We start from the raw sequence: 72089 nt of genomic DNA, 5'->3' as shown, positions 1-72089 counted from the left end.
AAGGTGTAGTGACATATGTGTACATATGTATGCGTGTATGTATGAGTGTGTGTGTATGTGTGTATGTATGCATGTCTTTGTATGTGTATATATGTGTATTAGTGTGTGTGTGAGAGAGAGACAGAAAGAGAGGAAGAAAGAAAGAATAGGAGGGAGAGATGATCCACAGTAAAAGGAGATGTCATTATATCCTTATATTTATGTACCTTTTTCATTGCCTGAATTGAAAGTTGTAAGAGAAAGAGCTGGATATGTTGTCATCTGAATCAAAAACAGGAACTTTTGAGTAACATGATGATGCAGCATAATCATGCACACACACACACACACACACACACACACACACACTCACACACACTCACACACACACACACTCTCACACACACACACACAGTCACACACACACACATCCACACACGGATTAAATTGAGAATTCTATCCAAATACTTACAGTTTTCAATGTCCAACCAGATGTCAATCTTTTAAAGAGATTTTTTACCGTTTCATTTAATTGTAATTCTTTTACTGAATCAATTTGTGGAGTGCAAAAATCAAAGCTTGGTTGAGATCCCCTTTCGCATTTATTTGCACAAGATAATTTCTTTGAGAAAACATGTGTTTCACCATTGATTAATTGAACAGTGAAATAATTTGAGGTTCCAGAAAAATAATTGCTTGAAATGTAAAATGTGATTCTCCAGCAGTAACCTGAAACAAAGCACAATGAGATAATGTTTATTGCATAGATTGACTGTTTGTAATAATACTGTTTGTATACATTTTATCTTTTACTTCTTTCAGTCATTGAACTACGGCCATGCTGGGGCACCGCCTCGAAGGATTTTAGTCGAACGAACCGACTCCAGTACTTATTGCTTAAAGCCTGGTACTTATTGTATCGATCTATTTTGCCAAACCACTACATTACAGGAACGTGAACAAACCAATACTGGTGGTTGAGTAGTGGTGGTAGGGCAAACACAAACGCAAACACACACGCAAACACACACACACAAACACACACACACATATACATATAGGATAAGCTTCTTTGAGATTTTGTCTGTTAAATCTACTCACGAAGCTTTGGTTGCTCTGGGGCTATAGTAAAAAGCATTTTCCCTAGGTATCAAGCTGTAGGATTGAACTAGGAACCATGTGTGTGCCGTGGAAGTAAACTTCCTACGACGTAACCATGTTTGCATCCATATGTTCTGCCTTGATATATCTGTTACAGCTTGTGCATTCTACACTCAATTTCTACCTCATCACAGTAAAATGGTGATACTTTTCTCAGAATTTGTGGCCAATAGACAGAACTGCAATTTTGGGAAAACAACAGAAATGCAATTTCCTGAATTTGATGTTACCATATGTTTATTAATATTTTGCTAAGATTGAAGTCGATGGTGGTACAAGATTAAAGAAAGAAATAACATTTGATTCAGTAGCACACTGCAAATATGCTTAAAGCACATATTATTCTGATACGTACTCTTTGGTATTGGTTCAGGCTGTGATTGTGAATCCCTTGTGCTGGTCTTACTCTGATAATTTTGACTCACAGAACCTAAAATATAATAAGTGTCAGAAATTGGAGAAAAAAATTCAATTCATTTGATGAAAAATTGATGTTAGTCCAAAGATTTTCTGAATATTAATCTTACCTTTCATATCAATGGCTGTTATTAACTGTAGTATTATACTACTAATGTAGATATTTAAACAGAATAATTCCTGGGAATAAAATTTATATTCCAATCAAAGATCAGTATGGTCTTAATGAAATGATTGATATTATTTAGAGTACCATTCTCCTAGATTACAGAAAAATTTTGTACATTTCTTCACGAATCTCAACAAACTGAATAGAATTTAAAGTCACAATGCAAATTGTTTAGTGATATGAACTTTTATTCTTCTCAATCTCACAAGCCCTTAAGGCCTAAATTGATTCTGATTTCCATAAAGTTCATGTGAGTTAAAGTAGAAAACTCTTCCTTTAATATATTTTTCTTCAAAGTTACCATAGACACAATTTGATTTAAAGCCATGATGTTAGCTTATTTCCCAAATTCTAACCTGTGTTAGCATGGAAAGCAGACTCTAAATGATGATGATGATGATGATGTGATGATGATGATGATGTGATGATGATACACACACAAACACACACACACACACACACACACACACACATGCACACAAACACACATAATCATGATAATGCAGCTAAAATATTGTAACATTATATAAAAATTAAATGAATCGTTGTCTATGTTTTGATGAGATGAAAATTATTGTTTCAAGAATTCATGAAGGAAGTTATAAGTTAGAATACTTACTGTAAACTATTTGCAGGAGACAAAGTAAAATGAAAATGCAATTCATAATCTGAAAGTAAACAAAATATTTGAATGATTTTTTGAAAATAGAGAAAATATATCACTTTTTATTGAAAGTCGGAACAGTTACACTCAGTACTTAAAATTTCCTATTAGAAATATATGTACCTTTTCTTTTCTACTCTAGACACAAGGCGCGAAATTTTGGGGGAGGGGGCCAGTCGATTAGATCGACCTCAGTACGCAACTGGTACTTAATTTATCCACCCCCGAAAGGGTGAAAGGCAAAGTCGAACACAGCAGAATTTGAACTGAGAATGTAAAGACAGACGAAATACCGCTAAGCATTTCGCCTGGCGTGCTAACGTTTCTGCCAGTCCGCCACCTTACAAATATGTGTACTTGTGTGCTAATGAGGGACCTTCCACATGATTGTCTGACCTGGTAGAAATAGCAGTTAAGTCTCTCTCGACTCTAACCATACCATCTTAAAACAGGAAGAGCACATTGGATAATGTTGTTTCAGGTACACTATGTTTAAAAAACATGGGATTTTTTAATTTAATTCTTTTACTTGTTTCAGTTATTTGACTTCAGCCATGCTGGAGCACTGCCTTAAAGGGTTTTAGTCGAACAAATCGACCCCAAGACTTATTTTTTTTAAGCCTAGTATTTATTTATTCTATTGGTTCCTTTTGCTGAACTACTAAGTTATGGGGATCTAAACACATCAACACCATTTGTCAAGCAGTGATGGGGGGGACAAACACAGACACAAAGACACACACACGTAGTTACGAGGGATGTCGGAAGTTTGAATGTAAGGACCAATAGAAGGCTGCAAAAGGACTTTTCAAAAGAAACCTAAAACACCATGGAAACTGAATCACATCGTCTCCAGAACCACAAAATGGGTAAGTAACTTGTTTCCTTTTTACGTCACTATCTTTCAGCCAGATTGGTGGCTCTGAGAATGGGATGCATAAGTATATATGGTCTGGAATTACCCTGGATGCAAGATCACCTGCTCAATAACATCAGGTCACAAGGTTTGGATGTAACAGCCATCAGCAAGACCAGAATTTCCAACACATGTGCTTTAGCACCTAGTTTTGGCTATTTTGAGATATTTGTATCTCCTACTCAGCATGGAATGAGCATGGTAGGTAGATTGGTGGGGTGGCAGGGTGGTGGTGCTATTCCAGCCAGAACGAAGGTGATGTGGTGAATCAGTGAGGTGGACAGAACCAGAATAGCAGAGACAGGCTTGGAAAAACTGGGAAAAGGGTAAAACTGAGAATGATACCAAGTAAGTAGAAGGGAAACTCTGTGACAGATTTATTTAGCAAAGGATAAAGTAGAATGGGAGAGGTTTGCCAATGATTTTTGTCATTAAGATCAGAAATATGAGCAGGATTGTGAGACGGAACTAAAGAGATTTGTGGCATTGTGAGTGAGAAAGGGATACAGATGGGTAATGGTACACATGTATTTAGTACTTCTGAAGAGAAGGAAACATCCACAAAGGCATGTTCTGAACATTAAACTGTTCATTGTTCAAAAGTCTGGATGAAATTTTACCTTTGTTGGAAACAGGTGAGTGCTGGGGACAGGAAGGTGGTCAAGCCTCAGGAAAATCAGCTTCAACAAGTTACATGTAACTCATGCAAGTGTGAAATAGTGGAGATTACAACAAAATAGAAATGGCAGACACGTGTATATGTATATGTATGTGTGTGCTCAATATAAATATTTGGTTGACAACTGATGAGTAATATAATACAATATTATATAATATATAATGTAATATAATGCATATATACTAGTGCAGACATGCTATGTTTAAGACAGCATGTCTTAATACATTGGGTTGATATCATTGTGTCATATATTCTATAGCATATATGTGTAAGTATACATATGTCATGCATATGAGAAGAATGCTGGAAAATCATTCAACATGAATGAAGCGCAAACATCAATAATGTAAAACGCAGTGCAATAAGATGAAATGCAATTGTGTTAAGGGAATGTGCATTTATATAGCAATAAAAAAATTACAAGTTTATTACTGCCAATAAATTTTATAATATATATCTATATATACACACTACGATGTATTTTTAATACAATTAGCATTTGTTAATAAACATAATATCATCATAAATACTGTTATCCTATTTACAATTATGAGTAGTGAAAATCTATTTATATATGTGTGTGTATGTATGTATGTGTACTAATGTCTGTGTATATATACACACACATACAGAACACTTTAAGATGAGTGAGAGGGAAGAAGGAAAGTAACCTCAAATCAAAGACCTAATCTGAATGTGTGCAATGTAATGGACTCCTAAGGTGGCAGAAACGTTAGCACACCAGGTGAAATGCTTGGCGGTGTTTTGTCTGTCTTTATGTTCTGAGTTAAAATTCTGCCAGGGTCAACTTTGCCTTTTATCCTTTCAGGGTCGATAAATTAAGTACCAGTTGCCTACTGGAGTCGGTGTAAATGACTGCCCCCTTCCCCCCCCCCCAGAATTTCGGGCCTTGTGCCTAGAGTAGAAAAGAATATAGTGGACTCCAGTGAAAGCACCTAAGATAGCAGACAGTGGTGTTAAATTGGACAACAAGTGAAGGTTGTCACCCAAACAAAACTATGACAAGATTTGAACTCAAAAAACGCATAGAGTTGGAACAAACACCACAAGATACTCGATCCAATGTTTTTGCAGTTCTGTTCATCCGTCTCCCTGGAGTAATACTTTTTGTTTTCATCAACCCCGAAAGAATGAAAGGCGAATTTGACATAAGAATGCACAAATGACTATTTTTCAATAGATTTTGGACATTTCCAAGTTTGCTCAGAGAAGAAATAATAATTAATACACCAGGTGGTATGTTTAGATTCTGTTGTGGGAGTCATTGTTGTTTACATTCCCATAACTTAGTGGTCTGATGATAGAGCCTAATAGAATAAGTACCCAGCCTCAGGGGCCATATAAGATTTTTGTGGGTTCAAGCAACAAAATAATATATTGGGGATCCACAATACTATTTTAAAGGCCCATTAAAAATTTTGCTTTATATGTATGTATTGTTATGTATTGCAAGAAATAGCTGGGTGGTTTTTCTCTAACATTTTATAAGGTTCAACCTACTCAAGTTAATGTGTGAAAAACAAAATAAGTATTTGTAAAAGAAGTTTCTATAAAACTAGTTTTTGAACATTGAATAGTAATGAGATGGGGGTCAACCAGAATAAAATAGTAATGAAAGGGGTCTGTGGGTGAGAAATGGTTGAAAACTCCTGAACCCTTCAAGGTTGTGCCACGGCATGTTCTATATTTCAATGAATGAAGCAAGTGAAAGATAAAAGATAAAAACAAACAAGTAGAGGAAATAAGGAACCACAACTTACTGGTTAATTAAAAATGTGATTTCCACAAATCAGTGACTGCTCTGAATCAATACAGCGTCAAGCTAAATGGTTTTTTTTTTTAAATTTTGATCCTTTATATTCTGATTTCAAATCTTGTTGGGGTCAGTTTGCTTGTTAGTTCTTTCGTTGGTTTGATAAACTAAATCTAATGAAGAGTGTGGAATCTATATGTATGTGCTACACGGCTACATCTAATCCACTCCTAACAAATTTTGAAGTTGAGTCTAAAGTGAGATATATTTATTCAATAAAATTGCATGAGCACATGTGTGGGTAATCTTAGTATATTGGTGTGGCTTTATTTAAATGTGTGTGTGTGTGTTATATAGGCAGTTATATATAAATATAGGCACATGATTACATGCATACATTCATGTTTGTATACACATACATATGTGTGTATGTATAATTCACTTAAATAGTAACTGAGAACAGGAAGTTCTTTAAAGTAACAAACTGAATTTGAAAATTCACTTCAAAAACAATCCTTAGTATTCCTTTGTTTTCTTTTTCTTTCTTTTGTCTATGATGCACAAATCTTCCTACAGATGTTCCTGTACAATATTTGTTTGATATTTTCATTTATTCAGAGATTGTCTGTTGCCACTAAAAACAACGGAACTATTATGATGATGTTAGCCATAAAACAAGTTAATAAAATAAGTTGGTTTTATTGAACACCAGTATTCAACTGGTACTTATTTTATCAACCCAATAAGGAATGAAGGCAAAGATGACCTGGGTGGAATTTGAATTCAGAACATAAATATGGTCGAAATGTTGCTAACCATTTTGCTTGCTGAGCTATTAATTTTTCCAGCTTGCCACCCTATTGTTAATGTTAATATTCTTTTCTACTCTAGGCATAAGGCCCGAAATGTTTGGGGAGGTGGGGTCATACTGGTATGCAACTGGTACTTAATTTATCGACCCTGAAAGGATGAAAAGCAAAGTTGATCTCGGTGGAATTTGAACTCAGAATGTAAAGATAGACGAAATACCGTTAAGCGTTTCACCTGGCAGGCTAACGTTTCTGCCAGCTTGCTGCAGAGCTGTTTCTTCCAGGTTTTTGTTAAGGTATATTCATCCAGTAATTCTACGGTTGTATGGAAGACAGTAGTTCTCAGGGCATTCACAAGTCCATAAGATTTTTACCTCTTTTTTTAAGAACTTGATTGATGTATTTATCTTTGCTGCTATTTTTCAACAGATACCATCTAAGTGAAATCATATGATTGGTAGTGGAAATATATATTCAGTACCAGGTGGTGATATATCTGCATGTATATTATTACAAGAATTCATATAGAGATCATCATCATCGTTTAACGTCCACTTTCCATGCTAGCATGGGTTGGACGATTTGACTGAGGACTGGTGAAACCGGATGGCAACACCAGGCTCCAATCTAAATTTGGCAGAGTTTCTACAGCTGGATGCCCTTCCTAACGCCAACCAGTCTGAGAGTGTAGTAGGTGCTTTTACGTGTCACCTGCACGAAGGCCAGTCAGGCGATACTGGCAACGGCCACGCTCGAAATGGTGTCTTTTATGTGCCACCCACACAAGCCAGTCCAGGGACACTGGCAACGATCTCGCTCGAAAATCCTACAGGAGCCAGTCAGGCGGTACTGGCAACGGCCACGCTCAAAATGGTGCATCTTATGTGCCACCCGCACAAGAGCCAGTCCAGGGGCACTGGCAACGATCTTATTTGGCTTGCCGGGTCTTCTCACGCACAGCACATTTCCAAAGGTCTCGGTCAGTAGTCATCGCCTCGGTGAGGCCCAATGTACGAAGGTCTTGCCTCACCACCTCAGCCCAGGTCTTCCTGGGCCTACCTCTTCCACGGGTTCCCTCAACTGTTAGGGTGTGGCACTTTTTCAGGCAGCTATCCTCATCCATTCTCACCACATGTCCATACCAGCGCAATCGTCTCTCTTGCACACCACAACTGATGCTTCTAATGTTCAGCTTTTCTCTCAAGATACTTACACTCTGACGGGTATTCACATTGACATTACACATCCAACGGAGCATACTGGCTTCATTCCTTGTGAGCTTACGCATGTCCTCAGCAGTTACAGCCCATGTTTCACTGCCATGTAGCATGGCTGTTCGTACACATGCATCATACAGTCTGCCTTTTACTCTGAGTGAGAGTCCCTTTGTCACCAGCAGAGGTAAGAGCTCTCTAAACTTTGCCCAGGCTATTCTTATTCTAGCAGCTACACTTTCAGCGCACACCCCCCCACTACTAACTTAGTCGCCCAGATAGCGGAAGCTATCGACTACCTCTAGTTTTTCACCCTGGAATGAGATAGAAGTTGTTTCCTGTTTGTTTACAGTCTTTATTGCACCTGAACATCTGCCACATACAAAAACTAACTTCCTAGTTAACCTGCCTTTGATGTTGCTGCACCTCTTATGTGTCCATAGCTTGCACCGGGTACATCTTATAGAGTTACTACCTACTCCTTTTCTACATACTGAGCAGGGCCATCTACCTGAAGGGGTTTGTGTTTTATCTACCTTCCTACTTATTAGGATTTTGGTTTTAGCTGGGTTGACTCTAAGGCACTTCAATTCTAGACCTTGCTTCCACACCTGAAACTTCTCCTCTAGTTCTGATAGTGACTCCGCAATTAGGGCAAGGTCATCAGCATAGAGGGGCTCCCAGGGGCAACCTGTCTTGAACTCCTCTGTGATTGCCTGGAGGACTATGATAAATAGGAGGGGGCTGAGGACGGAACCTTGGTGGACCCCTACCTCTACCCAGAATTCATTGCTGTACTCATTTCCAACCCTCAACTTACTGGCAGCATCTCTGTACATGGCTCGCACAGCTCTCACTAACCATTCTTCTATCCCAAGTTTCCTCATTGACCACCAGATAAGGGATCGGGGGACCCTGTCAAAGGCTTTCTCCATGTCAACGAAAGCCAGGTACAGAGGTTTATCCTTGGCTAGGTATTTCTCCTGCAGCTGTCTTACTAGAAATATAGCATCAGTAGTGCTTTTACCTGGCACGAACCCAAACTGCATCTCATCTAAATTGATTCGCTCCCTAATTAGTTGGGCTATGACCCTCTCTGTAACTTTCATAACCTGATCTAACAGCTTGATGCCTCTGTAATTATTCGTATCTAAAGCGTCACCTTTACCTTTGTAGCAGTTGACTATGGTGCTGCTACACCAGTCATTGGGTATGACTCCTTCGTGTATCACCTGGTTCTTAATACGGGTGACTAGGCTATAGCCAACACTGCCAGATATTTTGAGCATCTCTGCAGTGATTCCTGATGGGCCGGGGGCTTTCCCGGTCTTCATACTCTTAATTGCTTTATCTACCCCGGTACTATCAACTCGGATAGCTGGTCCCTCTATTGGGTCAACATACGGCAGGCTCTCTTCCTTCCATTCATTCTCTTTATTAAGCAATCTATCGTAGTGGCATCTCCAGACCTCTTTCTTTGCAGCCTCATTTAGTGCAAGCGTACCATCATCCATGCGAACACATTTCTCTCCTACGACATCACTATTCTCTCTCCTACACTGTCTTGCAACACGAAATACCTCGAGTCTTTGGTCCTCACAGCGCAGAACATTGGCAAATCTTTTCTTATCTGCTTCCCCTCTGGCTAAATAAACCTGTCGCCTAGCCTCCCTTCTGGCACATTGGTACAATTCCCTGCTACCACCGTTCTTCCAGTCCTTCCAAGCTTGTTTCTTTTGTCTAATAGCCCTGTCTACCTCCTTGTTCCACCACCACGTTACTCTGGGTCGGGAGGGGACCTTACACCACCCACAGATCTGGTCGGTGGCTTTCAACAGGTTGTCCCGCAGAAATCTCCAATTGTCTTCCACGTTGTATGATGCTATATCCCCTTCTATTTCGTCAAATGCTTCAAGTAACTTGTCTCTAAGTCTCTGTCCATTTGCAGGGTCTTTAAGCTTCCACACCCTTCTCCCCCAAGCCGGTCTAATTCTGGGCACCCATTTTGCCTTGATCCCAAAGTCGCTAACTACTAATCTATGTTGTGGGGTACATTCTTCGCCAGGGTAGGTTTTGGCATTTATAAGCCGCCCTCTTTCCCTATTTCTGGTGAGGATGTAGTCGATTTGGCTAGAGTGTCTGCCGGAGCGGTAGGTGACTAGGTGACTGGCAGGTTTCCTGAAGTTGGTATTGAAGACCATAAGATCAGTTGCATCACAGAACTCCAGCAGTCTGGTTCCCTCCTCATTGCGGGAACCGAAGCCATAGCCTCCATGTATGCCATGGAAGCCTCCAGCATGACGTCCGACATGACCATTGAAGTCTCCAGCCACAAAGAGAAGGTCCCTGTCACTCGTTGACAAGGTAGTTTGCAAGAGGGTGTCATAGAATTGGTCTATCAGACCATCTGGTAGTCCCGGTTGAGGTGCATAGGCTGAGATGACAGTAGCTAATCTGTGATGAAGCACTAGTATAATCTTAAGTACTCTGTCACTTACTCTAACGACCTCGATTACCTTATCCACCCATTTCTCCGCTAGAAGTATTCCTACACCCCCGACCCCGTCAGTGTTCCCTGCCCAGAAAATCTTGTACCTGTGTTCTTTGCCTGTGAGGAACCTCGCAGAACCTCCTCTCCATCTTACTTCCTGGATGCAGCACATATCTACGCGTCTCCATTCAAGCATCTCAACAATTTCACCAGATCTACCTTTCAGCGTGCCGACGTTGAGAGTGCCAATCCTAACAGTATGGGTGTTGGGGGTGTGGGCCTGTAGCCTGGGAAGGGGAAAAGCAGTGTCGTGTACCTGAAAAGAAAGCTTGCAATTGGAAGAATTCATAAGCAAAACAGTACCTACAACCTGCAAACATTACTCAAACTTAATGCGCTACCCAAAGGTAGGGGAGGGGATAGCCGAGGCCACTAGATGGGTTACGGGAGACAGCCGAGGATAACAGGATGACAGAGGAATGAACTTCCAGTGGAGGGGGTGGGATGGCGGGTGTACCACCAGCCAGGAGATAGGCCTCTTAATCGTAGATTCTAAATATTTGAGAGACAACGCAGATTCTAAATATTTGAGAGACAACAATGCATAAATCGTAATTTTTAAAAGAGCAATGAAACTTAGGTAAATAGAATAGATAAGTAGCATGAATTTAGGGAGCCTTTGTACAAGGAAAGATGGCTAAGCTTAGAAAATGAATAAGTATGAATTTAAGACAAAAACTGAATTCAATTGAATTTCATGGAGAGAAACAAGATAAATAATAGAGGACAGACTAAAGCGCAAAAAGGTATGAGAAAATGTTGAGGCCGTAAATAAATAAAAATCTCTATCTTATCTGCAGCATAATCTTGGAGACTTCGTCGTAGTATGTCAGCGGAGAAAGAATAAATTCAAGCACTATATATTTACTACATAAAAATATATTTTACTGCATTTATGAAGTAAAATATATTTTACTACATAAATATATATTTTATTTACTGGTCGATGATGAAACATAATCAAAATGTAGAACCTAGTTGAATGGAGTAATCTATACAAGAAAGTTCAGAGATAGAAAATGTGGAAATAACAGCTAAGTGGTGGTTTTCAGTCATGTGGCGTAGAGAAATAGACAGACATGGCAATGATGTGAATGGCTCTCAGTCTAATCGACTAAGAAGCAAAGAGCAGGGTTAGCAAACTGTTTTTATTAATGGAATGTTAGACATTCTAGAAACTTCCAAGAGAAACTCTAAGCTTCTTGGATAATTAAGAATCACATCTCATGACATAGATGCTTCGAGAAACTTAGTAAAGGGAGGTTACTCTATAATCTTTCTTGTGAGATCATTCAACTATTTAGCTACCACTACAGATTCTTAAAGGTTTTGGGATTCATGCTAAGTATCTTGCCTTCTCTTCTGCAATAGTCATTTAAGAGCAGATTCAAACAACACATATACTCTTTCAAATTCATTCATGGAACATGGAACCAACATTGCCTTTTCCCACGTTATGTTTGAAACTTAAGGGACAAGTTCAAAATGTTCCCGTGGCCCAAAGCATACTAGATTCTGCATCCACTCCAAAAAAGGAAAAAGGATGAAAGATCTTTCCAAGCCACAAGTTAACAATGCCAGTTTCCTGCATTCTGGGACACACCTATTTTTTCCCTAGATCCTGTTGCAGGATAACTCATTTTTGCCAACTGAGAAGAGTGGAACAATGTGAAATGAAGTGTTTTGCTAAAGCACATGACGTGGTCCAGGAACTGAAATAATAAACCAAGTACCAGTAACAATTTTATCTACCATCTTGTTTGCAACATTCCAAAACAGTTATGAAATTCTGAGCACCTCTTGAGTGATAATCTACTCTATACATGTATGAGTCACTTACTGTTATACACTTGTGATTACCTCTATAAATGCACGTGCAGGACTCAAAACTGGCTGAATTAGTGTTGATGTCAGAAAAAGAGAGAAGATATATACATTTGCATTATTCTCTCTCTCTAAAAACGCCGTCTAGACTACGCAACCCTCAACTGTTAGTAGCTACGATACCATATTTCTACATTAATAACTCTCCAATCCATGCCAGCATGGAACATAGATATTAAGTGGAATGCTAGAAGAAAGTTTTCAACTCATATGTATATAAAGTAAATACACGTAATTCAGAAACACATTTTGTGTATTTTATTTCGTAACCAAACAAACAGGTACAGATTATAAATAATGAAAGGCCAATTTTGGTGATTCATTTGACAGAGGTAGTAGAGAGACAATGCGATGATAAATCTGAGGTTGGATCTTGAAAGTTTGGATGAATGCTGCCTCAGTTAAATCTCTTGTGGTTCCAAATGATGTCATCTGTAGTACAGCGTCGTATTGTCTAATTTTGTTTTGCAAATGTTAGGAATCTTGGTCAGTTGATAACAGTTTCTTCAGTAGCTCTGGAGGTTGGGGATTGTGGAATTGTTGGGAATGTTTTTAACTTTGGTGTTATATGTATTGCTTGAATTTCTTTGACATATGAAATATATGTATTTTCACTGGGCTTGTAAAAGAGAGTTGTGTAGCTCTCGAGTTTTAGGGAATTACACAGACACACAGACAGACAGACACACATTCTCATCTTTATATATAGAGATATATATATATATATACACACACACGCACCCAAACACACATATATATATGTATATCAATATAAATATATGAAAGTCAATGAAGTTTCGTAAAAGAAGGTGATCATGTACATATTTTCTTGCTGTTGTGATTATAACACCTCGTTGTAAACAATGTTCCTTGTTTTCCCTTGTGGAGCATATGCAAATAGGTTTTTTTGCTGCCCACCCTTGAGCAGCCAACATACAGTTGTCCATGTGAGAAGCGGGGCTCTTCCAAGAGAAGACCAGCTACAGACAGTGCTCATCTGTTATGTTCGGGTTAAAATTTCATCAACATCAAAAATATATGAATTTTCATGGGAGTTATGGCCGTTATGCATAGAATGTCATTTCCAAATTTCATAAAGATCCATTCAGTACTTTTGACGTAGTTTTGGATAAGAAAACAAATGACTAATGTGTGTGTTTGTGTCCATGTGTATGTGTGTGATGGGTGTATATATGTATAGATATCTGTATGTATGTATATATATGTGTACATATTACATGTACATATATATATATATATACATCTACACATATGTATACATATACATGTATGCATATATATCTATACATATACGTGTACATATACATCTATATACATATCTCTCTGAAAGTATCTGTCATTACAGTATTGAAATGTGATTGTTTCACTTGGAGGAATAACGTGTACATATACATCTATATGTATACATATACATCACTCTCTCTCTCTCTGAAAGTATCTGTCATTACAGTATCGAAATGTGATTGTTTCAGTTAGTGGAATAGTTTCATTTTTAAAGTGGAAGTATTTGACATGAGTGTTTTTGTTTCACTTTTGACACGTAATACTTAAATAGTGGAGGAGATATTATGTTGCCGTGGGCTCAAACTCTGCAAGAAGTTAAAAAATTTTTTTGACTAAAACACAACTGGAACCCTAAGTAAGGCATATGTAAAATTTGAATGAAATTGGTTGCGTAGTTCTCGAGTTTTAGGGATACACACACACACACAGACAGACACACATTCTCATTTTTATAGATATATTATATACATACACAGAGAGAGAGAGAGAGAGAGAGAGAGAGAGAGAGAGAGAGAGAGAGAGAGAGAGAGAGAGAGAGAGAGAGAGAGAGAGAGAGAGAGAGAGAGAGAGAGAGAGAGAGAGAGAGAGGAGAGAGAGAGAGAGAGAGAGAGAGAGAGAGAGAGAAAATGATCCAAATAAACAAGCTTGGGTGTATAGATATATACAAAAAACTTTTGTTGGTAACATTGAAGATGTTCAAAAAAGTCAATGTTTCATTCAAACCATGGGGTCGAGACTATGATGAAGCTAAAAGACGTTCTTTTCTTGGTGTGACTTCAGGGTGGTACATACTAGCAAATAATGAATGCATTACAACAGCTAATTATGCTAAAGGAGAGATTGTTAATTGTGGGCAGACTCAAACTGCAAGAGTAAGTAAATCAATGTCTTTCTACTTAGGATTAATTCTCAAGTCTCCTTCTAGCATCTGAATAGAATGAGAGAAAACCCAGAAGAGGAATTCATGAAACTCATTTTTATTGTTGACTTTTCATGAGCAGAGGTAAAGCTGAAATTTTTAGAGTAATTATGACATCATTCTAAAATTAAATATACTGAAATAGCTGCTCTTACATCCACTATAGAATCAGAAACACTATTTGCAAGCAGTCGACAGCTTACATCAGTAACAACAAACTTTAATGTTAACAAAATGACTGCTAGCAGCAGCAGTCATAATATCGTTAAACGATGATGATGATGATGAAATCTGACTTTCCTGGGAATAAGTATATCCAAAGATTGAATTTCTCCAGCTCATGAGCAAGTAGCAAAGCCAAAGAATATACAAGGGCCAAAATCAAAGGAGGACACTGATAAGATATTAGGCTTGAATTATTATTACAGAAGATTCATTCCAGCATATGCTGGAACAGGAAAAAAAACCCTCATTGTAGCTGCTAATTCTGAAGAGTTCAAGCAGGGTAAAGAGCAAGTAAACATATAAAACAATCACTCATTTTTCTGACACCTTTACCCAATCACAACAGAATTAGTTGGACAGACAGAAAGACCCATGCAGGTGCTCATAAATGATGCCTTCAATTTATACTTGTTGGGTACCATGTTACACAATTCTTTTGCTGCTCTTATCAGGATGTGAGGGAATCGGGGATTGGACAGTTAGATGATGCTAGTGTTAAAAACTGAAATACAAAACAAATTAAATAATCATACGTTAATAGCCACTCGCATGCACTCAATTTGTTCAAAAGCAGATGTTACCAACATAAGATTACTCAAATTTCAACAGTCTGAATTAAGACAACACCTGTATGAATACTACAACTGGAAACTGACGAATATTGGAACATTGAGCAAACCCCAAGAACCATCTGATCTAGCAGGTGAGGTCACATTTCAGTGAGGGAGAGTGCACAATGATGCCCTCAAGAAAAAGGCCTTGAAACAGTGCACATCCTCTCCTGATGACCCCATGAACTTGCTAGCATCCAGTATGTGGAACTTTCAACTGGTAGCACTTGCAAGTTGTTTGCAAAAAATTCAAATAAGCTTAAGTAGTCCAAATTAAGACAACACCAATATGAACACTGCAAGTGGAAACTGACAAACAGATGAATCCTGTCACTTTTTTTCTTTTTTTTTTTCTTTTTACTTATGTCTATTCTAAACAGCCTTCAGTAATTCATACTTTAAAATTAAAGTATAAAGAAATTAAGAAAATCAACATTACTGTTGAGAAGGCAAGCCACTGGATTTGGTTATTAAGAGACACGGGGCAATGGCAAGAATATTGAGCAAAACCTAATCAGTTGATCTAGCAGGCTTTTCAGTGCGAGTGGCTGGTATGCAATGACATCATCAAAATGAAGGCCTTGAGATGTCTTGCATTCTCTCCTGATAATCCCATAAATTTGCTCGCATCCTGGAAGCACAAACTTGCTTGCACTTTTTGTGAAGAAGTTGTTCACAAGAAGTTCAAATAAATTTTAGGTAATTAGATTTAAAACACCAATATGAACACAACTGGAAACTGACGAATATTAGAACTGTTAGTTTAAATATTGTGATTATGCAAGTGTCCTAAGTCCAAAACGATTTTTCAAAAGACAAAAACAGTTTCACCATTCCATAGCAAAACCATTGTACTGCACTTTGACAATTTTTAATATCTTGGCGCCTTAAAATCTGGAGATATGATAGTTTGACCAAAAGAACCAGCTAGTACAAGCAAAAATATTGGGGGAAAAAAAAAAAAACACATTTGGCCAAATTTGGACATACAACTGTTTAACATAATAGCAACAATATAGATTTTGCAACTCCTCACTATTTTTTTTTTTCAATTGTGTCTATTTTAAATGGTTGTTAATAATTCATGCATTAAAATTAATTATAAAACAAAAAGTCGAGAAAAAGAAAACAACTTAGTTGAGAAATTTGCTGTTTCAGTTCGTAGTCCTTTGTATAGAAATATATTCTATTTGACATTTGAAGTGAAAAATCATTTATATGCATTTGAAAATACTAACTACTTCACTCTCTTGAAATTTAAAGCAAATGGTGTGGTTTAGTTTCAAACTTCACACATACAACCATCAATTTATCATAATGTATAGGCCAGTTGCTGCAGTTTTTATTCACAAAAAAAAAAAAAAAAAAAAAAAAAAAAAAATCTCTTCTGGAAGTGCTATTTATAAACATTGTATATTAGAGGGTGACCGCAAAATCATCCCAAGAATGTCAAACAGCATCTGGTGTTCTCACCAGCAGCTGCTGTAACAACTTTTCCTTTCCCATTGGTGTGTGTGTGTGTGTGTATGTGTGCACGTGCAAGAAGTTGAAAATGTAATGGGAGTCTTTCAGATGATATGTTTTTAACAACCAGTTTCAGATTTTTTCTGATTTCTGAAAGTCGAGATAGATGTAGGATTTATACTGCAACTGTCGTCACTAAACATGGCCACATAACCTGTCGGCCTTAATTTTCAGAGCCAAAAATATTGCCATATGACATTAGCACACAAACGTAGCAAGTAACTTTCAAAATTCCTAAGCTTAATCAAATTGCATCTTAAACAGATACTAATTTGAGTCATATTCTTTCTCTAAAAACAAGAGCATTTTCAAATTCCAATCTGAAACAAGTCAGTTGTGGCATAAAACCCACATCTTTACTTCACTTGTTGAAAATCAAGACTATGAAACCGGTAAAGCCTCTAAAAACAAAGCATTGAAAATCCCAATGTATTTTCAACTTCATTTTTCTATATTTCAACCCATGCTGAATAAAATAACTTATGTATAAACACATAAGCAAGCACACAGGTGCAAAGAAATAATATTCAAATACCAATGTTATAGAAATGTACATATTTGTACATATTTATGTACGTTTAGGTGTATGCGCTGTGTGTATGTATGTATGTGTATATATATATATATATATATATATATACACACATGCGTGTGCGTGCGTGTGTGTGTAGAAGTAGTAATGCAGATAAACACAGACGCTTGATGTATCAGCTCGATTTGGATTTCTCTTTAGCCACACTTCATACCATGGGCCTTGCCTTGGCTCTATCTATCTATCTATCTAGGTCATTCCACAGGATGATGACGTCAGAGTTGAAGTTCAAATTCCTTTGAGCACAACTATGTGTTTTCTATATTGAGCTTGTCTACATCTCACGTTAGGAAAGACATCAAGACCAAGAACTGGAACCTGGTGCAGCTCCCCCTGCTTGCTAGCTCAGGTCAAACCAGCCAACCCATGCCATAGAAAACGGACATTAAAGGATGATGATGATGATGAATGGATATCTGTCCATCATAGAATAAAAGATGTTTTCAATAGTACTGTTTAAATTTTAGATGCAATGATAAACACTGGATATTTAAAGCTTCAAGAATGAAGCAGTTGCTTTATCCATATAAACTCATTAAGCTGAAAACAAAATGGCAATAAATTCAGATATAAATCATGTTTATACAAACATTTTTGTGTAATTTGGAATTCCTTTTTTTAAAAAAAAATTTATTAGCAAAAATTAAGTGTACAATAACATTGTATGAGTTGTTCAGACATTTTCCTTTCATCCATAAATTTTAGAGGAGCATTTTAATGAAAATTTACATCCTCATACCACTGAGTGGCATTACAGAAGGACCGAATCAAAAACAAAAAAGAGAACAGATGAAAACAGAGGACCCTAAGATGAATTTTAAGTCTTTGAAAGTTTTTCTTAAATGAATAAAGGAAGAAATTGAAGATAAGTGATATAAATAAGAAAAATAAAATATATTTAAATGGAAAGGAAAATCTACAATTCTTTCTTTGCTTTTTTTGTCTTCTTCTTTCCACCAGATTGGGTGTATCCTTTCAATTCATTGGTGGCTTCTTTAGCTAAATATTTAACGAAATCATCAACTTCACGACCACCCTAACAAAAGAAGAAAAAACATTGTAAAATGCAAGATATTTTGAAGGATTACTATAAAAAAAAAAATCAATGAATAAAAAACATTACAGGGGCAGGTTACAAAAAAAAAAAAAAAAAAAAAAAAAAAATGGAGGTTTACTTAAAAATCAAATTAAAAATAAACAATGTGCAAATATAATATTGATATCCTATGCAAGGGGTTGTCACCTAGATCCAATCAAAGAAACTTAATCATATACTTACATTGTATTTTCGAGGAGCATCCTTTGAGTCTTTTGGAGCAAAGTAAATAGTTGGAAATCTACAAGAAAAAAATAAAGCACATTTTACACATACAGCAAATATATATTCATACTTTTGATACTAATCTACATGCCCTTAATTGTCTAAACCGTTCATATTTAAATTTAAGCTCATAAGATTATGTAATAACCTTTTATAAACTAAATAAGTCATTTTACTAAATCCCCCAGATATTTTCATTGGCAAAATTAAATGAAACTATGTTTCATTAGGTGTGGTCAGGAAAGAATTAACAGAGATATAATTTACAAATTATCTTGTGTCATTTGAAACCAATATTGAAATCCAAGACAATGGAACAAGATTTAATCCTTTCATCACTAAAATTCCCAAAACTGCTCATAGCTATATTTCACAAATATGCCACAAAGCACTCATTTATATGCTGCACCAGGCTCCAATCTGATCTGGCAGATTTTCTACAGCTGGATGCCCTTCCTAATGCCAACCACTCCAAGAGTGTAGTGGGTGCTTTTTATGTGCCATCAGTACGAGGGCCAGTCTCGTAGTACTGGCATCATCCACACTTGAATGGTACTTTTTACGTACCACCAGCACAGGAGCCAGTCAGAGGGAACTGACAATGACTACACTCATATGGTATTTTTACGTGCCACCAGCACTGGCATCGACCATGTTCAAATGGGGCTTTTTACGTGCCACCGGCACTGGCATCGACCACGCTCGAATGGGGCTTTTTACATGCCACCAGCACAGGTGCCAATCAGGTGGTACTGTCATCGGCCACAACAATGACTTCACTTGACTCAATAGGTCTTCGCAAGCACAGTTTATCGCCCAATGATTGAAAGGTACTCTTAGATGGACCTGTTTATGCTGCACTGGCATAGGCCACAGTTACGATCTCACTTGGCTTGCCAGGTCTTCTCAAGCACAGCATATCTCCAATGGTCTCAGTTACTTGTTATCGCCTCCGTGAGGCCCAATGTTCGAAGGTTGTGCTTCACCACCTCTGGACAATATTATAGTAGTTTTTGCCAAATATAAAACACCTTTAAGAACTATATAGTTAAAATTTACAAAATGTTTACCACACATTTTTTAAAATTATTTATCTGAATTTACCTGATAAGTAACAAGTTTCATTTTATATGAATAACTCACTATGGATGGGTTCACTTACAGTACATCATACTATATTCCCCATTACCTGTTTATATGTATCCAAGCTCAGTTTAAAATCTAATATGCTCAATTCTTCAAGTGCTATGCTACAATCTTGTTTTTCCCAGCTAAATATTGGCTAAAAACTTCATTTCTGACAAACAAAATTTTAACATTTCACTAGAATTTTTTTTATCTGCAAACAGAATAGTTTCATGGCAAAAATATTCCATATTATATTTAAGTGAGGACCAATTAAGTTTTGTTCAAAACACCACCTAGGTTTTAATTAAACAAAATTGATTTAAATTGATAATTTTAAAATTGAAACAGACAAGCAAATATTCTAATTATAAATATAGAAGCGAAAGAGTTAAGTAAGACTGAAAAGTAAAAACAAAATTCAAATGTATTTTTCTCCTAGTTGACTTACCCAGAAACTTCATATGGTTTCGGAACATCATTAGCAGTGGCATCCATTTTTGCAATGGTTATTTCAGATTCATCTTTCAACTAAATAATTCAGAAAATTAAAGTTGAAATTATATATGAATAATAAAAGAGAAATTATCAACAAACCAACCTCAGTCACTGATACAATGAAACAATATCAGTTAACACATTCTAGACATATGATGAAAGATCTGACACACAATTTTCATTTCATGCTGTACTGCATACCAAGTCATCTCAGGATTGTTTCAGTACCATATTTTTTTTTCTATGAACAGAGGTTGCAAGACCCTCAACCCTTCTCCATCTCTGAAGGAAGGGATGCTGCAAGTGGTTCCCCCAGAACCCTTCACACAGTGTAATGTAGCCAATTCTCAAAGAGGAATAAAAAGAATCACTTCATCAAAACAACGATATAATGTCGACTTGGAACTTATTGCAAAGTTGCATGATAAACAACAGTACCACCACCACCACATCTGCCATACACACACCATTCAGACTTCTGACACTACCACCATCAATACCTGACTTCACTGCCTTCCCCTCCACCACCATCATCACCACTGCCTTTCACATCAGTTACTCTCAGCCATCCCTGACCACCTCAGCTAAAACCACCACCCCTGCTGCCACCTCTATCACAACTACAGCACATGTTATTACTATCACCCCCTTACCATCACAAAAAGGCTAAATGTGTGTGTAAAAGAATTGTGTTCAGTATGTTGGTTCAGTGTTCAGTCCCACTTTCTCATTATTCCCACTGCCACCGTCAACACTACTTTTAATAAGAACTCTCCCTAAATTTCTTTGTCTCTCTCTCTCTCTCTCTCTCTTCGCCACCACCCTCACTATGCCTACTATCACTCTCACCCCAGCATGAGCAATAGTAGAAGTGTCAACGAATAGTGAGGGGGGGGGTGAAGTGTGATACACTGACACACAAATTAGTTTTTGCATTTATTACATTAGATTAACTTAGATTACATTAGATTAACATAGAAAATAATGTCACAAAACCAGATAGTGAATTTTGACTTATGAATGGCCACAGTAAGGCTGTATATGCCTAACTTAGAGTGAAAAACAAACAAAAATAGGCCGAAACAGACAAATTTGTAAGTTAAAAAATTTCACCAACTCAGAAAAATTAATGCTCAAAATCATTTACTTACAAGCTCTGCCAGTTCCGTATATTTAGGTTCGAGACTTTTGCAGTGACCACACCATGGGGCATAAAATTCGATGAGTACATCTTTACTTTTATCATTAACAATTTCATCAAAATTTTTAGCTACAACAACCTAGGGAAATAAATATTTAATCCAATAACAGCGACAACTTCAAGTCAAGATCCTCAAATGCAAAAATAAATACTGAAAGCTAACAATAGCCATTTAATAAACCATCTAGATCTTACAACTGGCAATATTGCTTGCTTAGAAAGTTACAATAAATATGGTTACATTCTTAACCCATTACCTACTTAAAAATTACAAATTTCGTAATTATCTGTCAATATTTACACATATCTAACCTTTTTGCTATATCTACTAGGTATATTTCTCTGATATTCAAATGAGGTTTGCTAATTTTTCACCCAATGTCTCGCTTATTTCTATTTAAAATGTTATTTTGAAATGTTATTTTAATCATTCCAGCGTGTTCCTAAGGCTGTTTTATGCTAGAAATCAAAGTTTCATAAAAAAAATTTCAGTTAATAGAATTATGGGAGGTAATGGGTTAATGAATAAAATTATACATATAAAATAAATATGTAAATAACATTTGCATATTGCTACAGCTGAAGTATCATGAAAAATGTATACGAAATAAAAGTTAATGAGAAGCTTTAATTTACCCCACCTATAAAAAGAAAAATAATTTTACCTTAACTGGTGCACTATTATCAGATGGTACAATCTCAGATTTTAGATACGGCTGCAATTTATCATCAAAGAAATCATTTACAAAACTTTCTAAGTTATCCGGGCTGAAAATATAAAATTGGCAGGAAAAACATGAAATGTTTGATGTTAGTGCATATGAAGATGGTAGAAACATGTAGTAGATAAGGTAATAAATATTATTTAACAACCAGATAATTCCAAATCAAGTAGAATTAAAAGCTCAAAGGTGTTCCATCAAAAGTCGCCTTTTGTGTATCTAGAATATATCTAAATTACATTATCCATTTTAAAAAGGTGGGTGTGAGCTGAAGGAGAAGAGGCTGTTCATCCTTGTATGTCAAGTGTGACAACAGGGGCTTTCATTGATTTGTGTGTCTAATAACGGGTCACAGGTAGCATTAAAACTAAGCCTAGAGACTAGTTACTAATTATGCTGAAATATTTTTTAAAAAACCTTCAGAGAAAAGAGATATATGGTCAGGCACTTTCATGAAAGGGAGCTATCAAGTGATTATGAATATATGAATGGAAAAATTGTGCTACAATTTCTGGAACCACATCACACCTGGCCACCTAACTCCCCAGACTGCAACCTCCTTCATTATTAAGTGTGGGAAACAGTTGAGCAAGAGACCAACAAAACTCCTTGCAACACCAAAGATGAACTGACGGCAAGGATTATGGCAGTATTCACCAAAAACAAGGTGACTGTCCAGAAGAGTTGCAGGAGATTCCATAGTTGTCTGGAGGCTATGGTTGAAGCCAATGGCAATTTTATTGAATAAACTTTTCAAGATATTTTTATGTAATATTGGTAAATATGTTAAAATGAAATGCCAGTGTTATTTTCATTTTTGCATAATCTAAACAGTGTGTGTGTGTGTGTGTGTGTGTGTGTGTGTGTGTGTGTGTGTGTGTGTGTGTGTGTGTGTGTGTGTGTGTGTGTGTGTGTGTGTGTGTGTGTGTGTGTGTGTGTGTGTGTGCGTGTGTGCGCACACACACACACCCACTCCCACGACAGGCTACTTTCAGTTTCCATCTACTAAACCCACTCACAAAAGCTTTGGCCAGCCTGAGGCTATAATAGAAGATACTTGCCCTAGGTGTCACAAAGTGGGGCTGAGTTAGGAACCATGTGGTTTCAGCTGCAAACTAATTTAATATACAGAAAAAATTTGATAATATTTACACACTTTAAATTTCACTATCATAATTGAGGAAGCTTGCATGAGACAAGTTTTCTTTAAATAAATTTTATGATTAAATGGCATTGCTGAATTTCTAAATTTTACACAAATTCTAGTGCCATACCTGAATTCTTCTTTCATAACAAATTTCCTGTCTTTAGAATCTCGGACAGTAACAATGGGTTTGGCTGATGGGAGTTCACTTGCACCAAACTCACTAATTTCATAGGAGAACTCATTCCGGTCACTAATAGCAAAAGTTACATCTTTTCCTGCTTCTTTAAACTTCTTGGCCACTTTCATAACCCTATAAATTAAAAAATAAACATTGTTTACAACTGAAAGCAGAGAAGAATGAAGAATAGTCACCCCTCACATAGAACATCGGTGTTCAACTCCATTTTGGAGTAAGACATGAAAAACTGATAAAAATTACGAGATTTTGGGGTAAACAAAAACAAGATAGTAAAGTCTATTGGCCAACAACTCCTGTTTAGGAAAACAAAGGGGAACAACTTTTGGATGATCATTTCGTCAAATCTAAGGGAGGTAATGAATGTATAATACACTTTTCTATTCTAAGCACAAGGCCCGAAATTTTGGGGGAGGGGCCAGTCGATTAGATCGACCCCAGTAAGCAACTGGTACTTTGAACTCAGCACGTAAAGACAGACGAAATACTGCTAAGCATTTCGCCCGGCATGCTAAGAATTCTGCCAGCTCACTGCCTTTATGTAAAATATATGTATAAGTATCACTAAATAGCTTAAAAGAATGGTGCAATGATTAATGTTTTCGTTTGGTAAACATGGGAGACAATTCTATACATCTTATTCTGGCCTCATCAGCCAGGCACAGTTTTCAAACTTGCCAACATTGTGATGGAAGAACCACTAAAAAAATACAAATGCTATCTACAAAAGTTCTTTTTGACAGTGCTATGGTTATAGCTTAGAGCATACATCTGCAATCGTAATATGTTTATCATAGTTCAAATTTCAGATGATAACACCTAGTTTTCTACACTCAAACAATTCCACAAGATTAAGTAGAGTTAGTAATATACACTACTGCTGAAAACCAGTATTTATTATCAGAAAGATTGTTTCTTTATCCTAAATACTTAAATTTCATCACTTACAATGCATTAAACTGAAAAGTCAAGCTAGATATAATGAATTTTAGCCTTCAATCTCTGAAAATAAGATTTGTTACACTGTTGACTTTTTGGTTATGCAAGTTTCAATACAAGACTAGAAATAATGTAATAAAAACTTTAAAACAAATATAAAGTGCAGATATTTAAATGCAGCAAATTATTCATCAAGTTTAATATACTGACAAGTGTTATCACTATAAAGAGGAAAAATAGCATTACAGGGAAAAAATACATATTTACCTGTTTCTCCAATAGTTAGTACCTTTAGAATTTTTTACGTAGTCAACGTCGTAAAATGCAACAACCAAAGGCTTTTTAAAATCATTGGCATTGTCTTGGACTCTGTGACCACACAAACCAATGCTGGAATAAAACAAGAAAAATTCAAATTTACACTGGGTATGCATTAGATGTTAATGTTATTGATGCTCTTGTGATCTGTAATTCTCTATCAATCTTATTCTCTCTCTTTATTTATATTTATATTTATATATATATATATATATATATATATATATATATATATATATATATATCATCATCATTTAACGTCCGTTTTCCATGCTAGCATGGGTTGGACGATTTGACTGAGGACTGGTGCAACCGGATGGCTACACCAGGCTCCAATCTAATTTGGCAGAGTTTCTACAGCTGGATGCCCTTCCTAACGCCAACCACTCAGATATATATATATATATATATATATACACTATCTATTAGCTGCTATCACCCATTATGCTTCAACTGTGCTCAATAATATCCACTTTCTTCACATTCACAGTGTACCAGATCTTAAACTAAAAAGCATCTAATAATTACAATTACTTACAGGATCACATTGAAAACAATATTGTTATAATTATTAGCCAATCAAAAGAGTAGATGAAATTTCCAAACATTGCAGCCTCTTCTAAACAGCTGGATACAATGCAGTTGCTGACTAATGATGTTTTGATGCCAACAAGAAAAAAGGAAAATAGAGGAAAATTCTGTTACAACTTGAAGAATAAATGTTTAAATGCTTTCTGCAGAGTTTGAGGGGTGGGGTGCAGTGGGTATGATGAGACAATGATAAATGTTTTGGGTAGAATGACTATAGGGGGTAGGCAATTTGTTGAATTGGGTATAGAAGTGTTTGTAACAGCAGAAGGAACAGGGAAAAAAAAGAACATTGACAGCTAATAGTTACATCTAGAAACATTTTTATTGATTGCTGATAACATTCACCTATATGCTGTATTTTACAATGCTTCTGAATAGCAATTTTACCATACCAGATACATGAACAAAACAGTACTGCAACATAGATCTTATATGAGCCATGTAGGGGACAGCAAAATTAATGTGGGCTGCATAAGGATGTTATTTGTCAACTATTTCTTTGGACATCCACAAGGCCAGGGTCTTCTACCTTGAAAGTGAATATTTTTGAGCATTTAATAATCAGGTAACCAAACCGTTGTAACTTTCTCTACTGAACAACTGTGACACCAAGTAGATCAAGATAACCTCTCAATTCTGGCAAACCTTTCCGTCTCAGAATGCTGCAGATTCGTCTCATTTTGTCACTTAGGTAAGTGAGATGATTCCCAAACATGCTATAAACTAACATTGTAAATGAACTCTACTATTTAAAGGCAATATTGACAGATTAGCAGAGATTAGCATATAGTTTAGGTTAAGTGGATTGCTTAATAAAAATAAGTATGGAAATTTTACGACTCCATAAAAATCATTTCTTGAATTAAGCCAAGTTTGCATATTATTTCTTCTAAATTGTCATTCAGCTTTAAGGCTTCAGATATTTACATTTTATATGGGTGGGAAAGAAATACATGAATTTTATAAGAGACATACCTTGTTTCTTTTACCCACTCTTTTATTGAAGAGGCTGAGATATCACTTGAATATTTTATTTTGCTTTCTTCAAATTTGCTGTGTAGCCTGGGTGGTTGGAACATGACAATAGCACTAAAAGAAAAAAATCAAACTGATAATTATAAACTGTAATTAGAGTCATTTTGAGACAAAAGTTATGCAATAAAATTGATTAAGAACGCTTTAATTATGTTCCAAATATCGCATTAATATGTTGATAAGTAAAAAAGTTACAGCTGTTTCATGAAACTAGTCTAAATTCATGATTATTTTTGAATTTAATTGAAACTCATGAGGGGTGTATCTTGGTCAGAAATATAGTAACGAAAGGGTTAAGGAGGTTAGGTGTAATTTTAGGGAGATTTAGTTGCTATATCAAGCAAACATGTAAAATCTCCTTGATCACTCAACATATTTGGTATGTAAATTACATAAATGGTTATCCATAAATATGCCTGATGCACTTGGACTGAACAAACATTCAATATATGATTCTATAATAAATTCATTAAGAAGTTTCTAAAACAGTTAAATTATCTTAAAATTGCCAAGTTTAAAGAAAACAGGTGAATATTACAAAGGAAAAATTCCTCACAGCATTTACATTATCATCAAGAGACTTTTTTCAATGTTAGAAAACAATCTTTAACTGAATTTTCTGTCTGAATAGCAACTTACTCTTTATAACCATATTCATCTAATATTGAACTTTCAAATGTATGTCCAAATTTGAATTCAGAACTTAAAGAATCAGCCACTTTCTGGAAAGTTTTTGACATCTCATTTTCACTAGAAAAGAAACCTGAATTAAACAAATATAAATATATATATATATATATATATATAAATAAATAATATAAAATAGTAAAAACATACAAAAAAATTTAACCTTTTTTATCATCCATGCTTGCATGGATCAGCCAGATGTTACTGAGGAGAGATTTTCTAGAACCAGATGCCATGCCCTTCCTCTTGCCTCACTTGTGTCCAAAGTAATAATTGGACATAGATAGACATGAAATGAACAACCTCATTTGTATGAGGGTGATGCTCATTTACAACCATGTGATGTTTAGACAAGGGTACACACAGACATATCTATAGATCGTTGCCAGTGCCCCTGGACTGGCTCTTGTGCGGGTGGCACATAAAATACACCATTTTGAGCGTGGCCGTTGCCAGTACCGCCTGACTGGCCTTCGTGCAGGTGACACATAAAAGCACCCACTACACTCTCTGAGTGGTTGGTATTAGGAAAGGCATCCAGGTGTAGAAACTCTGCCAAATCAGATTGGAGCCTGGTGTAGCCACCTGGTCCACCAGTCCTCAGTCAAATTGTCCAACCCATGCTAGCATGGAAAGCAGACGTTAAACGATGATGATGATATATATATATATATATACACACACACACACACACACACACAAGTTTCTTTCAGTTTCCATCCACCAAATCCACTCAGAAGGCTTTGGTCAGACAAAGGCTATAGTAAAAGACACTTGCTTAGAGGTCATGCAGTGGGACTAAACTTAAGACCACATATTTGGGAAGTAAGCTTTTTACACAGCCAAGCCTGCACCGAAAGTTCATGAAAATATTAAACTTATTCAACAAAACAGAATCTGAAATTTTTTTAGAAACAAACAATTACTAACAGAATTCAAGTTACACCTCAGGACTAATTAATATCATAATTTGTAAAATCAAATGAGTAAGGAAACATCATTGGTGCAACTATATTAATAAAGTCAAAAATCTAAAATACAGTGCAAATGTAAAGGACTTCCTTACCAATTACTGCAAAATCTTGAGAAGATGTAAATTTTTTGGCATCTTCGGTAGTGAGTAAGGTCTTAGAAGAAGGACCTGCTTTGGACTTCATATACTTTACAATACCATCTGTAACAAAAGGTACACAATACAGAAAATTTATCAGTCAACATTATAAAAATCATCATCCATAATGATTGTAACTTTTAAAAACAAAATCTAGAATAAGCTTCAAGATCGTCCAGCATGGAAAGCAGACATTGAATGATGATGAAGTTGTAAAACACAAATGTATTCTCCTACACTTGCAATTTACTCTTTTACTCCTGCTAGAATGACCAGTCAAATCTTCAAATTGCTATCTTAAAAATTACACACTGAAAAATGTAAACCTGGATACAGCAAAACAAAATGACAAAATAGACAAAACTGGAATATTTTTGATCATATGACTATTTAAGGGGCTAACCTGGAGTTCCTTTGAAAAGAATTCATTGCATACCAAACAAAAAAAAATGCTTTCAATAATAATGAAGCAAACATGCTATACTCTTATTCATGTACAGCTAGATGGGAAGTCATTTGAAAACTTCAAATGTTCAGGTGTTTGAAAATCTTAAGATATTGACCTGACAATGGTATATGCCACAGAGTCACTAGAAATAGCAGTCATATCTCACTCAAACCACACCATAAAAAGTAAGGAACACACTGGGTAACAATCATTAATACACTAAACATGAAAAATAGAATGGAAGATCTTAGATCACCGATCTTTTGGCTTAAGGCCAATTTGGCATGAGAAAGCAAAGAGATTAAGAAAATTTCCACTCTAACCATGAAAGTATATTGAGCACAGTGGTCAAAATAACTATCAAGATCGATTGGAATCTGTGAGTCAGGCAGATTGTGGGAAGCAGGAAAACATTCTTCGTTCAAAAGTAGATAGAAAAATTAAGCTACAGTGCAATCAAAAATACAAGAACCCTTTATTCAGTAAATGCTAGTAGTGGAGAAACCTAGCTGCAAAATGATTTAACCTTTTAGCCTTCAAATTAATTTGTCAAATGTAATATTCAAATTGTTTTTTTTTTTTTTTAGTTAATCGTGCATTATCTCGTAGCCTCAAGATTCTGATGATATGATTTATTTATAAATGACATTGTAAGGCAGGTGTGAGAGACTGGCTCTGGCCAGTTTGAACCTAAAACAGGTAGAATATTTGGGTCAGATATGGCCAGCTTAAATGCTAAAGGATTAAAAATAACATTTACCTGCTTCTCGAGGTCCATTATACTCTTCAGAAAATTCTCCTTTCCGGAAAATTTTTAAAGTAGGGTACCCTGATACCCCATACTCCTGGCAGGTGTTTGTCTCAGCAGTACAATCAACCTAGACAAATGATATAATTAAAGCACATATTCAACTACTAAATTTTATTCTTTATTTTCCTTTGAATGTTTGTTCATGTTATGGTTTATACTAAATGTTAAATTGGATTAAGATAGAAAAAGTCAGAGCAATCCTCGTTGAAAAATAAATGGATTTACCAGAAAGGATTTGCTAAGTTTTCAGGTAAGTAATAACCATTTCATGGTCATACTTCTAATTAGGTATCCTAATTTATTTTGAAATTAAGAATCTTATGGGATTTAGCAAAATAAGCGTCATGTTTAGAATGTAACTTAAAAGTCTTCCAAAAAATTGATAGGTTTTAAATTAACCCTTTAGCATCCAGATTACTATGTCAAATGAAATGCTTTTTCATTCATTGTTTTGAATTAACCATGCATTAGCTTGTAGCTTTGAAATTTCAATGACATGGTTGTATATATTGAGAATGACATTGTAGGATAGGTGTGAGAAGTCAGATCTGGCCAGTTTAAACATAGAACAAGATAGAATATTTGGGCCAGATATGGCTGGTTTAAATGCTAAAGGGCTAAGTATGAACCATTTTTACAACGAATTTTTGTATAATAAACGCAGTTTTATATCAAAGAACTAAGGCTGTCTCGGTGAACAAATATGAAAAGAGTTAAACTAACAAGAAACTTACTTTAGCTAATGGCACTGGTGGATCGTTATGTTTTAATGCTGATGCTGCTTTATCATATTCAGGAGCCAACCTTTTGCAATGTCCACACCTTACAAAAAAAAAGAAAGAAAAAGGTGATTTAGTTAACCTTTTCCAGTTAAACATGAATCCAGTAATTTAGATACAGAAAACATTAAGTTGCCCCAATCCCCAACAAATTACTCAATTTGCCTTCTTACAAGGATGCAAACGAAACTCAGACAAGTTTTCTATCTTCTGAGCAATACTATAAAAGAGACTGCCCATTCTGCTCCAGTAAGCACCAACAGGATGGTAAGTAGACGACGACAACAGTCACTGTGAGTGCCTCTACATAATTGTTCAGCCAGCCAGAAATGGCAATTAAAATACCCTCTTATCTTGATTGTTCTTGTTATTACAAAAAGATATGGTCACAATTGGAAAAAAATCTTTAATCATAGGTCGACATTGACAAAGTTAGCCTGGGGTTAAACAACAATGGAAAACTCCAAATATCTCAGAAGATTCAATAGATGTATATAATGCCCATTTTCCAACTAACAATGTAAAATCCATCCTACTGAAATACCAAAAGACCATGAGCTTTATCCATTAAAAATAAATCGCATACTTTGCTAGAACTAAACATATGTTACATGAAGATGATCTGAGGATCTCCAAAGAAATTCCCACCAATTTAAAACCAATTATGAAAACATGCAACAAAACTTGTGCTTCTAGAAACAAACTTTCATACACCTAATAAACAGTCCTGTCCTAAGTTTCTCTGTTGAAGTAGGTCCATAACCTTACAATGAAGGTTAATGATCTTCATTAACCAGTTCTAACTCCAGAGGAGGTTTATCTCTATTCATGTCTATACATAGACAAAATGCAGACTGTAAGTTGATTAACAGGATCCATATGTTGTTCACTATGAAACAGAAAACATCCAAGTATGGAGAAACCTTGATTTTGGTTTATCTTTTAACATTTTTAATTCAAAATACCTGTAGGTCTTCAAAAAGTATCCTCAATGCTGAGAGATACAATACTTATGTTAAGTGGCCACCAGTTTCAAGCCAGTAAAAATTATTGTTTTCAGTTTATTTAAAGTTTTTGGGTCCTCTTCTCTCCAACCCTAAGACATTGCTTTTGCATGCATGTTTGTACAGCAGTGAAGACCAAAAATCTCAAAACACATCAAGACAAACCCCATCTTTACTCAATAGTAAACTCATTTCACACACACACACACACACACACACACACTGCCAGAATTAGAGCATATGATTTAACGATGCAGTTCCAGCTGACTGCACAGAGTCCAAATTAACCTTGCTTTTCACCCTTCTAGGGGAATAGGGTCAATAAATGCAATACCAGTTAGGCACTGGAGTGAATTCTTTCTCAGAATCAACTATGTTGCAATATGAGCAAGGTCATGGGGGGGGGGGCACTCAGAGTTCTTTTCTCCAAAAACTGAAGAGTTGTGCCAGAAGCTAACAACCTCTTCTCACAGAAAATCAGATCTGCTACGAGAACCACCCTTGGATGGACTGATGTACAGTATGGAATGGAAATATCTTACATATAAATGGAACGGTCATCTGACCAAAAAGATGCTGCAAAACAACTGTGTATGCACAGTCATGTGCATGAGTGTTGATGTACTTAAAGTTGACAGCCATTCTATAAATAAACATTGATAAAATAAGTAGAATGTGGTTTTTAAAGTAGTAGTGCAATTTTGGGAGCATTGAGAGCTCACAAGGAGATGGAAGAGAGCACTTAATTGTCTAGGTGTCATGACTTTTGTCTCAAGAATAAAATATTTAAACAATTTACAATACTTATTTTTTAAACATATCTTCCAGAAAATATTTGTTGGGGTTAGAATATGAAGAGAACACTTATCAGCAAATAGAAATAATGACTGATTAAGTGCCAAGATCCAATACAATATCCTACAAGTCCTTGCCAACTTATTTTCCACAAAAACTTCCCCTCGGAACAAACATCTCAAAGGAGGAACATGCTGAATGGTGTTGTAGACATGGGCAACTTTTCTGAAGCAAACCACATGACACATGGCTCAGTATCAGGCAAGCAGCACTAATGAAAACGTTTAAAGTAATTTTTCATTAAGTAAGTCATTCAGAAAGTCCTACAGGCTGCAGTTTGCCCACGAATAGCTTAGTGTAACAAAATAAGCATCATAAGCTTTGGGGGGGGGGGGGGGCAAACATGGAGAAAGGAAATTGCAAAATGCTACTCAGTAAAAGGCACTGAACAGCAAAAATTTGAGAACCACTGTCCTAGAGCAACATATAGGGTTAATTGGGTAAGAATAAGCATTAAAATACAGAACAATGCACTTCTGAAGTAGACAAATTATCATTTAGTACTGTCAACAAAATGACTATTATTTAACATCTACATTCCATGTTAGCACAGGTTGGATGGATTGGCAAGATTTAAAGAGTCCAGGGACTGAGTTGAGTGCCAATATCAGCTTTTGACATGCCTTCTACAACTGGACACCATTCCTAATGTCAGCTACTTTACAGAGTATATTGAGAACTATTTTTGTGAGGTTACCAAAACTTGCAAGACAAGACCCTTCACCTAGGTGGAAGTGCAGTATTGAGGGAAGTGGTTTTGTTCTAGGTGATGAAAAGCTAAAATATGATAGGACAAGAACAGGTGTCTTGCTGTAGAATAGGTGTATGGCTATTCCAGCTAGAAAGAGAGAAGGATGGCAGGAATGAGAAGTACAGGATGGATAAAAAGAAAATAGGGGACAGTGAATTAAGGATGGTTGAACAGGTAGGTTCACAAGAGTGTGAAAGAAGAATAACATGGTTAGAATTGGGAACAGAGGTGAATGTAGTAAATGGTAAACAGGGAAGGAGATGATAGATAGAAAGACATATGGTAGACTAAGATGGATACCAATAGTATAATAAAACCACAGAAAGCTGGAAAATAGGGATTTGATAGTCAAGTATAAAGAGAGGAGCACACAAGGACAGAGAGTGGGATATTAGCAGATAGATAGTTTCAGGGAAAAGGGCCATTCAGTGGAAAATAAAGTGATAAGGAATGCAGGATGGATGACAAGTGATTCTATTTCTTATGTGTTTTTAGTGCTTATTTCTCCTGTACATCTGCTACAGACAAAGCCAACTTTCCAAGTGACACTTCTTGTGATTCCATTTTTAAGGCCCTTTGATTCCAGGTTCTGCTGCCATACCTGCATGGAGGAGTTCCAACAGGCAACCAATCTTAAACTCAGTTATGGTTAGGAGGACTGTGATAAATAGGAAGGGACTGACAGCTGAACCTAGTGAAATACCTGCTCACAAAATACATTGTACTCAATTACTCTCACCCTAAGGACAGCACCCCTGCACACAAAATTCATTGCCCTCATTACTCTCACCCTAAGGAGATCACTTCTGCACACAACTTGAAGGACACTCACCAGCAACCAACAAATCAAGAAGCAGAGGATTCTTGAAGGAATTCTCCAGGTCAGAAGTCAAATACAGCTGTTTACTTTGAGCTAAAATATTAACCCAAACTGCATCTCATTTTATTTAACTTTTCCCTTATTATTTGCACTACAACTAAACTTTCATTACCTGGTCCAGCAATTTAATACCTCTGATTACTTCTAAGACATATTTTACCCTTATAACCGTTGACTATAATGCTGCCATACCAATCACAGAATTTCCCTGAAATCACGTCTTAAAAAAATTTTTTTAAACTACATTTGCTAATGTAATATCTGAAAGAAAAAAAGTCACAGCAGAGATCTTAGGTCTGCTCCACCAAAGATGACTAAATAATAATTCAAAGAAAACCTGCAGAAGTATCATAACCAGGAATCTATAAAATCCGTTAGCAGAAGTAAAAACATAAGGTTGTAACTTCTTGGATTGTCATTTCGATATCCGTTTCAATCTTTACCAAATATTCTTTATATATTTTACACTCCTATTTACCAGTCTCACAAATTTCTTATTTACATTCTATAATCTCACAATCTGCCGTAAATTTCATAAAATTACGATTCATTGTGAATAATTTTCTGCTGCATTTTACATTTGGCCGTTACTCGTCTGATGAACTAAGCTGAGTAACTCTTAGGCATTTTTAAAGATTGGGTTTAAAAAAAAAAAAAAAAACTAACACCGTTGGTCAATCGATTTACAAGTGGTTGCAGTGAATTTAGGAAGATTGAGAGCTATATAATTTCCACGGATTTAAAAGTACCTAAAGCACAGGTGGAAATATTTCTTGTAAGGTGTGTCCGTACCATGCGAACATAGAAAATATATATTAGTTAAAAACATATCAGAAAGAAGCACTCAAAAGAATGTGGATGCGAAACCTTGGGTAACTAATGCCCAAGACATAAAATTTTGTTGTAATACATACATAGACACATACATACATATATATATACATACATATATATACATATATATATATATATATATATATATATATATATAGTGCATAGCGTTGCATTAAAATATTTATAAATTCCATCCAAGAAGTATTTGTTGTTTGTTGTAAACATTCGATTTTCGATTTTATTATATTTTTAATTGTGTCATATTTTTGTAACCCCATACGTTTTATCTGACCCCAATCAGATGTATTGTCCCCTAGTGGGTAATAAAGAGATAAAGTATTGTTATTACTACTATATCCTACATTATATCGGCACAGTCCCAAAAAGCTGGTTCACCAGCCAGCATTATTACTTGTAGCCGGCGTGATATGCTTTATCTGCATATTCAAAAGATTTCCCGTAAACAAATTTTTAAAATATACACACACACACACACAAGTATTATCTATAAGCAGTGTGCAAGGAGTATACATAGAATTAACAACGGGGATTTGAAATCGCAGAAAATGTAGGAATTGAAAACCAGCATATACAGGTGAGAAAGTTAGTCCCCGAAAAGAAAAAAACTTTGAATCCCCAGTTAAAATTCTTCTGAAGCCAAGTATCACAACACATACACACCTCCAAACCAATTTAGTCATTACTAATATTTCATATCATCTAATACGTGACAACCTGATAAGAAACAGTAGTCAACTCCCTCAAATCACACTCTGAAAGATAGAAAAAGGATTATTCAAAGCTGAAACGCGTTTTAACAATAGGTCTCCTCCATGTGGGCTAACGTAGGAAAAAAAACTGCCACAATTCTAAAATTGATCCCAATTTTAAATTAGGGCCGGTTCACTGCTTTACATAAAGAGATTTGCTTGCTCAAGATAAAAAAAAAATTAACAAAATACAAGAAAATTATTTGATTTTTCAAAATTTAATAATTTAAATGACATGTTTTAGTCGCCCAATTTCTGCAGAAATAATGGAGCTAACACATTTTCTTTAGAAATTAGTCAAGATTAAATGGGCGGCTTTTAAACGTTAGAAACATCAAAAAATCTTTTCAAACCGCATTCATTTGAAAGCTCTAAATAACTTGTTGCCCTGATAAAACAGACGTTCCAGCCGTGACCAAGTGCCTTTTTTCAGACAGTATCAGATGTCATTTTTTTTTTTTTTTGAAGACTTAATGGTCGTGATTTTGGCTACTATTTTCTTAACATGCGAGCAAATGAACAGATTCCATTGTAATCCATTTAATTTTACTAGTTTTCCCCAAGATCAAAGGCATTTCAATATAACCACCTGTCTTTTTTTTTTTCTACATCACAAACTATATTATCTAACGAATTCGTCATTATTTAAAACGGGTGTGATACTTGTAAGAAATCTGACTGCTATTTCTAGCCAGTTAAGCGATCATGCAATGGGCGGGCAAGCTCCCTCCCTTGTTGGCCGAAACTGGCTTAGTAGGTACTCTTTCGTAACGAAAGAATACTTCTAAATAAATGTTTTACATTTTAATAACCTTAGGTGGATATACATACAGGAAAAGAAACAACCACACATGCGTTACATACATTTAAGTCACTAATGAGATCGATAAATGATTAATAAAAATTGCTACCTCAGTCTAGTTGACAGTTCCCAGCAGGGTATCGAAACATGAAAAATATGGATGGGAAATTCGAACACCCCAAATTAATCATCCTAATATCCCATACACTGGTATATATCAGAAATCACAAAGTATTTTGAGAGGGCGGTGGTTTATATAGAAGAGAAATACAGAGATTTACAGAAGGTCTTACTGTACATATATACATGAATACAAAGATTTTAAAGGTAAGAGGCAAGGCCAGAATTATAAACAGTTTCATGGACTTCCCCAGTATTTTACTGGTACTTAGAGGCGGGGATATAAACCACCCTGGAAGACTGAAAAGGGTCACCATGGCGATAAATGGACTCAGAATGCAAAAGAAACGCAAGGACTTTAAAACTGTCCGTTTAATATCCTCCAATTTGATGGGTTTTAACTGTATATTTACGTGGCTGTAATTTTTGAATAAAACATGAGCCAAAACTGCTTTAAATGTTATTAATTATAAGGTCGAACTTTAATAGGATAAATATAAGGATTTTGATATATCTTACCATGGCGCGAAGAATTCCACTAAAATGATATCATGGTCAGCGACTTTGTTCTTGAAGTTGGAGTCTTTCAGGTCTATGACATCGCTTGCAAAAGTCACGCCGGTTGCAAATACCAACAGCACGACCAGAGAAAATAATGTTGTAGGAAGCATTGTGGAGAGTCTATGGATATATATTATTATTATATGTTGTAATCTTGTTGAGCAGAGGAGAAGGGGAAAAAATTAGGGTAAGAGGAAGAAAGTAGAAAAAGATTTACTTGCTGAGTGAAATGCAGGTTAATTTGTAATGTGTAATAAAGAGCTGTTTATTTTTCTATACGGAAAGAAAGAAAGACAGCCGGCGAGTGCCAACTATCATAGGAATGTACAGCTGATTAATAGCTCTGTGCTTTAAAGGTAGAGAGAGAGAGTTGCAGCAATGGCTCCTCCGTAACTTCTCTCTGCTGTGTTGGCCGACTCTCATTGGTCCACGTCAATTTGCAACGTACATTTCCGGAAATCTAGCCTCGAACCGAAGAAGAGGTCAACGGAGGTCACGAAATGTCACTACCTGAACTACAATACCAATTTTTTGGTTTTTACCTTTAATACAAACACATTCTGAAATAGTACATACAAATACACACACACACACAGAGGTCAGGTCAACAAAGGTTACCGCTTTGAATATCTATGTAAATTTTACTATTATTATTATTATTAATAATAATAGTAATTTCAAATCAATGTCCAAGTTGTATTTATTTATTTCCCCCAAAACCAAAGGTGTTTTCATTATGTTCAATAATATATCTTTTTTAAAAAAGATCATTTGTTATAATTCAGTCGAAAGAAATTATTTGTAATTCGATGAGATTTCAAGCTTGCTCGTTTTTAAGGTATACTACGCTTGTGTATCGATACTAGAACGTAACAAATCACTACACCAAATTAACTCTTATATTTTCGAAACTTAAACTGTGGAAGCTAATGGAGATGAATGCTATACCTCGTGGTAAATGGTTTGCTTAAGTAGGATCAATGAATCAATTTAATCATCGCTCTCCCACCGCTTGCTTAAGGCTATCTCTCTTTCTCTCTGTACACTTAAGAAACAGTCCAGGTGGCACGAAGAGCTGCAGCAAAAATTATCAGCTACGTGTTCCAACGAAGTAGTATCTACGCAATATACATACATCACCTATGTACTTCGGCAAAGGATACACGCAGGAATCATCTAAGGAATTTGAGCTTTCCCAATAGACCTTGCATGTTGACACAAATCAGCTCTGTGACACGATTTCTTTAGTATAAATGAAGCAGCCTCGTTTCTAAAGTCCCCCTTATCCATCACCCTCTTGATCCGACAACTGTTAGTAGGGCTTTTTATTTGGTGTTTCGCAATTTAATGCAAACATAAACGAAATCGGTCTTTATATTATGTTCCTCTAACCTTCAAGGCCAATATAGGAATATTTTCGAATAGAAACTGAGATACTCCTTAAATATAGAGGTCCCTAAGAACTAACCCTAAAACTAACCCTAACCATACGGGACCTCTGTATTTAAGTAGTGCCGAAATTGAAACCAAATCGCTGTGAATTCGCTTACGGAGAACGGCTTGTGCCCTAATATCTATCTTGCGTTTCAGGCACAAAAAGATTTTCTCTCAAAATTATTTGTTTGCTATGAATAGACGATAAATTGAATAGTGATTTAGATAAGGTTTATCTGGCTACACGATGTTTATTTGTTATTTTATTTGTTTTTATTGATTACTTGACCCTGACCGAGCAGATCTAGAATTAAAGTAGCTACAGTCGTAATTTTTTTTTTTTTTTTTTTTTTATGCATTGCATATCTAGGGCCGATATGCATCCAGTTGCGTTATCTCTGACAATCCTATTCCGGAAATTAACGTATCTAGTAGAACAAAAAGTGTAATTTCGTCAGACCGTAAGTTTTAAGCACCCTAAATTGCAAAAAGAAGCGTGGCGAAAAATCCCCCACTCCCCGCGCGCCTTTCCATAAATGTTCACTTTTGACATTTATGTCAGAAACTTTTCAGATTTATATTATACATAATTTTGCAGAATCAAAATCTCAGATGGTTAAAATATATATCTGAGGGGGAAAAAGTCTTGAGATACGGCTGTGCTGTAAGAAGATTGCTTTCCGACCACGTGGTTACGGGTTCAGTTTCCTGCTATAGCGCGGGCTGACCAATGACAATTTAACTCACGGTGCAACAATTCAAATAATTAACCAATCAAATAGAGAAGTTCACAAGAAGGGAACTAAACTATTTACAAGAGTGATCCTCATTGTGCATTGTCAGTTTTCAACGAAATCGCTGGTAATTTAATATTAATTCTTTTTAAGTCGTGTCCCACGGAGTACTCCTTCAACGATCTCAGACGAATGAAAAAAATACTTAACGAGTACAACAGGTTAAATACCAATAAACAAATAAGCAATATTTATCATTGAATTAAGGCGGAGAGCTGATAAAAACGTTAGCGCGCCGGGCGAAATGCTTAGCGGTTGTTTGTCTGTGTGAGTTTATGTTGAAATATTTATCGAATTGTTGCCATTGTTATTTGATTTGAATTGTTGTTAGAACTGTTGCCGTTGTTAATTTGTTAATTGTTGTTTTTTTTTTCCCCCATTGTGGGAAAATGGAGAAGATGCAGGAGGGAGACCCAAGTTATGCGGCTGCAACGAGCAGAGGAGTAGACGTGCAAGAGTTGGAGGTCCGCGAGATAAAGGTGGAGCCTAGAAAGATGAAGGAGAGTGAAAAATTAATCACTAAAGAAAGTAATATTCTGAAGCTAACGCCACCTGAAGAGTTAACGGCCAACGTATTAAAAAGAAAGGTAACGTTTAAAACTATGAAGACAGCCACAAGAAAAATAGAGATTGCGCCGATGGAAGCTATAGAGGAGTTGAAAAGATTTACAACATACATTACGAGACGGAGGAGGTACGCCACTGTGAAGGTGCGCTTCACAACAGAGAAGGAAGCAATAAAGCACTCCACAGAGGTGATAAGGTCAGAAGAATGGATGCTCCTGCCTTCGTACTGCGGCAAACGTGTGGCCAAAGTGCGAGTGGAAAGGATGCCACCCGAATTAAGGGAAGGATGGCTGATGACAGCAATAACATATAATATGAAGGATGGGAAGATTCTGAAGGCTACCGGGACCCAGAAGGTAAACTACTGAGGATATGGTATTGAATTGACAATACAGGCAACTAAGAAGGATTTGAACAGTGTGGTGGATGAGATTGTGTTGCCAGAAGAGGTAAGATTGAGAGTCAGTGTAGAGGGAAGGCCGCCGATATGTTTCTCATGTGGAGAGAGGGGCCACATGAAGGCGTGGTGTGCCCAAAGAGAACAACAAGCTGAACAGGTGGAGAAACAGGAGAGTGTGGACCAGGTCATGGTAGCAGAAAGAGTAACAGAAAGACTAACAGAGAATGGATTTACTATGGTTAAAAAGAAAAGAAGGAGAAGCGGAGGAATGAGTTCTCCGCCAGAGAAGTAGAAAAAGAAGAGAGAAGAGGTGAGAAAAGAAACTGTGAAGGAGGTCAGTAGGAAGGAAGAAAAAAGGGAAAGTAAAGATACCGGTTGTTCCAGTGGAGAGGGATTCGGAAATACAAGTGCAGGAAGGAGAGTTGGAGAGATTATTTCGGATAGAGGAAGTGAAAAGAGAACAAAAAGTACAAGATAAAGGAAAGAAGATACGAGGAGGAGATGGAGTGTGGTATTATGTGACATACCCAAAGAATGTTGAAACAGAAAAATAAAAAAGAGAAATAAGTTTCATTCAATAGTAAGAGTGAAAGTGCCTTCATACGTCTGCGCAGAGGATATGAAGGCAACACTGATTGAAGAAGAAGAGAACTACAGAAAGTTGAAAGAGATGTGTGGAGATAGCGTTGACCCACCAGGAGTGGAGGTAGAATTCAAGGAGTTGCCACCAGTAGGGAATCTGAGAGATATTGAACCACTGATGAAGTTCTTATGTATGTATGTACGTACGACGAGCTACTTTCAGTTTCTGTTTACCAAATTCATTCACAAGTCTTTGGTCGGCACGAGGCTATAGTAGAAGACATTTGTCCAAGGTGCCACCCTGCGGGACTGAACCTAGAACGATGTAGTTGGGAAGCAAGCTTCTTACCACACTGCCACTGGCAAAATCGTTTGGACGCCGGGCAAAATGCTTAGCGGCATTTCGTCTGTCTTTACGTTCTGTGTTCAAATTTTATACCTTATCCTTTCGGGGTCGATGAAATAATTTCGGGTTGATATAATCAGCTTGCCCCTCCACCCGTAATTGCTGGCCTTGTGCCAAAATTTGAAGCCGTTATTGCTATTTACAACAAAACAAAAGGGCAGTAAATTGGCTGAATTAGTAACACATTAGATGGATTACTTTTTTGGGCATTTAATTATGTCCTTATACCAATGTGTTACTGATATTTATTTGAGAACTTACGGGCGTTTTTTTCTTTTGCGTGTTCGCTCAACTGCTACAACAGAACACGCAAAACTTACTCAAATTACACCCCTGCGTCTTAAAAAGTGTCATATTGGATAATGTACACTAGAGCTGATCTTATCTCATTCTAGCTGAATTTGATCAGAACCGAAATCGAATTATACATAGAAAAGTAAGGACATTCACAGTTGAATGCCTTTGATGAGATGTATGCTCGATTGCAAGTAACGTGATGCTAAATGACAATACGGTAATACAACAACTCGTGCTAATTTTATCGATTCCAAAACGATAAATAATAAACGGAATTCCGCTGCGATTCGAACACTAAACAATAAACATGTAACCTAGGGCTCAGCACGTTCTATCTTACTCGTGTCTAATGACAATAACCTATTCTAACATAGCCATCGTCACAAATTTAGGGGAAAGTTCGCAACAATAATCGTTTCTAACATAAGCATTATGACAAAAATTTGGGTGGGGTTTGTCCACTAAATCGATCTTTGAACTTAACTGATAGTTATTTTATCAACCCCAAAAGGAAGGCAAAGTAGCCCTCTGCAGGATTTGAACTGGGAACTTAAAATAGACATAATTGAATTCTGCGATACATGTTGTCCAATACTAACGATTCTACCATTTTAATGTCGAAATAATTATTTATAACATAAGTGCTAAGTCAAAAATTTTATAGAATGAGATACTGGATTATATTGACCCCCGGAACTTGATTTGTACTTTTTGTCAGACTCGAAAGGATGGGGAGCAAAGTTGATTGGATTTGAACTCTGTCACTCGATTTTTATAATCTACTGCGATCCAGTGTCGTGATTTCTGATTTTTTACAAAAGCACAAGATTAAAAATTTTGGTGGCGTGGGTTGGTCGATTAGATAGACTGAGAGAATGGAATAGTTACAGTTGGAATTCTTTTATTCATAAGTTTTCCTAACTGGGACTGACGAGGCAATAATAAACCTCATTAATAGTAACAACAGCAGTACCAACAAGAAAAAGCAAATTCAATAATGAAGTCCTAGATATATATTTAACAGTCTACTTTGATGCAAGTAGAGGGGCTAGGTCTCCTATTTAAGGGTGAGCAAGATATCTTGATGTTCTCTTTCACTCTGTGATTTAGCCATAAAAATATATAAAAGTACACTATCTAAAAATTACACTCTCTAAAAGATACACACTCTAAAAAAAAAAAAAAGAAGACGTAATGTTAACAGCTGAAACGTTTTTAATAAATCTGATTGATCGGTCAGATTACATTGATAGGGAGGGGTCAACAACATTCAAACCTCGATTAATTCAATAAAATCTATTTGTCTTTTACTTCAGTAAAAACTATTTCCGTCTTCAATTCTTCCTATCACAATTTTATTGGAGTTACCTCCCTTGCTTTTATATTTATTCTTTAATGTTTCCTTATTTTGTTTGGTTTGTAAGTGAACTTACGTGTAGAAAAGAGATTTTGTTGAATTCTATGACGGTCATAATGCCAATAATGCATATATTTGTGATTGACATTATGTTCTTCATGAAATACGACATTTTCATTTATATTTATATTTTACGATGTTAAATACTGAGTTTCAATGTATACTGGCAGCAACTTTATTACTTTATTGCATATGTAAGTGGAGGCGCAATGGCCCAGTGGTTAGGGCAGCGAACTCGCGGTTTCGATTCCCAGACTGGGCGTTGTGAGTGTTTATTGAGCGAAAGCACCTAAAGCTCCACGAAGCTCCGGCAGGGGATGGTGACGGATGGTGTATCTAGCTGTCTGTCTCTCTATCTACCTACCTACCTACCTACGACGGGGTACCAAAAGAAATCGGAATTTTGCAATATTATTTTATTCATTTATTTTACATTTTTGCACTTTTATCGTCTTCAGAGTATTCTCCATTTGCAGCAATGCATTAGTCCAAGCGCGTTTTCCACTATCCGAAGCAGTCCTAGAACTCTTCCGAAGATACCTTTTAGCGCCTCCGTCGTTCCTTTTTTCTTCTCTTCTCTTCTACATCTGCAAATTCCGTAACACCAGCTTTCTTCACCAGTGATGACCTTCGAAAATAGGTCCGGATCAACTTCCAGCTGTTCTTTCAGTCGACAACACGCATTCAGTCATGACTATTATCTTCCGTTAGCAAGCGAGGCACAAATCTTGCCGCAACCCCTTTTATTCTCAATTCCTCGTCCATAATTCGTTGGCAGAAGCTCCAGGACACACCAGTCACATCAACAAGTTCGTCAATTGTTCAGTGACGGCCCTCCAAGTTCAGTTCATGAATCTTCGTGTTGTTTTCATTCGTTTAGGAAGTCGACGTTCGTCCTGAACGAGGTTAGTCTTCAAGCGACAAATGACCATTCCTAAAGCGTAAAAACCACTCGTAGACTTGTGTTTTGCTCATGGCAACATCCGGCAAGACTTCTTTTTGTACTCCCCAAAAAACACCACTTTTTTTTTTTAATTTTTTTTTTCGGCTACGGAGAATACGAATCTGAAAAAAAAATTGGCAAAAATCGACATTTTGAAATTCCCCCACCCCAATAGTCTTCATTTTTAACTTTTTCAGAATTTTTACAAAATATGCGGGAAAATACGGAGGTTGTGATATTCTGAAAAAATTTCCAAAAATTTTCGTAAATTTTTTTTTTTTTACAAATATTTTTTTTGTCTGAATATAACGGAAAAATACAGACATTATGATTCTGAAAAAAAATTCCAAAAATTTTTCTACTTAGAGTTAGGGTTAGAATTAGGATTAGGGTTTTACGGTTAGGGTTACGAAAAAAAAGTGAAAAATAAAGAAATTGGGGGGAGGGAGTAAGTGGGGGGGGCAAACAATTTCAAAATTCCGATATTTGGCAATTTTCCGGAATCTCCGTATCCGAAAACGTGGGGGGGGGGGGATTTTTTTTAAAAATTAATTTGCGAGAAAATGGTGGGTGAGTCTTTCCTAGCGTCCTAGTAAGCTGTTTCAAACATGACGACTGATTCGGCCGCCGTTTTCCCCAGCAGAAAACAGAATTTCACGGAAGCCCGCTGTTCCTTCGTTTCAGCCATCGCAAAAATCGACGAATAGGAGAGAAGCACTGCAAAACAAAGATGCACCATTTGACAGTCGACAGACTGATGACTAAGTGCAGCCTGTTTGTCCGACAGAGGATGTTTCCGATTATTTCGGGTACCCCCACGCATGTATGTATGTATTTTTGAAGGTGGTCGGGTATGATTTCAATGTGAATTGGCTGTTATATCTAGCAGGTCTAGTGACCACGTAAAACAGTAATGGGCAACCTACGGCACTCTCTAACGAAAAATTACCTTCACTCACTTTAATTGTGCAGCTGTCTGGTGATGAACCATGTCTCACGCTGCTCGCTTCTCAAAACAGGTAGCCCGTGCCTGGCTTAGAAACCCTCTCTCGTTAGCTCACCAAGCTCCAATAAGTTTGCGTGCCGCATGTCTAATGAAAAATTGCCTTCACTCATTTTAATTGTGCAGCTGTCTGGTGATGAACCATGTCTCACGTGGCTCGCTTCTCAAAACAGGTGGCCTGTGCCTGGCGTAGAAACCCACTCTCGTTAGCTCACCAAGCTCCAATAAGTTTGCGTGCCGCATGTCTAATGAAAAATTACCTTCACTCATTTTAATTGTGCAGCTGTCTGGTGATGAACCATGTCTCACGTTGCTCGCTTCTCAAAGCAGGTAGCCTGTGCCTGGCGTAGAAACCCTCTCTCGTTAGCTCACCAAGCTCCAATAAGTTTGCGTGCTGCATGTCTAACGAAAAATTACCTTCACTTATTTTAATTGTGCAGCTGTCTGGTGATGAACCATGTCTCACGCTGCTCACTTCTCAAAACAGGTAGCCTATGCCTGGCGTAGAAGCCCTCTCTCGTTAGCTCACCAAGCTCAAATAAGTTTGCGTGCCGCATACAAGTATAGTACTATTAGCGTATCGTATTATAGCTATTGAAAGTCCACATACAAATATATACTTACATACACGTATACATGCACAATGAATACATAAACATAATTGATTCATATGAAAAATATTAAAGAAATAAAAAAAATTACGGAAATTGCCGAACAAATTCTTTCAGCTTTGATGTACTCTCTCCGAAAGATAGAGTGTTTGGAAAATGCTTGCGGATTTTGTTCCGGCTCTTTACGTTGAGTTCAATTCCCGATGAGATCAATTTGGCTTTTCGTCTTTCTAGTATCAATAGGCAATCAATCGCCTTGGGACTCAACAGTTGTCAATCGACTTGTCATTCGTTCGTTAGTTTCCGTGAAAAGTTAATTATTTACTTTTGACGTGTCGAAGTGGATGAGGGAAGCTAAGAAATGTACGTGTGTCTTTGTGTGCGCGTGTGAGTTAATACAAATACATAAAACAGAACATGCTCGCACACACACACGTACATACATAAATACACATGTTCAACTATTATTTTTCTTATACACTCCTCTTCCACTTCGACACGTCAAAAGTAAATAAATAAAAACTTTACAACACGTGTTTTTGATAGACTCGCCAATAAAATAAAGTATAAAGTACTAGAGTCTATTGTAATGACTATTATCCTCATCTCAAATTGTTAGCCTTGTGCCTAAATCAGAAAAATCATTATCACTTTCAAAGGGTGAAGAATTGGCAGAATCGTTAGAACGACGAAAAAACATTCTAGTATTTCTACCGGCTGTTTGTGTTTGATTTCAAATTCTGCCGAGGTAAAATTCACCTCTCATTCTTTCGGATCGATAAAATAAAGTATCAGTCAATTACTAAGGTCAGTTTAATTAATTAACACATTCTTCTATCTCCACAAGAAACATTATTCGGAGGACGTGTATAGTCGAATATTTGTATTTAAAAATATCCCAGCGTTATGCTTATAATAGAAATCAATATCAAAGCAGGCTAACGGAGCCAACCCAACGAGAGAAGCCTATACGAGGTCGGTCGATATGTTGAAAACAGCAGTCCTCTGTCATAGAATAGAATACATTGGATAAAGGTGCGCTTGATTTTCCTGCTCATAGAAAAAGGATTGTATGATTAGAATGTTTTTACTTCATACGGCTGCTTGTTCAGGACTCATCTAGACTAATGTGTGTGTCTCATCATTGAAATGCGATTAGGGATTTGGACAACCGAGACCTGTCTACAATTCTGATATAAATCTTAAGTTAATACTTTGCCAACAATCGTTAATGATTTTAAAGAACGGAACATCACAACTTCCTTGAGTTTCAAATCTTAAAAAATGAGCAACTATATTATGAACGTAAAAGTTACTGCTAGCTTATTTCCGTTTGTTGAATTGCACAACTGTGCCTTAGATATGTCGAGGAGCAATGGCCCAGTGGTTAGGACAGCGGACTCGCAGTCTTAGGATCGCGGTTTCGATTGCCAGACTGGGCGTTTTGAGAGTTTATCAAATGAAAATACTTAAAGCTCTACGTGGCTCCGGCAGGTGGGGGTAGGGGACGAAGCCTATTGTACTCTTTCACCACAACTTTTTCTCACTCTTTCTTCCTGTTTCTGTTGTATCTATATTTCAAAGGGCCAGCCTTGTCACACTGTATCTCCCTGCGAAAGGGTACATGTGTCTGTGGAGTGGCATCTATTCAGAAACTGAATTGATAGTTGAGTACTCAGCCACTTGCACGTTAATTTCACGTGCATGATGCATTATTCTGACTCATTGGATTCCATCAGACTATCCAAACCATGCCAGTGTAGAAAATGGGCACTAAATGATGATGATGATTGTGTGTGTGTGTGAGTATAAATATAGCCATATTAGTTTGTCAGTGTAGTGGAGAATTGTTTAGAATAGAATACGCTTGGTCACTTAAGTAAAATTATAAGATATATTTTTGTATAATTTAGAAATTGAAAAACAAATGAAAAATGTATTCAGCAGAATTACTGTAAAGCCATACCAACTGAATAGAATACAATGAACCTTTAGCATGCTCTATTAACGCTATAGAAAATTAAATCACTGCTGTGTTAATCATATTTTATATCATTGCAATAATACACTACAGAACATCAATGAGTTTTTTTTCAGCCAACAGTGTGTTATGATGATTGTAAATGAATTGTTTGATCAATACATTTGAACAGAAACAGAGGGAACAGTTTCAACTCTTAAACATACCAATGAGAGTTGAAATGTATAGACACCCTTTCCTTTTGTCTTTGTCCATCATATATTGTACAGATAAATCATTTACAATCATCATAACACACTGCTAACTAAAAAGCTTATAGATATGTTTTATATCATATTATAACACTATTGAAAATGTATATAATAGTTATGTATTAACAGAATATTAAATACATCCTGCTCAAGCTACAACAGCTACTTCTATTTCATTCTTTTACATTTGCACACATACAATAAAATTCTCATGTCATTCATTTTCTTATGAATAGCTTCTATATAACATTTGGATACATTACAAAGCTAACAGCAATCTTTATAGATAAGCGTACATGTGTTGTCTGGAAATAAGTGAAGGAAAAAATTAAGTTTTATTCAATGCTGCGAACCAAGTTGTTTTTTCCTTTCATATGTGGCTGTGTGATTAAGAAGCTTGCTTTGAAACCACATGGTCTCAAGTTCATCCCCACTATGTGGTACTTTGGGCAAATGTCTCCTATCATAGCACTGAGCTGACCAATGCCATGTGAGTGGATTGGATTAAATAAACAGAAACTGTGTGGAAGACTTTTGTACACCTACCTGCCTTACCTACCTGCTCACCTACTGACCTACTCACCTACCTATCTGTCTATCTATTTGTCTGTCTATCTGTCAGTGTGTGTGTGTGTTTGTGATTGTCCCCACTCCCACTGCTTGACAACTGGTGCTAGTTGGGTACATCCCCATAACTAAGCAGTTTAGTAAAAGACACTGATAGAATGAGTAACAGGCTGAAAAATAAGTCTGTTACTTATTGATTCATTTGTTCAACCAAACCTTTCAAAATGGTGTCCAAGTATAGCAGCAGCCCAATGACTAAAACAGTGACTGAAACAAGTATAAGATATAAAATAAAAGATATATATATATATATATATATATGTAAACTTTTATTCCTATCTCTTATTACTTTGTTCAATTAAACCCTTGAAGGGTTTAATTGAACAAATCAACCCCAATTTTTTTTTTCTAAGCCTGGTACTTATTCTGTCAGTTGATTTTGCTGAACTGCTAAGTTACAGGGATTTAAACAAACTAACACTAGTTGTCAAATGGTGGTGGTGGTGGTGGTGGCAGGGTGAACAAACACAAACACACAGACACATATATTTATAATGGGCTTCTTTCAGTTTCTATTTACCAAATCCACTCACAAGGCTTTGGTTGGCCCAAGGCTATTGCAGAAGGCAAAATGCCATGCAGTGAGACTGAACCCAGGACCATGTGGTCAAGAACTAAACTTCTTATCACTGCCCTTATGAAAGTTTTATATAAAAACTTGTATAAAACTTATTTTATTCTAAATAACCTTTTTGATTTCTCCTAAGTTGTGTAGTATTTTTAGGCTATATTTATTTGGAGCTAATATTGATAATTTTATGTATATTCTCTAACATATTTTGTACGTTTATTTGCTATCACTAGTAAATTGTTAATAAAAACAAATTATAAGGTCTATTGTGTTATGATTTATGTGACATATTTGTCCTTTTCACTTTTTGGCATGTTTATATAAGTTTTAATATACCAATCCCCGTCCCATAAGTACATTATTAGAACTCTTATAACCTCATTCAGCCCTTACAGTTTGAATTTATTCCTAACTCCAGATGATGTAACTCATTGAATTTCTTGAAGGCATCATTCAAATCACACATGGTTTCTCATGTGGGAATTTATCTCTCAATTTCACCAAAGTACTGCATAGAATAAGTTCGTTAATTATCATTAATAAGGTGATGAGCTTCCAGAACCATTAAAGAGAATATCAGACAAAATGCTTAGCAGCATTTCTTCTGCCTCTTTACATTCTGAGTTCAAATCCTATCAAGGTCAACTTTGCCCAGCATTCTACCATAATTCCTTCTTGACATTATGCTTGAGAGGAGCTTCCAACTTGCACAAAGAAGTGCTTGCTACTACTGCCCAGCTAAGAACCACTATTTCAGATAACATAGTCTTACATTGAAAAAAACAACAAAAAAACCAGGTGCTTGTGACTGACAAACGTTTAATCATAGGTCTCTTTGATCAGAATTGACTTGGCACTAACAATAACAGTATACAATGAGGTGCCTTAATATACAAGATACAGCAGTGAAAAATGCCTCGTGTCTTACTCTCTCATCCTGAAAAAGGAGGACAGCAAGGCCTTTGTCAGCCGCTCTCCAGCTATCTATTTCAGGCTTTATATGGCTTAAGTGCAGCCACACTTGGAATTTGCATCACCAGTCTGGAAACCCTATCTTACTCAGGAAATCAACCTCCTGGAAACTGTTCAGAGATGTGCATCCAAGGGAATATTCTCCATCAGGCATCTACCATACGCTGAACGCCTTGCTTCCCTGGGCATACATGCATTGAAGCTCTGATGTCTGGGAACTGACTTGGTAAACACCCACAAAATTATTAACCATCGTATCAACACCTTCAGCACCTTTTTGAGCTCCATGTATCTAACACACATGCATATACCTACAAAGTCAGAAAACGGCACAGTTCCCATGACATTCAGAAACATGTTTTCACAGAGTTGCTGAAGCATGGAACAAACTACCTGCATCAGTTGTTAGTTGCTGAGACATTGCATCCTTTAAAACCTCCATGCTTCTTGAAATTCACCAATACTACACCTGATATCCTCACCTCCATATGCATGTACACATGTATATCATGACCCATACACTGTTCCCTTTCCTGACTCTTGTACATGATTCTATGCCCTGTACATGCACCTTTGATGAGTTGTAGTGCACCAGAGCACTATACACAATAATTTCATTATCATTATCATATTGTGGCCTTAGATACACCATGTCCGAAAGCTGCGAAACAAAGCAAGTCAATGAGGCAACCACTATGTGGTTGTTTGACCAGCTGGAAAAAACAGTAACAACTGAAAACCAACTCATAGAATTTTCATGGTTGGAAAACCTTAAATGATGTTTCGGCTTAATCAAGATTAACTGAGACATGGTTGAATAACAACAACAATAATAACAGCAACAGCAAAATATCAAGTTTCATTATGAAATCTTATGAAACATATGATTTTATATGGTATTCCTGACTTGCCCTAACATATAGAGCTTTTTAAAATTTTGTTACGAACTGGCAACAGCCTTTGTTAATCCTAATCCAATCTTGGGGGTAAGTAGCTTGCTTACCAACCACATGGTTCTGGGTTCAGTCCCACTGCGTGGCACCTTGGGCAAGTGTCTTCTATTATAGCCTTGTGAGTGGATTTGGTAGACGGAAACTGAAAGAAGCCCGTCGTATATATGTATGTATGTATATATATATATATATGTGTTTGTGTGTCTGTGTTTGTCCCCCCAACATTGCTTGACAACCGATGCTGGTGTGTTTACGTCCTCGTAACTTAGCGGTTTGGCAAAAGAGACTGATAGAATAAGTACTAGGCTTCCAACGAATAAGTCCTGGGGTCGATTTGCTCGACTAAAGGCGGTGCTCCAGCATGGCCGCAGTCAAATGACAGAAACAAGTAAAAGAGTATATATATATATATATATATATATATGTATTTATATATATTTATATAGATAGGGTGTTAAATTGAATATTAATTCAATTTAAAACCAAGTGGCCTAGCATATAAAAAAATCTGAAAATTCAGAAAAAATTGTATTACACGTGTATAAGGGATGACCACTAGGTGGACATCCAATATGCTAGAAAGAGGTCATCAACGACCCAACCACAAAGAAAAATGTTTTCCAGAAAAAATTTCGCAAAATTGGACGTCCACTTAGTGGTCATCCCTTATACACGTATACATATATATATATATATATATATATATATATATATATATATATATATATGTGGGTATACAATTAGAATACAAGGAATGATAAACTTACGAAATAGAAAACAAAAAAAAACTAGATCAATGAATAGATATGAGTTGGCACACCTGTTTATGTTTGCCACGTATCATTATGTGTTTGTGTAAGGGTGGGGTATGGGTATGTGTGTGTGGATGGGATATGGGAGGGGTGTGTGTGTGTGTGTGTGTGTGTGCGCGCGCGTGTATAGCTTTCATAGTACAAACAGGATAAATATAAGGCAAAGCATGAGTATACATATTTTATATTTTTTATCGGAAGAAATTACAGAGTAATGCAAGGGCCAAGAATTTCATGCATTGCCATATCAAATTACACACATACGTATATGTGTATGTATTAATATATGTACACATATACATCTATATATATATATAACAATTGAAGGACAGGTGTCAATTCATTACGCCGCTTTCTAATGACTCCTCTAATTGATTAATGAGTACATTGTATCATTATAAAGAAACTGTTTTCTTCAGATGAATATATGAATTTTACATGGTGCTTTTTTTCTCACAGACAGTGCCCAACTGACCCTACTATACTGTGTAATTGACAAAATCAAAAACAATGTGCGTATACGAAATTAAAAGTATAAAATGGCAACAATTTACACATTGCACCCTATGTATGTATGTATATATGTAATGTATGTATGTAATGTATATAATGTATGTACGTATGTAGACTTTGTGTTTGCGCCATTTTCAAGGCAGTGCCCCAGCATGGCTGCAGCCCAGTGACTGGATCAAACAAAGATTTCATACAGCATGGAAGATAAAAAATGACTTATTCATTAATCATTTAACATTTGAATAAATCTATATTTATGAAATATTCATATATTACGCTCTATAAGTCAGACATTTAAATTTATAAAGCTTGAAGTGTGTGTGTGTGTGTAACATCATATATATATGTATGTGAAGACACATAGCCAAGCAATGAGAGCAATGGGCTTTCAACCATGAACCCAGACTGAGCCTTGTGTTGTGTTCTTGAGCAAGACACTTTCTTTCATGTGACTCAAGTTCACTCAGCTGCAGAAATTGGTTGTGATGTCACTGGTGCCAAGTTGTAGCAGCCATTGCCTTTCCTTGGACAACATTAGTGGTGTGGAAAGGGGAGACTGGTATGTGTGGGCAACTGCTGGTCGTCCACAAACAACCTTGATTTGTACCTCAGAGTAGAACTTTCTAGATGCAATCCTATGGACGTTTGTAACCAAAGGATGTCTTTTCCTTTTCTATGTATGTATATGTGTGGAGGCGCAACGGCCCAGTGGTTAGAGCAGCGGACTCGCAGTCATAGGATCGCGGTTTTGATTCCCAGACCGGGCGTTGTGAGTGTTTAATGAGCGAAAACACCTAAAGCTCCACGAGGCTCCGGCAGGGGATGGTGGCGAACTCTGCTGTATTCTTTCACCACAACTTTCTCTCACTCTTTCTTCCTGTTTCTGTTGTGCCTGTATTTCAAAAGGGTCAGCCTTGTCACACTCTGTGTCATGCTGAATCTCCCCGAGAACTACATTAAGGGTACACGTGTCTGTGGAGTGCTCAGCCACTTGCACGTTAATTTCGCAAGCAGGCTGTTCCATTGATCGGATCAACTGGAACCCTCAACAGAGTGCCAACATGTATATGTACCATATGCTGCACACGTGTGCTTGTGCTAAGATACAATAGTTAAAATAGGCCTGTCTTAGAAAGATTGTATAAATAGATAAATAAATAAAGTAGTTGGTCACAGCTGGAGTGCTGCCTTTGTTCACAATTTTACTAGATCAGAACCATTCTGGAGCTATTAGCAAGAACAATAAACTCACAAAAATATGTACTTAAAATGCCAAAATCACAACACTATCCATAATTTATGCAGTATATGGGCTTTTCCAGGTTGAGTCACAAGCTTTCTTTGATTTCCGCTGATAGTCTTTGGTAACTTGTATCTCAAAGTTATATCGTTAATTTGATACAAATTGTTGTTCAATCATTACTGAATTGTTTCTTCTTTACTTTTATTCTTTATTTCACAGCTTTGATAATGAGTGATGAAAAAATATGCAATTAGAACCATTTTACACCAGCTGTGGAGAAAAGGACTGAGTGCAAGGGCAGCTGCAAAAGAAATCAATGATGAAGTCCCAGGAACAACAAACATGTGACACGAAACTGGTACAGACATTTCAAGGAAGGTGACACCAGCCTCGATGACAAACCAAGGTAAGGAGGCCTTGCTTGAAATGGCTGAACAACATTGTCAGCAGAACCTAGCCCTCCACAAAGCACCATTGACACCTCCATAAGATCAGCCTTGCGGACAGACACTGTCAAGAAGCTTCTCATAAAATGACCAAAGACCAGGCTTGTTGAATTGTGAAGACTTGCAAACAGCTGTTGGTAAATCCTCGAGATGCCCTTTCTTAGCATTGAATTGTAACAGGATAAAAAATGGATTTATTTTTATAATCCTAATAAGATAAATCAGTGGATTCATTTCTGCCAAACTCCAGAACATGTTGTCAAACAAGGGCAGTTTGAATGGAAAGTCATGTGCATTTAGTGAAATTTCAAGCAAGTGTTGCACATGTTGTGAACACTAACCTTTATGCTCAACAAAAGCAGAGAGTATACGATGCTTTGAAAGCTCATTGACTAGCATTGGTCAAATGAAGACAAACACTCCTACAGTATGACAATGCCCAAGCAAACATGGCCAGTGTGATCAAATTGCAAACTTGGAGTACTTGAGAGGTTGGAAGTACTGCATCATCCTGCTTAGAGTCCACGTGGTGTACCATCAGATTACCACCTTTTCTGAACCATACACTCATTTCCTGCATGGATGGAGGTTCAACAATGTGGATGAAGTTGAAAATGGGTGTAGGGAGTTTTTTCACTTCTAAACCACAAGTGCGGAATTGAGTTTCTGGCACAATGATGGCAACAGACAATAGAATATGGGATATATTTTGATGAATAAATACTTTCTGTATGTAATTTGTTTGAACTATTGATTAAAGTTTGAAATATAAATACACTTTTCACTCAACCTGGTATGTGTGATATATCTATTGCTTGTGTCTTGAGTGATTTGTTCAACAACTTCCTTAGCTACACCTGCTAAATCATTGATGTTAATTAGTTTTGGTGTTGGTACTCATTCTTCTCTGTTGATTAGTTTTGGTTTTTCTATATTTGTTGCTAATCCAAGAAACATATCGTGTTTTAGGTATGACCATCACAACATTTTGTCATACACTGATGGAACTGTTATGGCTGGAATGTTAGTTGTTGAATTAGGTAGCATAAAAATACTGCAGATACAACTGTGCTTTGTGATACTGATCAGATATAGTAATAAAAGACCAAATGAAGAAATCATGTAATGTTACTTATACATAAAAATGTCATTAACAAAAGCTAAATATTTGAAAATAAGACTGATTGAAAGAGAGCAAAAATGCTTTAACCATCTGTTTCATACTATTTGCTTATGTGGAAGTTTTATCCAATAACCTTCCCATTATGTAATCTTGTTCAAAAGTAATACTAAAGTTTAACCATTTCAACTTCATACAAACTTTTGATCATACATCTAGCTAATTAATGCTGACCTGAGGATTAACAATAAAAACAGCAACAACTTTGTACATATATTATAAATCCTTGACAGTGGCTTCAAGGTTTCACATCAGTGGCTAATTTAAGCAAATAAACTGCCATCAGCAAAACTTCAAAACTACTGTACTGAATCTTTTATTCAGAAAATGTTTATTGTTTTTAGGTATTTACAGACATTTATCTTTAAATCTGTGTGTATGTGTGTGTGTGTATGAATATATATATATATATATTTTGGCAGATGTTACAACTCTTGGATCTGAAGAAGTCACTCTCTAACTTCTGCTGATTAATTAATAATAAAAAAATATACACACTTATGTTTTGAGTTCTATTTTCCAGTTTGCATCACCAAACCTATATATCATCATCATCATCATTTTATGTCCATTTTCTATGGGTTAAGATGGTTTGACTGGAGATGGTAAGCCAGAGAGCTGCACCAGGTTCCAATCCGTTTTGTCTTGGTTTCTACAGCTGGATGCCCTTCCTAAAACTAACCCCTCTATTGAGTGTCTTTTATGTGCCACACCCACTTGGCATGTCTTCACAAGCACAACTACACACTAGCAGTTTCGGTCATACCAGTGCAGTCTTCTCTCTTGCACACTACATCTGATGTCTATTATATCCAATTATTCTCTAAGATACTTATATTCTGTTGTACGCGCACTCTGACATTGTACATCCAACAGAGCATGCTAGCTTCATTTAATTTAAGCTTTCACATGTTCTCTGTAGTCACAGCCCATACTCCACTGCCATGCAGCATGGCTGTTAACATGCAGGCATCATACAATTTGCCTTTCACTCTGAGGGAAGAGGCCCTTTGTTACCAACAAAGGTGTGTGTATGTGTATACTAATGTTTGTTTTTTATATTCAGTTATAATAAAAATAATTTGTGGGGAGGGGATAAGTCTATCACATCGACTCCAGTACTTGACTGGTACTTAATTTGTCAACCTTGGAATTTGAACTCTTGAATGTAGCGACAGACGAAATACCGCGAAGCATTTCACCCGGTGTGCTAATGATTCTGGCAGCTCGCTGCCTTAATAATAATAATAATAATTATAATAATAATAACAACAACAATTCTTTCTACTAAAGGCAGAAAGCCTGAAATTTTGTGGGAGGGAACAAGTCGATTATGGTACTTAATTTATCAACATTGAAAGGATGAAAGGCAAAGTCGACCTCAGCGGAATTTGAACTCAGACTGTAAAAAGCTGGAAGAAATGCTGCTAGGCATTTTATCCAGCACAGTAATGATTCTGCCAGCTCAGCCACGTTCAATAATAATAATGATAATGATGAAAATAACAACAACAATAATAATAATAATGTCCTCATCCTGATTAAAGACCAGCTGCTATCTGTCTGTTAATTTTTTCCATCAGAAGATGATCTAATCGACGCTGTCTGTATCGGACTACAGCATAAGAGAGAAGTCCTGTTATGGTTGTAAGACATTCAAAGAGCAGAAATTTTTTCTCTTCTTTCCATGTGTCTGCTGGGCAACTACAATAAATAAATAAATAAATACATTACTTTGTTGTAAATGGTCCATTTATTTTTTGGAGGTGAGTTTTGAAGGAGGATGGAAAGATATATAAGATCAAGTATTATCAAATTTTCATTGGATAATATGCTATGTTAACAGACTTTGTTAGGACAATCCATACTCTTTCAGGATTTTTTCAATGAATAAAGATATATAGAGTTACATGTTTTACAGTTACCATTTAACCAGAATAGAGATCCAATTGAACATATACTTACAAAAAAAAAAAAAAAGTTTCAGCTGTGACTTTTTTTTTTTTTTTTCTTGTATACCTAGGACTATATCGTTTAATGTTACCTTCTGCAGAGATTAGGCTGCAATTTCTAACCAGCTGACAGGCAGTGTAGAGGCTATCATTCTCACATCATTTTATAGTGGTACTGCACATATATAGTATTATATATATTGGCACAGTATATATATATATATATATATATATATATATATATATATATATATATATATATTGCTGCTCTATGATTCAGTCAGGAGACTATGAAATCTAGCCATTTTATTCAATCCTTTTAAAATAAATAATTTTCCAGACTCATATTTTCATAATTACCATACATGTTTTACCATATTGTAACAAACTAGACTCATGATATATAAGAGTTGGACTATGGGCCTAAAGTACTTTAGGGAAATGTTGTGTGCATATTGACCATGCATTTTTTATGGTGATCATTTTATGATGATTGTAATTTTTGCATCCACTTTTCAATGCTTACATAGGTCAGACGGAATTTACTGAGACAGATTTTTTGTGGCCAGATGTCTTTTATGTCAAGGCGATATTTCCCTATGACCAGATATTTTTTCATGGAAGATAGGAAACAAAGGACACTGCTGACATAACAGCCCCACTGTGTGGCACTTTGGGTAACTGTCTGCTACTATAACCCTAGGTTGACCAAAATCTTGTGAAATGGATTTGATAGACAGAAACTGAAACAAGTCAGTCATACATGCACACACACACCTGTGTGTGTGTGTGTGTGTGTGAGAGACTGTTTGCATGTATTTTTCTATGGACATCATGTGATGGTTATAAACAAGCATCACTGTCATACAAGTGACGTTGTTCATTTCCAGTCTTCCATGGAAAGCATGTATGGCCATGGAGAAATATTACCTTGCTTGGAAATAGGTGATGTTGGCAACAGGAAGAGCATCTCACTGTACAAAATCTGTATCAATAAACTAATTCATGCAAGCACAGAAAAGTAGATGTTAACTGATTTTGATGATGATAGTGGAGTGCTAATTAAGAGAAATTTGGCTTCTATTTGTAATAAGTCAAATGGCTGCACAGGGTCTCCTCCATTTGGCAACAGAGTTGAAACAAACTGCGAACTATCCATACAGAAACAACCTTCTTGTTTTTTCACTCATTTTCCCAAATGAAAACATTCTCTGTGTGTCACTTCTATCCTTTGTTCTGCTTTCATTCTGTCTACCGTCTATTAACAATATCTTTTAATTACAAATCTCCTAACAAGTTTAATTAACCTCAATCAAACTTCCCGATTCATAGATTATCAGCTATTTATAAGTAGTATACAACTAACTACACAAGAGAATAAAAACCTGATGAAACAAAGCCAAAAAGCTTTAAATCATAACAACTCTATCAGAAGAATGGTTTCTTTTCTATTTTGAATTCTTAACCACAAACAATCATCATCATCATCATCTTTTAACATCCGCTTTCCATGCTAGCATGGGTTGGACGATTTGACTGAGGACTGGACTGGCAAGCTAGAAGGCTGCACCAGGCTCCAATTTGATCTGGCATATTTCTACAGGAACCTGGGCAATCTATGTGACCTTGTAGGCTTTCTCATTATTCACTTAAGGGAAAGGTGTCAAAATTAGTTCATTTCATTAATTAACTGAAGAAGAACCAGTGAAAATGGAGTGCATATATTTCATCGCATAAATGATACAAGCCAATGAGGGATATCAGAGCTGATGTGAGAGCTTCTCTGTCGTTGATTGACGTGTTAGATATAACAGTCAAATCTTCTTCACATAGCATCCTATCAAACAAAATGTAGAGGACATAATGGGTACTGTAGTCTTGGGTATCGAAAAAAAGACAAGATGGTCACAGGTAGAATGTCTTTGATCATAATTTTGGGTTAGTACTGACCTGAGGTTAAACAAAAGCAATAACCACAGCATTATAGATATTACAACCAAAGTTGTTAACTTACTTCTTGTATAGATGTCGGCCATCTGGACAACGTATTAATGTTTTTAAACCTGTTTCTTGACAGTATCGTCTTTCCAATTTCTACAAAAAAAAAAAGCAGTAATTGAAGTGATCAGTACATATGTTCATTCATTTTAATCACTTTATAACTATAGCTTCACTAAAAAAGCAGATATATCCACTCAAAATTTCATTACACTTAACAGCAGAGAAAAGATTTATATACTAATCTATCTTTCATTAAGGAATGTCATATTTGAAACTATTTTTTGATGAGATATGTCAAGTTTATTGAGGCAAACTTGAGATGCAGAAAATACCAATTCTATTTTTTTATAAATATTTAACGTCATTACTGGAATAACCATGAAATTTAACCCTTTAGCATTTAAACCATCCATATCCGGCCAAAATATTCTGCCTGTTTTATGTTCAAAGCAGCTAAATCCAGCCTTTTATACCTACCCGACCATGTTATTCTAAAATTAAACAATCACATCAAATCCTCAAAACCACGAGATTATGCAGGATTAATTCAAAACAATGTAAATAAATAACATTACAGTTGACAAAGTAATCCGAATGCTAAAGAGTTTAATTTCATAGTGAAAGGTAAAAGATAGTCTAAAGGCCTACAATTGCCATTTCTAATTTAACACATTTTGTATTTCTACAATCCAATCAAGGCATTTAAAGAACAAAAGAAAAACACTCAAAGTAAAATAATTTTACGTATCCTATTTAATGACCATAACGTTTCAAAAATTATAGGAGTTATGTCCCCTTGAATTATTACATTTCTGACTTACTTAGAATTGTCTCCATTTTTACAGTTGTTCTTCAGACTTATGATCAAAAGGATTGAAGTTGGAATCGTCCTATCCTTTAGTCGGATGCAATATATTTAAGACTAAATTATCTAATGTACTGCCCTTACTTTTCTTAAGAAGGAATTTCTTACAGTGGTCTTTCTTTCTGTGACAATAATTTCAAGAGATATTCCATGTAGTTTTTTTAATGCTTAATTTGAGTTCACTTAAATTTGTAGCAGCTTATTTTCGATGTCATTTGATATTTTTGCATTTCTATATTTAATATGAAATATGAACATTAGGTAAACATAAAGGTGTTATTTGAAATCAGCAAATACAATCATTTTATACTTACCAACTCAAATGCAGTGCATTCTACACAGGAGTTGATGACAGTTCCATAACCATTCACACACGTGGAAGTATTATCTGATTGGGCTAAAACAATAAAAAAGAAAACAAACTGCATATATTTAAGGATTAACTCACTTTCGATCCTTCAGGAATTATTTCAGTATATTACTAATATTTGATTAAAAAGAAAGACTATAGTTGTCTCTGTGAATATTTAAATAGTCTACCATTAATTCACTACCTCTTCTTGTTTGAATGCATATTATTTATGCTAAGAAAATGAGATGACAAAGGAATAACGATTATCATAAGAACTTCATCAGCTTCCAGCTGTTTCTGCTATAAGATGCAGTGGACTTATAGTTGAGAGCTTGAGTAATACCTTATAGCTTCATCAGAGCCTCAAATATGAAGTGCAGTTTATTTGGGTTAAATCATCATCATCTTCATCATTTAACATCTGCCTCCTATGCTGGCATGGGTGGGACGGTTTAACAGGAGCTGGCCAGGCAGGAGCCTGCACCAGACTTCTGTAACTGTCGTTGCAAGATTTTTACAGCTGGATGCCCTTCCCAACACCAACCACCCAGCAGAGTGGACTTAGTGCTTTTTACATGGCACAAACACAGGTGAGGTCAGTTTTGGCAAGATCTTTACTGCTGGCTGCCCTTCCAAATGCCAACCACTTTACAGTGTGGTCTGAGTGGTTTTTAAGTAGAACCTGCACTGACAGGGTCACCAAGTAACTTGCAAGACAAAAATCTTTTGAGAGGAGGGGACATTGGAGGAGGTGATCTTGTGTCAGATGATGAAAGGTTATAGTGAGGCAGAGAGACAGGAACAGGTGTTTTGCAGTAGAGGAGGTACAAGGTTACCCAGCTGGAGAGAGAGAGAGAGAAATTGAGAATGAGGAAAGAAACAAGTGTGCTTATCACAAAGGAGATACACGGTTATCCAACCTGAGGGAAGTGCAGGAGAAGGAGAAAGAAAATGGGGAGACAGCAGGATAAAGATGGTGGCAAAGTGCTGGGCATACTCACAGGAGTGGGGATCAGAATAAAAATGGGATGGTCGAGTAAAGGCAGAGAAAGATATAGATGGTGGCAAGTGCCAGGGTATACCCTTCAGGTTCGAAGGTCATAATACAAATGGCAGGACATTGCCAAAAAAGTATGATTAGAGAGTGTGGAAAGGAAGGGAGTGGTGAAAAGCTGGGTATATAGAGTGGGGTGGGGCTACCAGATAGCAATGATACAGAAAAACAGGGCCATGAGGACAGGATAGGGGAGTGAGGGTTAGACGTAGTGCATGAAGGAAGAAATGTGAGGAAGATGTAGAGATGTAGATTGGTTTGTTGGGGTAGGGTGTGTGAATAGGAAAGAATTAGAAATAGATAAACCAATCAACATACCAACAGCACTTAATTCTGCTTCTTTGCTAATCACATGATGAGATGACCATTTACTTTCAACTACTACAGTGACAACTGATGCACTGAAATAAAAAAAAAAAAAAGAAACAAACAAATAATTACAACCCAACAATAATAAGACTGGCACTTTCATCATCATCCTCGTTTAACGTCTACTTTCGATGCTGGCATGGGTTGAACGGTTTGAGATAAAGCTGGTTAGCAGGAAGCTGTCCAGACTCCAACTGTCTGTTGTGACATGGTTTCTATAGCTGGATGCCCTTCCTAACACTCACTTAACTGAGTGTGCTGGATGCTTTTTTTGTGCCACTGGCACAGGGATGTTAATGCAGCACTGGCAATTTGTATGATAGAAATAAGGGTAGTCTCAGACAGGTTGGTATTGAAAAGGTTAAGCTGCAGCTGTATATTAAGGTTGCTGCAGAGGCTTTGGCTGGGATTCGAGGTAAAAATTATGAATATTTGGTGAGTCAGTATACCAACTTGGGACACAAAAAACAAAAATGAGAAGATGTGATTTGGTCCACGAGGGCAAAAATTTTATTCCAAGCTTGCACCCCATGAGTTTGTGTGAAGTGCAGAAGCGGAGAAATCGAGATGGGATGAATTCGTTATTCCATTTTGTTACCATTTTACTGGACATAGTTTCACTTGGAGTACATATGTTAAGTTACTAGATACGACTCTGAAAGGAAGAGATTTGAGATAAATGTTCTCAGTGTGTACAACAAAAGGTGGCTAAACCAAAACAGAGAGTTGAGTGAATTGGAAAAGAAGGAAAAAAGATACAAATGCATTTGCCAATGAGAGAGCTCCAATGAAATCACTTAAACAGCAAGAAATAACAGTCAAATCCTTCAAACTACATTGTACTGTCTTTAAAAAATAGAAGGACATATTGAATAATGAAGTCTGAACATCAGCAAAAAGAATTTGATTATAACTGTAATGTCTTAGATCACACCTACTTGATGAAGGTTGACCTGGGGCTAAAAACAAGCAAGTGTACTTACCTAATTAGTATGATGATAGCAATGGCCATCCGTTTCTTCGTACAAAGCTCAATCATTTTGATTTGTGATAAATATATTCATCAGTTAAAAATAGTTGGTTTTCTAGAGTGAGAAATAAAGAAAGAAAAATTATTGGACTAAAATTTACTTATATTAATTTCTGATTCTTTTCAGGTAGTTAAGGAAAACAGAGTTTCACATTTCTTTTCATAAATTATCTTCTTAGAGAGGAAACTAAAATGCCTTGTGTTATTTAATCCCAAAGTGGTAATAAAGTATGGGAGGAACAATTCAGTCACACAACATTCCCTAGAAAGTATGATTTTTGCACAGAAGTAAGAAAAAAATTCCAGATTTTGATAGCACAAACTGACTGATGATGATGATGATAATATATCTACAATAAATGATAACAATTCAGTAAAGCACTCTTAGTATGACTTCAGCAATCTACCTGGCCACTGTGCAGTTTAACCAAAAACCTAGTCCTCACTCTAAACCTTAATACTATCCTTGATCAAGATTAGATCATTTCACAGCATGGATTATGGATACTGCAGTAGACTGTATGATAGAGAAGCACCGTATTCTTTCTCTGCCTTCCAAAAAAAAAAAAAAAACCCAACAAAGAAAGCTGATGGCAAGCAGCTTTCTTTAGAATAGACCGTTACTTACCACACCTTGAGGATCAGAATAATGAATGTTTCGGTTCCCTTCACAAGTATGTATTTCTGTGAAGCAGGATTCTTGGCATAATTGAACCTGAAATCAAAATGGATATCTCATTTTGATGTATTGCATGACAGGCATGTTAAGAATGTAAAGAGGTAAAAAAATTACTGTAAGGCACTTTGTCTGACACTGAAGCAATTCTGCCAATTCCCCACCCACTAATTATTATTTCTAACATAGGTACAAGGCTTGATTTCTGGGAGAGGAAGTAAATTAACACAATCCTCAAACCCAATACTTAATTCGGCAAATATTCATTATTGCACTTGTCTCAAGAGATGAGTGTAATAGTAACAAGGCATGAAATTGGGGGGGGGGGATGTCATAGGTTTCCTTGATCAGGTTAACCTAGAGCTAAATGATGTGCACATACGTGTTTCCTTATGTATGGAGTCGAATTGACAAAGTCGGACAGAATCCCACCTACGTCAACTTTGCTTTTCATCTAGTTCAGGAATGTTGAAGCATGAAATAGGACGTCTTGCGGTAACTGTTTCGGCTCTGTGATTCTCGAGTTCAAATCATGTCTCCAGCCTCCTGTCACTGGTATATATGGTGATAGACTTGGGAAGTCCTAAAGCAAGTGTCCAAGTACTTCAGCTGATCATTCACGTGTCAACACACCAGCAGTAGAGAGAAAGAGAATGACGAGGGAAGGGAGGGGGCTTGCAATTGTTAATACATACATCGGCGAAAGTAAAGAATATATACACCCGGTGTTTAGGGTTAGAGTTTCTGTTACGCCGAAAATGGGTGGTGTACGTATTCTTTACCTCCGCCCATACATCTACTTTATAAGTATTGTGAATACATTCTTATTTTATAACTAAAATTACTGTCTTACAGAAGAGGTAATTCTCAGATACTATCTCAGCAAAGTATTTGAAACTTAAGTCGTGCGTGGGCATTTATGTAAATAAATGTTTTCGTTTTTTCTCTATAGACACGTAATTATGACCGCTTGTTGTGGAAGTGACTCATACGACCATTAAGTTGATCCTGAAATCGAAACTCTTCTTACATCAAAAAGATCCACGAACGATTCTACATAAAGAAATTTTCCAGCAGTTACCAAATTGAAAGATAGCCATGGAAACTAGAATAATAATAATCGTGAAACGTTAAATTAGAAACCATTACGCTTTATATACAATGGTATATACACAAAATACACTAGAATATATATTTATGTATATTTAGAAAATAGAGAAAAACATAGATTAACCAGCGCATCGATAGGACCGCATAAAGGAATTCTTGCCCCCCTCCCAAAAAATCAAACCCATTAATAACAATATTTGTGATTATAAAAAGCTGCACTCTCTGTAAACACAAACATATATCACACATAAACGGGTGAACCAACGATGAAGTCACTACGTGGTCGCTCGAACTGCTAGATTTCAATACTTTGGTATCTTAAAAAATTATGAGGAAATGACAGAACACAATAGACAATATAAGTCTTAGATATATTATGTTTGAAATAAAGTAAAAATGACAGGAGGTTCACGATCGGAACGCCTTTCATTTTTAGGCTTGTCGGATTAGCGTTGTTTTCTCATGTAAACCATAAAAGAAACACATAATTATAGACAACTCACTGAAAATAGACCTTGCTGTCACACCTAGCTGCGTCACATCAACATCACCAGAATGACGAAATGCTTTTAAAGAGTTACCTCCCATCTTTACCGGAAGTTCCGCCTTTCAACCCATTCTTCCTGCCATTTTGTCCTTCCAATTTGATAGTTTTTCCTTCGTGGTGGTCCTTTCACTCTGTCTCTTTGATTTCTAAATCATGCTTCGAGCTGTTATTACTCGACTGGCTCTACCAGTTGCTCGTCATGCCATACAGACGGTGAAAGTTCAACACCATCCGTCTTTAGGTAAGCTTTTCTATAAAATTTCGACATTGCATTTTTGTCCTTCCTCAAGTACACACGCATATATATTAGTGAATGTGTATATATATATATATAAATCTATATATATGTGCGCATAGACAATTTAATGCATTTTCTAATAGAGAACACTAGACGAAGTAATTCTTCAATATAAGTGGTTTATGGAAATGTTTATTCTATTATAACTTACTAGGCTATTGGTAAGTTCTTGTCAGATTTCCGGGATCGAAAAAAGGAAGTACCAATCAAATACTGGTGGAGGTCATTTTAATAATTCAAATAAATGTGAATGAAATTATAATAGAGGAAATTCCCTATTACCTGTACTCGTAACTTTCGTCCGTGCACACATTTATGCATATGTAAATATGTTATATATCTAAAAAATTGAAAAAATTTGGAGTCAACACGGAATACATCTGAACATTTATTTCCAATCACTACTCCTTGTTTACTCCAAATTCAATTATCTATTCACACACGACAGAGGCCCAGACGCAAACCTGGAAGTACGCATAATACTACTACAGGATAGCACTGGCTGAAATCTGAAGGTGGATGAGCTTTATACTGTACTCTACTACGTTCTTAACTAAACATACCATTATATATATATATACACTACTGTGTCCTGCCATATATATATATATATATATATATATATATATTAGTAGTTTTAGTGGATTTTTCAAAGACAATTTGTAATGGAAATATTTCCAGTAACTTTATAAAATTAAATATTTTAAATATTTTAGCGAGGTGGGGGAAAAAAAAAACTAGTTATGGACTTTGACCTTCACGCCAGATACAGTCTTGTCCTTACACATTAATAGAATGGAAGAAACAGTCTTAATCTGGCCTTTATTCAAGATCACTTAAATTCTTATATGAAACCCAGGAATTCGCATCGATATGTTTTTGTTTCGAAATCAATTTTTCAACGCTGTTTCGACCGAACGGCATGGTTGGCTAGATGGATTATTCGTTTCGTTTTTACCTGCTTTTGAATATTCTTTGTTCAAACCGAAACCAAAGTATGTATTTGATGGTTTATAAGGCGCATCTCTTCCCCTCTTACCAAATAATCTATTTCACGAATAGCTGCCCGCGTTTTATAAACACAAAATCAGTTTTGGTTATTTGGCAGGTGGTAGTTTTATAAGGCTTGGGCAAAATTAAATTGCATTGTATTCGCCTGCTTTATATTTATAACTCAGCAAATCTGTTAACTACAGTAAACCAAAACATCAGGGAATCTCTTAAGTCGTTACTCGACCTGCTAGAAACAACAGCCAAATCCCAACTTTGTTTTGGTAAATTTTTACAAGTGCACCCCTACGCGGTTCATTAAGAAAAAAATTGCCTTTTTTAAAGCCAGGATACATTGGATATATTTTCCTAAATACACGATATCTGAAATAGAGTTTTAAAAATATGCCATAATTATAGCTTTTGGAATATTTTTGATCATAATGGAACATGGTTGACCTGGGCTAATGACGTCAACCATCGACAACGGACAAAGATATTAGGTACTGTTTTAGTTTTGATACTCCTGCTAAGCGTTGCTCCTCAAACGACACAAGTTCCGGAAGAGTAATAGAAATCCTGATAATGGTTGCGGCCTAGTCAAGGTTAAGAGATAACATTTAGCAATGATACTTAACTAGCAGATACAATAGTGGAACATAATTTTAATAATTTACAGAATGCTAAATTGTATATGACGTATTTTAGTTTCGACCAAAACGACAACTATCAAGAACTACCATTATCTTATAGCTTTTTGTTTTGCTTTTTTAGGATGGAATTTTTAGTTTGTCGAGGCAGTTCGCGTAGAGGCTTCCTCATTTTAAAAACTATTTCAGCTGTTGATGTATTTTCAATTCTGTTTTATTGCTTGTATTATTTCATAGTAGACTATACATTTCGTGTGAGAAATCCTGCATCAGTTAATTGAAAAAATTCGTTTTCTATGCACATCAAGTGGAGTGATATTTAAAATTGAAAGCCACCTGAATGAGGGGTATGGATTGTAACTATAGTGAGCTCTAATCTATAGTACCTGTAAACTCTTCTTTTCATTTCTTGAATTGGTCATTTGTTTTGGACTGCCTTACGGTAAAGTGTAAGCTAATGTAGTTCTCACTGATCCACCTATCAACTCGTGTGTAACTCAAAGCCCTATTATGTCTCTGAATCCCTTATTTACATTAACAACCTTGCTGCTACAGTCTTATGCAGATTGTACTACCCTTTACTTCTGCTTGCCTGCATCATCTGTACACAGTCTAGTTAAAAGATTTGTGTTGTTTCTACGAAGAGAAACTATGAAGACATTTAATGAGGACTTGACAAACTAGTTTCCTTCAGCATGAAGTCTCTGTGGTTACATAACTTGCAACAAAGAGCAGCCAAATATCCTTTGAATTACAGCCTTACTACCTTAAAAACAATACATTAGCAATTGTAAACCTAGAGACCATATTGTCTAAAACAGGGGTTTTCAAACTTTTTGACATGCTTATGAAATTTATACATAAATATTTGCTTATGAAATTTATGAAATTTATACATAAATATTTGCTTAAAATAACATTTTTACATTTATTTAACAGTATTTAACAAATAGATTTATTGTCAATTAAAAGATTTCGATTAAAAAATATATATAAAATCAAATTGCCCATAAAAAGTATTTGCTGTCCACGGACCCCCTGTCTTGTCCTTGCGGACCACAGTTTGAAAACCCTGGTCTAAAAGAGCCCAAAACGGAATAAGTTGATCATGATTGAAATGCTGTTCATTGCAGTCTTCATCATTGAGGCTGATCTGGAACTAAACAACAACAACAAACAAAATTCTTAAAATTACTCCAAATACTAGGTCTTGTAATCTCTGATGATACGTTGTGGCAACCTCTATGACATTACTCGTTCAGCATCTCTGAAACTATGCCTCTCTTTAGACCCCCCAAATTATTTCTGTTCCGATCAAATGCTGACCTTGAATGTTGTTGGCACTCGGTCGCTTACGACGTCGAGGGTTCCGGTTGATCCGATCAACGTGCAAGTTGGCTGAGCACTCTACAGACACGTGTACCCTTAACGTAGTTCTCGGGGATATTCAGCGTGACAAAGTGTGACAAGGTTGACCCTTTGAATTACAGGCACAACAGAAACAGGAAGTAAGAGTGAGAGAAAGTTGTGGTGAAAGAGTACAGCAGGGTTTGCCACCAGCCCCTGTCGGAGCCTCGTGGGGCTTTAGGTGTTTTCGCTCAGTAAACACTCACAACGCCCGGTCTGGGAATCGAAACCGTGATCCTATGACCGCGAGTCCGCTGCCCTAACCACTGGGCCATTGCGCCTCCTGACCTTGAATGTAGCTCAATTATAGATTGTATATCATGAACTGTGCTGATGTCTTTATTGATGGGCTGAAAGACTTGCCATGATCACTCCCTAACCTACAAACATCATTTCTGCCATGTGACTCGCTTGTCATTATTACAAAAATCCCCACACTGCAGATCATCCAACTTGCATGCACACTCTCTTATATCCATTTGCTTGTGTCTGATGGGGTTCTTTTTTTTACAGTTTTTGTCTATCAAATTTCACTTATAACCTCCTCCTCAGTATTGTTAAGACTTCTAATACAGCCTCCAGTTACGAGTAACTTGAAGCTATAGTAGCAGACACATCAAAAGTGAAGCTAGCAGACTGTGATGCAAACTTCTTAACCACACATCCATGCCTGTTCTTATGTGTGTGCATGTCTATTGTATAGTTTCATCTTTTTGTGGCCATACTGGGGCACTACCTTGAATTTTTAGTCAAATGAATCGACCCCAGTACTTTTTTTAAAGCCTGGTATTTCTTTTATCAATTTCTTTTGTCAAACTGCTAAGTTACAGGGGCATAAACACACCATCACTTGTCAAGCAGTGGTGGGGCACAAACACAACAGGCTTATTTCACTTTCTATCTACCAAATCCACTCACAAGGCTTTGGTTGGCCCAAGGCTTGTAATAGAAGACACTTTCCCAAGGGGACTGAACCTGGAACCATGTGGTTGGGATGTAAGCTTCTTACCACACGGCCATCATCACCTTTTCATCATCTCCTCCAATGCCTCCTCCCCTCTTAAAAGTTTTTGTCTTGCAAGTACTTGGTGATCCTGTCAGTGCAGGTACCACTTAAAGCACCCACTCCACACTGTAAAGTGGTTGGTGTTTGGAAAGGCATCCAGCTGTAAAAACCTTGCCAAAACTGACCTCGTCTGTGCTTGTGCTATGTAAAAAGCACTTCTCTCCTTGACTGTGTTTGTGCCACTTAAAAAGCACTAAGTCCACTCTGCTGAGTGGTTGGTGTTAGGAAGGGCATCCAGCTGTAAAAATCCTGCCAAAACAGTCACAGAAGTCTGGTGCAGGCTTTGGCCTGGCCAGCTCTTGTGGTACCGTCCCACCTATACTCGCATGGAACACAGGCATTAAATGATGATGATGAACATCACTCCTTCATAGTCGGCCTATGAACTTTGCAGCCCACTCAAGTATCTTAAACAACCAAGTCTTTGGGATACTTTTGCCATACTGTGAGCCATCAAATCTGCTTTAGCTTTAACTCAAGTATCATAATGAACTTTTTTATCCCAGTTCTCTAATAGTTTTTAATTAACTATGGAAGAATGAGAGGTAAAGTAAAAACCAGGTGGTATTTGAACTCAGAACGTGTGTGTGTGTGTGTTTTTTTTATTACAAGTTGTCATTGGAATGAAACCATACTCGATCACTATTAAAGAACTTATTTAAGTTTGGTATTTTTTCGATCTTGAATTGTTGAACCACAAATTACAGAATATAAAGGGAGGTCTTGTGAAGACCTGTTGGAGCAAATGAAATCGAAATGGAACCATACTCGATGACTGGTCACCGCGCCAATGGAGCACTAACAGCACTGCCGAGCGTGTTCATGCCAGAGCAGCTGTCTGGCTTCCATGCTAGTGGCCATAAATAGCACCATTAGAGCATAATCGTTACCAACGTTGCCTTCTAGCACTTGTGCTAGTGGCACGTTAGAAAATCATTCGAGTGAGGTCATTGCCAGTGCTGCTGGACTGACTCCCGTGCAGGTGGCACGTAAAAAATACCTTTTGAGGGTGGCCGTTGCCAGTCCTTTGTGACTGGCCCTCGTGCCGGTGCCACATAAAAGCACCCACTACACTCTCGGAGTGGTTGGCGTTAGGAAGAGCATCCAGCTGTAGAAAATCTGCCAGATCAGATTGGAGCCTGGTGCAGCCTTCTGGTTCGCCAGTCCTCAGTCAAATCGTCCAACCCATGCTAGCATGGAAAGCGGACGTTTAACGATGATGATGATCTGTTTTGAATTGTAAACATAAGCCCCGACAAATATACATTCATACAGCATGCTTCTGTACTCGAGACTTCAGCTCCTAAATATTATTTGCAAAATACTGGTAAAGTTGAGATACATCTTCAATATCTGTTCTTACATATTCATCATTTCAAATTCGATATGGCCTCTTATTTATTTGTTATGCATTCTAATGTCTACCCCATTCTTAACATTCTTCAATTGATTGTGAACATCTTGAAGTAAAAGTTACCTTTAATTTCCTCTCTCTTTTCCAGCTGCATTTGCTGTTCGACACTTCAAAGCACCAGCAGGAGAATCAGATGAAGATTTCGATACTCGCTATGAAAACCATTTCAACCAACCTCACCTTGATGGCTGGGAAATCAGGAAAGTCATGAATGACTTATGCGTAAGTTGGATTTGTTTGTTTAATGCAACTAATACTTACAGTGTGAGTTTTTATTTAACGAGTTAAAATGGGCAGGAGGAACTGAATTTATGATTCCTGCAAAGACAAGTGAGATCGCTGTGGCATAGATATGATTATGGAGTTAAGGAGCTCACTTTGCATCCACAAGGTTTTGAGTTCTTTCCCACCACGTGGCACCTTAGGCAAGTGTCTTCTTTAGTCCTTGGCCAATTTATGAAGAAAGTTGACAGAAGGAAATCATGTGGAAGCCCATTCGTGTGCTGTCAACAACACCACTTGATGGCTGGTATTGGTTTGTTTTTGTCACTTACATAACGGTTCAGCAAAGGAGACCAATAGAATAAGCACTGGGGTTGATTGTTTGACTAAACTCTTAAGGATACAGTGAGGAAACTGGGCTCATCAGGAATGTATACTTAGTTCTTGTTTTCATTAGCAGGTACGGGAGACAACTTTGGACATTACATGGCGTAATTAATATATGCATACATCTAAGGCAAATTGAATATGTCAAGTTTTTCTTCCAGTCCAACACATGTGCAATTTAGCTATATCTTAACTGATTTATGTACTCGCTAAAACTGGCCAGCGATCTAGGATTTGCTGCGGGATCGTAAACATGTGTTGAGTTGTCTCCCCTATTTCCCTATAGTATATTCAGATAGGAGGTCATTGGCCAATATTTCATTTTGTTTAAGTTCGGCTAGTTTCTGCTATCACATAGATGATATCATATATCTACTTACGATGTAGCTTCCCCAACAAAGCTTTTTCAACCTATACGAGTACTTGTCGAGTATCAGTGACCCCCACAGACGCACACACTCAGTCCTGGTGCACTGCAGTATTACACTGCCTTTACCTTTATTATTGATTGATCTCAAGTTGATAAAAAGCAGTTTCCCAACCTTTGTAACTTAAGCCTGTTTTAAAAAGATACCAGTTGGGTTCATTACCAGCCACATAAAAAAAAAAAAAAAAAAGCTGCTATTTAAATTAGTGTTTCATGATATTGTGTTGATACTGACGTACTATCCTTGTATAGACAGTTCAGTTTGTGTTATCTTAGTTATTTAGCTTCAGAAAGACCCTGATCGAGCAGATCTATGACCAAAGGAATTCCACTCAACCATACCATCTACACTTCATTATTTAATGTCCTT

The 72089-nt window shown here is 36.5% G+C and overlaps 4 protein-coding genes across 11 annotated transcripts in view; 1 reads left to right on the top strand and 3 right to left on the bottom strand.

The window, feature by feature from the left end:
- The window catches only part of LOC149132950 (uncharacterized), a 15280-nt gene extending 9067 nt beyond the window's left edge, over positions 1–6213 (bottom strand). For 2 of the 4 annotated variants that reach the window (XM_089360772.1, XM_089360773.1), the window contains exons 1-4: positions 5767–6205; positions 2346–2394; positions 1496–1570; positions 452–708 (exon numbers count right to left, since the gene is read on the bottom strand). In XM_089360772.1, the coding sequence (XP_089216898.1) occupies positions 452–708; positions 1496–1570; positions 2346–2391 (378 nt within the window). In that variant the 5' untranslated portion in view covers positions 2392–2394; positions 5767–6205. Of the gene's footprint in view, positions 1–451; positions 709–1495; positions 1571–2345; positions 2395–5766 lie in introns of all 4 variants that reach the window. The other 2 variants (XM_089360770.1, XM_089360771.1) reach the window with 2 other exon arrangements.
- Positions 6214–17984: 11771 nt separating this feature from the next.
- On the bottom strand, positions 17985–37309 carry LOC106880182 (protein disulfide-isomerase A3). The gene is made up of 13 exons (XM_014930036.3): positions 36858–37309; positions 30278–30365; positions 29493–29610; positions 28240–28347; positions 27126–27249; positions 26427–26540; positions 24810–24932; positions 23535–23717; positions 22204–22306; positions 21489–21617; positions 20291–20370; positions 18673–18730; positions 17985–18429 (listed from the first exon to the last, which is right to left on the bottom strand). The coding sequence occupies exons 1-13, from the start codon at positions 37007–37009 to the stop codon at positions 18310–18312; spliced, it is 1500 nt and encodes a 499-aa protein (XP_014785522.1). The 5' UTR covers positions 37010–37309; the 3' UTR covers positions 17985–18309.
- A 17797-nt stretch (positions 37310–55106) lies between these two features.
- The window catches only part of LOC106880184 (uncharacterized), a 32423-nt gene continuing 15440 nt past the window's right edge, over positions 55107–72089 (bottom strand). The window contains exons 1-7 of one of the 4 annotated variants that reach the window (XM_089360768.1): positions 63638–64868; positions 63154–63240; positions 62479–62580; positions 61445–61527; positions 60035–60117; positions 58869–58948; positions 55107–56606 (exon numbers count right to left, since the gene is read on the bottom strand). In XM_089360768.1, the coding sequence (XP_089216894.1) occupies positions 56444–56606; positions 58869–58948; positions 60035–60117; positions 61445–61527; positions 62479–62534 (465 nt within the window). In that variant the 5' untranslated portion in view covers positions 62535–62580; positions 63154–63240; positions 63638–64868 and the 3' untranslated portion in view covers positions 55107–56443. Of the gene's footprint in view, positions 56607–58868; positions 58949–60034; positions 60118–61444; positions 61528–62478; positions 62581–63153; positions 63241–63637; positions 64869–72089 lie in introns of those variants that run through there. The other 3 variants (XM_014930038.3, XM_089360769.1, XM_052972090.2) reach the window with 3 other exon arrangements.
- The window catches only part of LOC106880183 (cytochrome c oxidase subunit 5A, mitochondrial), an 8924-nt gene continuing 1737 nt past the window's right edge, over positions 64903–72089 (top strand). Inside the window, exons 1-2 of one of the 2 annotated variants that reach the window (XM_014930037.3) lie at positions 64903–65099; positions 70772–70905. In XM_014930037.3, coding sequence (XP_014785523.1) covers positions 65012–65099; positions 70772–70905 — 222 coding nt within the window. In that variant the 5' untranslated portion in view covers positions 64903–65011. The remainder of the gene's footprint in view (positions 65100–70771; positions 70906–72089) is intronic. The other variant, XM_089360767.1, reaches the window with a different exon arrangement.

This window comes from Octopus bimaculoides, chromosome 12, assembly GCF_046866305.1.
Source record: "Octopus bimaculoides isolate indiv1 chromosome 12, ASM4686630v1, whole genome shotgun sequence".
NCBI lineage: Eukaryota > Metazoa > Mollusca > Cephalopoda > Octopoda > Octopodidae > Octopus > Octopus bimaculoides.
The sequence above is the reverse complement of the archived record's forward strand: the minus strand, read 5'-3'. Positions and strand labels throughout refer to the sequence as shown.

Excerpts from the sequence above, each read along its gene's own strand:
- LOC106880182 (XM_014930036.3), bottom strand. The coding sequence starts at position 37,009 with ATGCTTCCTACAACATTATTTTCTCTGGTCGTGCTGTTGGTATTTGCA. Across the intron at positions 29,611-30,277 it reads CACCAGTGCCATTAGCTAAA|GTTGATTGTACTGCTGAGAC; the intron begins GTAAGTTTCTTG and ends TCATTTGTCTAG. Across the intron at positions 26,541-27,125 it reads GATGAATATGGTTATAAAGA|TGCTATTGTCATGTTCCAAC; the intron begins GTAAGTTGCTAT and ends TTTTTCTTTTAG.